A 60,948-nucleotide genomic window follows, 5' to 3' on the forward strand; every position below is an offset into this window, starting at 1 on the left:
GGGGAGATTTTATTTCAGAACAGATTCTCCGGGGGAGAATCTGTACCGGTATAAAATCTCCGGGGGGAGAATTTGTACGTGGGAGAGTTTATACCGGGACACCGGAGGTAGATCCAGTGCCGAGTGAGAGCAATTCTCTTTTCCGATCTTAGGAAAATGTGCGTCAGACAAAAATAACCTCGGCGTCCAAAGAGTACTGTAGTGCGATATTACGTGCGCGTGTCTCTATGACGACGGTCTTAGACTTAGACTTAGCTAAGATTTTGCTGAGACCGTTTCAAGATCCAGTCTTAGACCGAATCTTAGCTAAGCAAAATCTTAAAAACTTAAGACAAAATTCGTGCTTAGCAAAATTGGAGCTAAGATCACTTTCATGATCACTCATGATCCCGGGGCCAGGTGTTGATAATGTTGAGGCAGACAGGGCAAGTCGCAGAGAAACAGAATGGAAATTGAAATATCTGACATGCTGTGTATGATTGGTTGGTTTGTTGTTTAACGCTGCACACAACAATATTCCTGCTAGACAATCCAGTGACTGACATCATGAGCATCGATGCACGCAATTGGGATACGATGACATGCATCAACCAAGTCAGCGAGCCTGACCACCCGATCCCGTTAGTCACCTCTTACGACAAGCATAGTCGCCTCTTACGACAAGCACAAGTTGCTGAATACCTATTCTACCCGGATCGTCACTGGTCAGACTTTCAAAGAGGTCCACACAGATCATAACAAGAAGTTAGTGCTTAGGCACTAAGAAGCAGTACACGACCTGGCTCAAACAATGGGAGTCATTCAAATACAAGTGGATCCCTTCCATTCATCTATAGGGTTCGAAATTGATTTCACAGCAGAACTACCATTGAAATGTGGTTACAATACAGTTAATACAGCCCAAAGTGCTCTTTCTTCAGTTCTTTTGTTACCAGATGGGAGATCGTTTGGAGAACATCCCCTTGTGCGTCGTTTCATGAACGGACTTTTTTAAGTAAAGCCCTCTTTATCACGCCATGCAGAAACTGGGGATGCAGAAGTAGTGATGAACCTTCTCAGGACTGGTTATTCACTTGGATTGAAACTTTATATCTAGTATTGTAAATATGACAAAATATTTGGATAGATACGTTTTTGTTATCAAAAAAACCAGTAAATTAGACAAGACCAGGAATACATACTATGTCGTTAGAGCCTGTTGCATTATCAGAGGACAGTAAACTGTGTATATTTTCCGGTTTAGAAACCTATGTTAATCAGTTTCCTATGAGACTATTGAATAGCTGTTAATGTCTCGGGCAGCTTCCACTTTTACTGGAATTCTGGTGGATATTATAATGGAAAGTGCTGGTTGTAAGACAGCAAGTACTTTTCAAAAATGTTACTGTGTAATATGACAGTGTTACATTTATAACAAATGTTATATTTGGGACAGCACTTTCTTAGTAAAGTACAGATTCTCGTACTTTTTGGGGTTTAGTCTTATTCGGGATTCGAGCCCACGCTGCCAGAGTGAGGCATCTAATCGCAAGCGCACAAAGTCAGCGATCTAACCCACTCAGCCACCGAGGCTTCCACAAAAATGAAAGTATTTGTGTTAAGACATATTTTATTCAGATTGAAATGGATTGGGAACAAGTTATCCAACTTAGGACTCCCTCTCCTCCATGGTATTTACAAAAGCTTGTACAGTAAATCATATACAAGGAAAACAGAAAAGAAGATGAGTGTATAGATAACAAAAGAAATTACAAAAGAGAGACTAGAATATGTACATTAAAGTGTTACCCAAATCTCTTTGTATGACTTTTGCACTGCCTTACATCTAATTTAACGTTTTTGTTCACGGCGTTTTGTAAAATGTCCCGAATTATTATTAACATATATTTTCTTTGGTGGACATACAATGGACACTTTAATAAATAATGATATGCGTCTTCACATGGATTACCACAATGACATATTGGATCACGTTTTATCTCTATTCTGTATAAATCATAATTTAAATGGCTTTTTATGTATCTTAATCGAGTATGATAAATATTCAACTTTACAACACCATAGGAAATATATAGAGCTGCAATGACTTGCTCTTTTTGTATGTATGTCTTGAATTGGGATGTAGATGTACAATTTCTACCTGCTGCAAGAACAGTGTTCCATAACCTTACAGTTGATGGAATAAAAGAACACGTTGAGTGTTTTAATCTCGTATATGGAATCTCAATATTGTCTGCATTTCTTAAAGTATATGATACATTTGAACCTACAGTGGTTGGTACAGTGTCTTTAAGATAAGTTGGGGCAATATTATTTTGTATTTTGTAGAACAAACATAGCTTACGTTTCCTCCTTCGTTCTATTAACGTTTCCTATCCTGTTTCATAATACAGATGTGTGTGCGAAGTATACTTTGGGAGCCCAGTAACAACTCTGGCAGCTTCTAGTTGGAGATTTTCTAACTGAGTTGATAATTCTATATTACACCCATGCCAAGCTTCACACGCATATTCGAAATGGGGTCTTATATAATTGTATATACTTTATTTAATGTATTTCTGTTCAATATAAATTTTAATTTTCTCATTGAATTTATCAATATTGATGTTGATATAATTATGTTATCTACGTGACAGGACCATTTCCCGTTTGATGCAAACGTTATACCCAAATGTTTATGACTTTGAACATTCTTAACTTTACATTCATCAAAGTACAAGGTAATAATGTCTGATTCATCTTTCAAGGAAAATATAACCGCCTCTGTTTTATCCGGGTTGTATTTACTTAACCAGCGTTTTGCCCTGTTACACAGCTTGCCTAGATTTAAATTTAGAGTTGATTCAACAAGTTGATTATCTGGTGAAGAAAAGCCGAGTGCTGTATCGTCAGCAAAGAGTCTTGTTATGCATTCTAATTCATCAGCAATGTCGTTAACAAATACAATGAATAAAAAGAGACCTAACACCGACCCCTGTGGAACGCCAGCCTTCAAAGTCCTTGGCTTGGATAGAGCCCCGCTTACAAACACTGATTGAGTTCGATTGCTTCGCTGTATTTAGCGGTGTAAAACAAGGTTGTGTTCTGTCGCCTATGCTATTTTCTGTTTTTATTAATGATTTAATTAAAGAAATTAATGATCTGAAATGCGGAATAAAGGTTGATAATTCTATAATCAGTATTTTATTGTATGCCGACGATATCGCTCTTTTAGCACCCGATGAAAAGTCATTACAATCAATGTTAACCTGTGTCGGCAACTGGTGCAAGAAATGGCGCCTTCAAATAAATAGCAAAAAAACAAAAATTGTTCATTATCGTAACATATCCTCTGTTAAGTCATCCTATCACTTTACTTGTGGTGCGGAAAATATAGAAATTGTTCATTCATATAAGTATCTTGGGCTTTGGTTACATGAAAACTTAGATATGAATTATACAGCAAAAGAAATATCTAAATCAGCCAGTAGGGCACTTGGGGTAATTATCAGTAAGTTTAAAGCGGTGGGCGGCATGGATTATGATGTATTCACTACTTTATACAATAACCTAGTCCCAATCAAACCCTATCATCCAAAACCTCATAAACGAAAATATCCGCCCTCGTAACCAGGCTCTAACTAGGAAGCACCCTTTACTTACTCCAATATCTCAACGAATTTTCAACTACCTAAACGAAAACCAAATAGATAACCTCCAACAAAACTGCAAACCATCAAATATATTTACCCCAAAACTACAAATCCCCAAAATAGACACATCTCTGGCAAACTCAATAAACAAACAAACCGATCCAAACATAGCTAAATCCACCACACTAGCTTACATACACGAAAACTGGCCAAATTGGTGCCACATCTACACAGACGGATCTTCCGATCCGATCACAAATCGCACTGGTTTCGGAGTCCACATAGCACAACCAAATAGGAACACTCAATCTTATCGACTCCCAAACAACCAATCCATCTTCACTGCAGAGTTAATGGGCATAGCATCCGCCCTCCATAACCAACATGCTAAAAAACATAAAAAAATCCTAATACTCACAGACTCACTAAGTGGACTACAGGCCCTCCAAAATAAAAACACCAAAAACCGCCCTAAACTCATTAACCAAATACTCAAAAGCGCAAATAACTTAACAGAGGCAGGCAAACAAATAGCATTTATCTGGATCCCAGCCCACGTAGGAATATATGGAAACGAAAACGCCGATCAAGCCGCCAAAAAATCGCTCAAAATTCCTGAAATAAGCCTTAATCTACCAATATCTAAAGCAGAGATCAAAAGCATTAACAAACGTAAAATCACCCAAAAATGGCATAAGACATACCTAAAAACAAACACACAGATAATCAAAATCCTCAAAAAACCTCTAACCAAACCTAAAATCCTCCATCCATCCAAGAAAATTGATAGAATAATCACCAAACTCCAAACAGGTCACACTAAACTAAACAGTCAACTCCTAAAAATAAAAAAACACGCAACCGGAAAATGCCCACACTGCCCACACCTGGAAACAATAGAACATGCACTCTTACACTGCACGCACTACCAAACCCACCGAGCAACACTCCAAACAAATCTAAAACTAGATAAAGCCATAACCCTAGAATCAATCCTAAATCCACATAACAATATAGAAAAATTTAAAGCACTAGGCGTATACTTAACTAAAACCAATCTAATGATCCGCATCTAAAAACACTCAACCACACCACATAAACAAACAAACACACACCAACACACTCCCTTAGTACACTACCACACCCCTAGGCATGCATTCCAAATTTCAAAATCTCCAAAACTTATATAAGCAACCACTAAAACCCCCCTCTGGTTGCAACACCTTTATTTTCCCTTCAAAACCACGCTAAATGGCCCGACCGGGCCCGTGTGCGAAATACGCTCCAGTCGGAAAGCGCACGTTAAATCTCCAAACGTAAGTAAGTAAGTAAGACACGATCAAATGCTTTTCATACATCGTAAAAAAACATGCAATATTTTTCTCTATTATCTAAAGATAACAAATTTGATTATACAATTCATATACGCTACTTTCCATTCTGTTGGGTATGCATTTAAAGCCAATGAATGATTGAACAACATATATAAATCAATACTAATGCTGTTTACTGTTTTCCTCAATAGGATATTACTTATTCTGTCTGGACCAGATGCCTTGTTAATTTGAAGACATTTTATCACGTCAGATATTTCATTTTTCTGAGACAGTTAATGTGTCAAAAATACCCTTAGTGCGTTGCTTGAAATTTGGTAATTCTTCCCGTTCTTCAGTTAGGGTAGTTATGGATTGGAAATATTCATTTAATTTCTCTTATTTTTTTACATCTGAAAATATAGTGAGACAGTCATCGGCTCGATGCTCGAAGATAATAATTTCCAATATGATTGTTTATTTACTATATATAGTTCCGAAAGAAATTCATTGATGTTAGAATAGAACTTTTCTTTTGCATAACTTTTCATGTTGTTGACTTTATTGCGTTTTCTGTTTTTTTTGTTTTTATTTTTGTACTATCGAAGTCGATCACACCGCTGACCTTTACATCAACATCTTCACTAACAATGATTGAATTTAGACTCTGGTAGGCTCAACAAGTACATTCCTTATTTTTTTTCTGTGTAAAATTTGGTTTATATATTTTTTTCTGTTAGATAATAAATTTTCATTTAAATCACCGACAATCACCATTTTACTAGATATATCCAATGCAACTTCGATAGAATTATCTAACCGACTCCAAAACTGTATAGAATGGTGTTCTGGTCTGTAAACAACACTGAGTAATAAAAGCCCTTGAGGAAGAAATATTTGTATCCATATACTTTCATCAGTAATATTTTCTAGTTCGTGCATTTTCTTTTCTTGTATGTTAAACACATTGTGATATATATCATAACCACCCCCCCCCCCCCCCCCCCCCCCCCAAAAGCATTTCTATCTTTCTGTATTGGATCATGAAATGATTGCCACTGTAAAGTTTCATTATCTACAGATTCGTCCAGATGGGTTTCAGTGAAACAAACTACATCATATTCAGACAAATATTCTGTAAGATACCTTTGCTTATTACGGACACTCCTGGTATTTAAATGGAAGCTCGGCAATGAGTGGTCAATATTAGTTACATCACCGGTCAGTGGGCCAGGATTAAGTTCAACGTCCCATGCAAGCTGTTTAACAATAGGATTACGAGAATTACATTTACATTGCCGAGATAACCTGCAGAACACAAAGGCATACTCGAGTGTTAAAAGCTTTCACTTCAAGTGATTAAATATAATGCATTATGTCTAGCTCGTTCTAAAGAAACTCTGTGATAGAAGATTGGCAGATAAGCAATTGACACAACCTGTTGGAAGACTTTAAAACACAGTTGAACACCCCGATCGCAACGTGATACTGAGATATATCATTACCCATATGTCAGTTTTAGTCTGGGAACAGTCATACTTTTCTTCTGGGCTAACGATCGGGTATATTAGGACGCTGTGACAATATACTGAGTGAGGAATCAGTGTGTACATAGCATGGCAATACAAGAATGGGTTGTATATTTATTGGAGTTTTCGTTTTCTGGGAATATAAGAGGAAAGTAAGATTCAGGGATATGGATAAAACAGGAAGTGAATGGATAGCTAAGGATAAGGTAAGACAATATACAAATAGCATGTACAACATGACAAACATTGTCAGCCCAGGCGAAGTAATGTATGTGTTGTGTTTTCATAAATATACATATACAGTATATACTGTGATTAATACTCACTAATACGTTCCTTGGAATAATAACGAAATTCTTATACATAAATCCTTTGAAATGGCACATATAAATCCACATACACATTTGTCCCTTGCGATATCACCAGTTTATTCTAAACACGTGATGTTTTCAAAAAAAGCAGTTTTTGCATCTTCCGTTCTTTTGACGGTATCCGTCCAAATCAGCATCACTCTGTATGTGGCGGATCTTCCCTTCTGGTTGGTCTCTGGTGTAGATTCTCCCATCAAACGTCCTTGTGCCATCAAACCTTCCTTGTTTCTTTAATTCTCTGGCAGATTTGTACAGTAAGCTCCTGCGTTGAGTTAGGTCTTCATTGATATACACCGAATTCATCTGTCCTCGAAGTTTTCTTCTGTTCATTATCACCTGGTTCCTGTCCCAGTAGCTGACAAATTTAACGATGATAGCCCTGTTTCGTCCTGGCATCTTCTTTCCCACCCGGTGGCACCTGTCTATGTCCTGGACCAAAATCTTGGGATGCACAATCTTCAGGGTGTCTTGAACTGTTTCCTCGGGTACCTCGTCCACAGACTCCTTTAAACCGGTGATCCTGACTGAGTTTCGACGACTGTATTGTTCCAACTCATCTGGTTTTTTCCTCTAGTTCCTGTCTCAGATCCTCCATCTTTTTCTGTAGGGGAGCTATTATATCTTTTACAAGCCCACTTATCACTGCTGTCGCTACGGACGTAAACGATTTTAGAAACTTGTTATGAAATTCTGGCATCATAAGAGCGTTGATAAGTTTCGTCGTGATGACGTCGTTTGACGCTTGGTTGATGAAGTTGAATAGTGAGGACGGGTAGGAGACGTTGAGGGACTTATCTTGGGGTGGATCGTTTTCACTTGGGATGTGTCCGCCATGTTGGTTTTGTCAGTTGTATTTGGTGTACTGCTCATTCCTAACGTAAACACATCAGTCATGTTTAATGTAGATTGTACCATCTGCTTCGTGGTCTTAGGTGGTATTGAGTCCGTTGAAGATCCTGATGGTTTCCGTTTTTCGCACACACTTCTGTATTGTCTGTGTTTGTGTTGACTTGCGTTTCCCCTCTCTCGGCGCTCTCGAGTCGATATCATAGCTCAGTTCTGTGATGGGATCGGGAAATCTGCTAACAAGGTATCTCTGAAGTGTACTCTGACAGTATTTATACAATTAGAATGTGTAATTTACTTCAGATCGTCTTTGCGTCTTCATCAATTGCAACACAACAAGGAGCGATATAACATACGACCTCCGCCTGCTGCCATCTTGCGATCAAATACACTGAATGGTTTTCGAATTCTTCCCTGGAAACGAACCCCATCCCTTATTGAGTCAATGTCCAACTTCATTCCATAAAAAAAATTAAAAATAAAAATTAGAGAAATCCCAAAATATCAAAAGTCACCACTTCAGTATGTGCCTGATAATTTTGCCAAGTTTCGATCAATACACTGAATGGTTTTGGAATTCTGTCCCGGAAACGAACCCCTTCCCAATTGAGTATATGTCCAACTTCATTCCATAAAAAAAATTAAAAATAAAAATTAGAAAAATCCCCAAATATCAAAAGGTACCATTTCAGTATGTGCCTGATAGATTTTCCAAGTTTTGATCAAATACACTGAATGATTTTGGAATTCTGCCCCGGAAAAGGATGATGATTACGGACGGACGGACTGGCTGATCGCTATATCCCCCCGCATTATATGCCGGGGGGATAAAAATGAAAGTTCGACAGCTTGTAGTCTAGATCACGTACTTTGTGTACCCCTCTGACAAGTGTATAATGGCACGGCTCCAATGGCCGAAAGCTATGAATTCACAATGCCATTTAGAAAGTGGTCAAATGTAACACAAAGTATATATGGGATAACACTTTCTTAGTAAAGTACAGATTCTCGTACTATTTGGGGTTGAGTCATGTCCGTTTGTTTTGATAAAGCCAATTTGTATTGATGATGCTCGTTTTATTGATGAAGATCGTTTGTATTGATGGCGCTCGTTTGTATCGATGAAGCTCGTTTGTATTTGTATTGATGAAGCTCGTTTGTATTGATGAAGCGGTTATATATCCCATTAGTTTGACGACCCATTAGCTTACATAGGAGAAACATCTAGGCCCCTCAAAACCCGAATTAAACAACATCAAAGCTCAGTCTCCAAAGATGACTTTAAATCAGCCCTATCAGACCACATCCGTGACAACCCAAGCCACAGCATCCAGTGGGAGAGAGTCACAACCCTCGCCACCAACCTCAAAGACTTCAAGATCAGGAAGCTACAAGAAGCCATCAACATCAAAAGATCTTCAGCCCTCAATCAACCGTGACCAAGGCTATTACATACCCCCGGCGTACCATCAACTCATCAAAGACCCCAATCAGCCATAATCCCGTTGTTTACATTACTGTCTTCATCCTTTGTTTAAGGCACTGACTTCACCGATGATTGGCATCACTACCCTTGTGTGTACATAACACCCTCTCTACTCCAGTATAACAATATCTACTCTACTGTATAAACATTGCCTCCTACTTGTATATATACTTGCTTACTACACTCTGTAAATAGAAATAAGCTTAAACTTACCCATCTCAAAATCAGAAATTAAAAGTGTAAACAAGCAAAAAATCACAAAAAAATGGCATAACCTATATCTAAACTCAAATAGCCAAATCAAAAAAGTGCTCAGCAAACCACTAACCAAACCAAAAATTCTCCATCCATCCAAAAAAATCGACAGAGTAATCACTAAACTCCAAACAGGACACACCAACCTAAATAACCACCTAAAAAAAATTAAAAAACACACTACAGGTAACTGCCCACACTGCAAACAACCAGAAACCCCAGAACACGCACTCATCCACTGCACACACTACCTAACACATCGAACCGCATTACAAACCACCCTTAATCTAAACAAGGCTCTAACTCTAGAAGAAATACTAAACCCACAAAATAAACTAGAAAACTTCAAGGCCTTAGGCGTATTCTTAATCAAAACGGAACTAATAAAACGCATCTAAAAACACAATAACCTACCAAATCAAAATCACATAAACAAACAAACATCCACCATACCCAGCTCCCTTAGTTCTCCTCCCCAATCCCATCGGCATCTATTCCAAATCTCAAAATTCCCAAATTCTATATAAGCAACCCCTAAAACCCCCCTCTTGGGTTGCACAGACCACCTTCGCCCCTTTCGGAAACACATTAAATGGCCTGGCCGGGCCCGTGTGCGAAATACGCATCAGTCGGAAAGCGCACGTTAAATCTCCAAAGTAAGTAAGTAAGTAAGTAAGTAAGTCTGTAAATTACCAAAACTCAAATAGCCAAATCAGGAAAGTACTCAAAAAAAAACTAAATAAACCCAAAATACTACACCCATCCAAAAAATCGACAGAATAATTACCAAACTACAAACAGGCCATACCAAACTAAATAATCACCGTAAAATAGCTAAACTACACACAACAGGAAACTGCCCACATTGCAAACAACAAGAAACACCAGATCACGTACTCATTCACTGCACACACTACCAAACACACCGAACAACACTACAGACCACCCTAAATCTTAAAACCGGACTTACAATAGAATCAATCCTAAATCCACAAAATAAATTAGAAAAATTCAAAGCCTTAGGCATATACCTAATTAGCCGCATTTAAACCCCAAATAAAATATTAAAACCAAAACTACCTTATTTGATAACCACCCAACACATTCAGCTCCCTTAGTTCGTCCCCCACCCACTCTTGGCATTCTTTCCAAATCTCAAAATTTCAAAATTACTATATAAGTAACCCCTAAAGCCCCCCTCCTGGGTTGCACAAACTCACTTTTCCCCTTTTTGGAAACACATTAAAAGGCCTGGCCGGGCCCGTGTGCGACATACGCTTGTAGTCGGAAAGCGCACGTTAAATCTCCAATATAAGTAAGTAAGTACTCTGTAAATCACTTGCTTGATAACGGTGTTAGAACCTACACCGAAACGTCGCTCTTAATTGTAATAAAGAAGTTGTTCATCCATAAATTCTTATCCTTACTCGTTTGCATTGATAAAGGCCGTTTGTATTGATTAAGTTCGTTTGCGTTGATTAATCTCGTTCGTATTGTTGAAGCCCGTTTGCATTAATAAAGCCTGTTTTTATTCATGAAGCCCTGTTACGACTTAAATTGTAAAAAAAAGGTAAATTGTAATACTTGCAGCAAATTGTAATAATTTTGACGTAAATTGTAATAACAACGTAAATTGTAATAAAATTTGACGTTAATTGTAATACGCAAATTGTAATAAAAATTGACGTAAATTGTAATAATCTCAACTTGCCGTAAAATGTAACAACTTTTTACGTAAGTTATAATAACCTTATAAGTTTAGTGTCAAAGGCGTTAAATGACTAGAACCTATCCTTGTCAGGTTTGGTACAAGGTTTATCGTACAATCGTCATTAAAGTATGGGTGTGGGGGAGGATTGAGGTCGTTATCGTACATTGTCGTATAATTATATGTATATATAAACGCATTGGAATTTCATTTCTATGGTTGTCCAGAAGAGGATTAATTACTAGAATGAACTTTGTTTTCTTTTTTTTGAGAAATACTCTGTGTGTTTTGTAACTGGTAACTGGTGTTTTGTAATTACTAAGTAGGTAGTAATATACACAATGGAATAATTATAACGCAACAAACTTACACAAATATATTGATGTGTAAATGTGGAAAATCTGACTTTTATTGACTGAAGTAAATTTATTTATTTTGCAACTGTATATTTGTACATATTTTATGCTGAGAGGGGTTTACTAAGTTGCAAGAACTTGTCCCCAATACAATTCTCATTTTGTTCAGTGAATAAAATATGTTTAAACTAAACTAAACTAGCAAATGTATGACATGTCATTCTGCAGTAGTCTGTGTGCAAGCTGATTTATACATGTTCGTATACATAATATCAATTCATTATTATTCAAGTTTCAATTTTTTAACGTTGCTCGGAGGATGTAAAGCAAATAATGACAATATAGTGGGCAATGTACATGTAGGTATGTGAACCCGCAAGGACTACCTTTATCAATTATTTTACGTGCAGCTTGTGTCATGTCTGTATTGTTAGAATGATACTCTAGCAACTGTACATATCAAAATTTATGACTGAAAGATCCATCCTCGGGTTGAAAATGATGGATTACATTAGGTACGTCTATTCGACAAATAGGTTAATTGATTTATCATCCAATAGTAGCTTAGCTAGGAGTCCATTGCAATAACATTGAGTTACGAGTTACCGAAGAGAGCTCTGTGCAACCCCCCCCCCTGAAATTATGTCGATTTGCATTGGAGGTTTACTTAATTTGATAAGGAGCACATGACCGTTTCCTTGAAACAAACGAGACAATTCAAACGCATTTATACATTATACTTTGACTCAAGAATTCAAATACAACAAATGAGTGACAGATCTCCTGTGCAATGTCAAAGGAAACAAAACAGTCGCAAGCAAATGCAGCATAGATTTCCCATGCATGGGAAAGGAAAATACTAATTGCCCCAAAAACAAAAACAGAATCTATCATGATAACGGCACGAAATCATAATTCAATGCATACACAAATAATATCTGTTATCTTCGGGCATGTCTTGATGAGTTTCAAAGAGTATCAGAATGTATTATAAATTTGTTGCAATCAATTATTGCTGAAATATATCTGTTTTGGTCAAAATTGAAAGGATGGAAAATCTATAATGAAAAGGGTTTTGTCACTAACGTAAATATTATCTTTGACCTTATACGAAGAGTATTCTAAGATCATTAAACTCGGCAATCGTTGGTGGATTGCGCCAAGCAACCTTAATACCAAATTTGGTACCTCACGTATAATGCAGTACATAATTTTCAAAACAGATAATTACGTTTTTCATAAGTTATCACTAATTTGTGACATAAACTGACGTCCAAGAGAAACTTTACCAACTGAAAATATAAATTTCATACAGAGTATTATTTTTTTACGATGAAGTCTATCTAAAATACATAACCTAAATACAACAATAGTGTATGCAGAAAATGTTAATCGTCTGTTACATGTTTGCGAGATAACACGCAAAAAAAGTGAGAACAACGTGAACGAGCCTTGGGTATGGTACAGATGGGAGCCACCCACGCCCATATTGCACGAACCTTCGGTTGCTCCGGTGTTGCCGTTACCAACTTGATGCAACGTTACAGACAGACAGGGCGGACCGCTGACAGGCCAAGAACGGGCAGACCCAGAGTGACCACGCCCCATGATGACCGGTACTTGCGTACCTTGCACCTCCGAAATCGCTTCCTGACAGTGACGTCATCGGCGACAAATGCCTTAGGTCACAAGGTTAGTCGAAAGACAGTGGCCAGGAGACTCAGGGCTCATGGAATCAGGGCTTTTAGGGGGGACAGCTATTGACAGCGCAACATCGTCGTCTGCGAGTGAGATGGGCCCGAACTGTACGACGTTGGCAATGACGTGACTGGCAGAGGGTTGCCTTCACTGACGAAAGTCGATTCTGTATGTTTAGGGCTGATGGAAGACAACGTGTTTACCGGCGAAGGAGTGAACGAAAGGCGGCGTGTTGCGTGCGGGAGGTCGTACCATATGGTGGAGTGAGTGTCATGGTGTGGGAAGGGATCTGTGGGCAGGAGAGGACACCGCTGGTCATCGTTGACGGAAACTTGACAGCTCAGCGTTACATGGATAACATTCTTCGTCCAGTTGTCCTACCATTTCTCCAAACGCAGCCACGTGATGTCATTTATCAGCATGAGCCCATACAGCCAGAAATGTAACTAACATCCTCACAGCCAACAACGTCAACGTTCTGCCGTGGCCTGCACGCTCAACCGACATGTCCCCCATAGAATACCTCTGGGACTTGATGGATCGTCGTGCTCGACAACGACCACACTCTCCAGCCAACCGACAAGACCTGATCTTGGCCCTCCAAGAAGAATGGCGTCAAATCCCATGTGACCTCATCAGATGACTGACTTTTTCTGTGAGTCGAAGAGTTTTTGCGTGTATTGAGGCATTTGGTGGTCACACACGCTACTAATGACTTGTTATTGAACGTGAGCGTTTGTTTATGTACTCTGCCTATTGTCCATGATTCTGAAAGCTCGAGTTTTGTACCACACCAAACTTTGGGGGTCTCTGACGTCATTCTCGGTCGCGGTATGATTGTCATTTTCAGTGTTCATTATGTTGATATATTGATCTTCTCAATACACTTTACTTCATGCATGTATGTTTTGTTGTTTTTGAGCAAGAGTGATTTCAAACTCTGGTAAAGTTTATATACGGACAAAAATTACCTCAGAGGATAATCTTCTCTGGGGGTTTAAGAGGATTAAAATAATTCCAGCTAACATCAAGCACTGTAATAAAATATTGAAATTATAGCATACCTTCTTAACATTCCAATGAAAAGAATAGTGACTAACTAAGAAACCAAATTATATTTATCTCCGATACTATACCCTCATCAGTATACAGTTATTACAGTGCTTGATGTTCGCCCAAATTACTTTAATCCTCTTAATCTTTCAGAGGAGGTTATGTTTTTAGAGGATTATTGTACGTATATATTTCGTATCAAGGTTTCTTGGCGCAATCCACCAACGATTGTCGAGTTTAATGATCTTCAAGTACGTTTCAAGGTCAAAGAGAAAAATTTACTTTAGTGACAAACATATTTTCATTATAAATTTCCAATTCCTTAAAAGTTTCTATTTGGATGCAAGCAGATATATTTCAGCAATTGATTGCAAGAAATTTATGATAATTCGTATACTCATTGAAACTGTACAAGAGTTATCCGAAGATACCGGATGTTATTTGTGTATGCACGGGATCTGTCAACTCATTTGTTGTATTTGAATTCTTCGTCAAAATAAAATGAATTGTATAAATATGATTAAATTCCCTCGTTTGTTTCAAGAAAAGGATCATGTCCTCCTTATCAACTCGTATAGCGTTTCCACTGCAAATCGACACACTGGTTGACCTGCCTGTGTTTGTACCCTTCGTCATCACTCGTTCAGTCGTGTCAAACTGGTTAACGTACTGTTGAAGCAAGTCATGCAAAAAAAACATCTTGAATAGCCTTATAAGAGTACAGAACAATATGTCACAATTAAGTTATTTGTCGAATATACGGTTGTGTAACCCATCATTTTGAACCCGAGGATGGATCTTTCAGTCATTTAAATGTATCGATGTTGACACCACCCTTTTATAACGATTGTACGACAAAGCCTTTACCAACCAGCCCTAACTTAACAGTTTTGTACTTTTGTCATGTGAAACGCACGCTCAACTGACAAAGATCATTTCTAGTCAATTGGCGTCTTGGACACTACGGTAGTAAGGTTATTACAATTTACGTAAGAATTTATTACAATTTACCGCAAGTAGAGATTATTAAAATTTACGTCAATTTTTATTACAATTTGCATATTACAATTTACGTCAAATATTATTACAATTTACGTTATTATTACAATTTACGCCAAAATTGTTACAATTTGCTGCAAGTATTAAAATTTACCTCTTTATTACACTTTACGTCGTAACAAGCCCGTTTCTAGTGATCATGCATTGAAAAAGCCCGTTTGTATTGATGAAGTTCGTTTGTATTGATGAAGCCCGTTTATATTGATGAAGCCCGTTTTTATTTATGAGATCCGTTCTAGTGATCATGCTCATTTGCATTTATAAAGCCCGTTTGTATTGATGAAGTTCGTTTGTATTTATGAAGCCCGTTTGTTTTAATAAAGCCTGTTTTTATTCACGAAGCCCGTTTCTAGTAATCATGCTCGTTTGTATTCAAGAAGAACGTCTGTATTGATGAAGCTCGTTTGTATTCATGAAGCCCCTTTATATTTGTGAAACTCTTTTGTTTTGATTAAGCCCGTTTGTATTGATGAAGAACGTTTGTTTTGATTAAGCCCGTTTGTATTGATGATCCTCGTTTTTATTAATACACAATGCCATTTAGAAAGTGGTCAAATGTCACTAATGTTATATTTGGGATAACACTTTCTTAGTAAAGTACAGATTATAGTACTTTTGGGGGGTTGAGTCCCGTCCGAGATTCGAACCCACACCTGCCAGGGTGAGGCCCCTGATCGTCAGCACACAAAGTCACGACCTAACCCACTCAGCCACCGAGGTTTCCACAAAAATGAAAGTCCAACAACTGGTAATCTAGATCATGTACTTTGAGTACCCCCCTCACAAGTGCAAATTGGCACGGCTCCCATGGCCGAAAGCTATGAATATACAATGCTTATGATGAGGTGCCTCACCCTGGCAGGTGTGGGTTCGAATCTCGGACGGGACTCAACCCCAAAAAAGTACTAGAATCTGTAATTTACTAAGAAAGTGTTATCCCAAATATAACATTACTTACACTCGTTTTTATTGATGAAGCTCGTTTATATTTATGATCCTCGTTTGTTTTCATGAATCCCGTTTTTATTCATGAAGCCCGTTTCTAGTGATCATGCTCGTTTGCATTGATAATACCCGTTTGTATTGATGAAGTTCGTTTGTATTGATGAAGCCCGTGTTTACTGATGATGTTCGTTTGCGTTGATTAATCTCGTTCGTATTGATGAAACCCGTTTGTTTTAATAAAGCCTGTTTTTATTCATAAAGCCCGTTTCTAGTGACCATGCTCGTTTGTGTTGAAGAAGAACGTTTGTATTGATTCAGCTTGTTTGCATTGATGAAACTCGTTTGTATTGATGAGCCCCTTAGTATTTGTGAAAATCTTGTGTATTGATTAAGCCCATTTTGATATGATGAAGCTCATTTGTATTGAGGAATCCCCTTTGTATGGATGATGCCCGTTTGTATTGATGATCCTCGTTTTTATTGATGAAGCTCATTTGTATTTTAGATGCCCGTTTGAACTGATGAAGTTTGTTTGTATTTGTGAAGCTCTTTTGTTTTGATTAAGCCCGTTTGTATTGATGAAGAACGTTTGTTTTGATTAAGCCCGTTTGTATTGATGATCCTCGTTTTTATTAATACACAATGCCATTTAGAAAGTGGTCAAATGTAACCAATGTTATATTTGGGATCACACTTTCTTAGTAAAGTACAGATTATAGTACTTTTGGGGGGTTGAGTCCCGGGTGAGGCCCCTAATCGCCAGCACACAAAGTCAGTGATCTAACCCACTCAGCCGCCGAGGTTTCCACAAAAATGAAAGTCCGACAACTGGTAGTCTAGATCACGTACTTTGAGTACCCCCCTCCCATGGCCGAAAGTTATGAATATACAATGCTTATGATGAGGTGCCTCACCCTGGCAGGTGTGGGTTCGAATCTCGGACGGGACTCAACCCCCAAAAAGTACTAGAATCTGTACTTTACTAAGAAAGTGTTATCCCAAATATAACATTACTTACACTCGTTTTTATTGATGAAGCCCGTTTATATTTATGATCCTCGTTTGTTTTCATGAATCCCGTTTGTAGTGATCATGCTCGTTTGCATTTGTGAAGCTCTTTTGTTTTGATTAAGCCCGTTTGTATTGATGAAGAACGTTTGTTTTGATTAAGCCCGTTTGTATTGATGATCCTCGTTTTTATTAATACACAATGCCATTTAGAAAGTGGTCAAATGTAACTAATGTTTTTTTGGGGATAACACTTTCTTAGTAAAGTACAGATTATAGTACTTTTGGGGGGTTGAGTCCCGTCCGAGATTCGAACCCACACCTGCCAGGGTGAGGCCCCTCATCGTCAGCACACAAAGTCAGCGACCAAACCCACTCAGCCACCGAGGCTTCCACAAAAATGAAAGTCCGACAACTGGTAGTCTAGATCACGTACTTTGAGTACCCCCCTCCCATGGCCGAAAGTTATGAATATACAATGCTTATGATGAGGTGCCTCACCCTGGCAGGTGTGGGTTCGAATCTCGGACGGGACTCAACCCCAAAAAAGTACTAGAATCTGTACTTTACTAAGAAAGTGTTATCCCAAATATAACATTACTTACACTCGTTTTTATTGATGAAGCCCGTTTATATTTATGATCCTCGTTTGTTTTCATGAATCCCGTTTGTAGTGATCATGCTCGTTTGCATTTGTGAAGCTCTTTTGTTTTGATTAAGCCCGTTTGTATTGATGAAGAACGTTTGTTTTGATTAAGCCCGTTTGTATTGATGATCCTCGTTTTTATTAATACACAATGCCATTTAGAAAGTGGTCAAATGTCACTAATGTTATATTTGGGATCACACTTTCTTAGTAAAGAACAGATTATAGTACTTTTGGGGGGTTGAGTCCCGGGTGAGGCCCCTAATCGCCAGCACACAAAGTCAGTGATCTAACCCACTCAGCCGCCGAGGCTTCCACAAAAATTAAAGTCTGACAACTGGTAGTCTAGATCACGTACTTTGAGTACCCCCCTGACAAGTGTAAATTGGTGCGGCTCCCATGACCGAAAGCTATGAATACACAATGCCATTTAGAAAGTGGTCAAATGTAACTAATGTTATTTTTGGGATAACAATTTCTTAGTAAAGTACAGATTATAGTACTTTTGGGGGGTTGAGTCCCGTCCGAGATTCGAACCCACACCTGCCAGGGTGAGGCCCCTCATCGTCAGCACACAAAGTCAGCGACCAAACCCACTCAGCCACCGAGGTTTCCACAAAAATGAAAGTCCGACAACTGGTAGTCTAGATCACGTACTTTGAGTACCCCCCTCCCATGGCCGAAAGCTATGAATATACAATGCTTATGATGAGGTGCCTCACCCTGGCAGGTGTGGGTTCGAATCTCGGACGGGACTCAACCCCAAAAAAGTACTAGAATCTGTAATTTACTAAGAAAGTGTTATCCCAAATATAACATTACTTACACTCGTTTTTATTGATGAAGCCCGTTTATATTTATGATCCTCGTTTGTTTTCATGAATCCCGTTTGTAGTGATCATGCTCGTTTGCATTTGTGAAGCTCTTTTGTTTTGATTAAGCCCGTTTGTATTGATGAAGAACGTTTGTTTTGATTAAGCCCGTTTGTATTGATTCAGCTCGTTTGTATTGATGAAACTCGTTTGTATTGATGAGCCCCTTAGTATTTGTGAAACTCTTGTGTATTGATTAAGCCCATTTTGATATGATGAAGCTCATTTGTATTGAGGAATCCCCTTTGTATGGATGATGCCCGTTTGTATTGATGATCCTCGTTTTTATTGATGAAGCTCATTTGTATTTTAGATGCCCGTTTGAATTGATGAAGCTCGTTTGTATTTGTGAAGCTCTTTTGTTTTGATTAAGCCCGTTTGTAATGATGAAGAACGTTTGTTTTGATTAAGCCCGTTTGTATTGATGATCCTCGTTTTTGTTAATACACAATGCCATTTAGAAAGTGGTCAAATGTAACTAATGTTATATTTGGGATCACACTTTCTTAGTAAAGTACAGATTATAGTACTTTTGGGGGGTTGAGTCCCGTCCGAGATTCGAACCCACACCTGCCAGGGTGAGGCCCCTAATCGTCAGCACACAAAGTCAGCGACCTACCCACTCAGCCACCGAGGCTCCCACAAAAATGAAAGTCCGACAACTGGTAGTCTAGATCACGTACTTTGAGTACCCCGCTCCCATGCCGAAAGCTATGAATATACAATGCTTATGATGAGGTGCCTCACCCTGGCAGGTGTGGGTTCGAATCTCGGACGGGACTCAACCCCAAAAAAGTACTAGAATCTGTACTTTACTAAGAAAGTGTTATCCCAAATATAACATTACTTACACTCGTTTTTATTGATGAAGCCCGTTTATATTTATGATCCTCGTTTGTTTTAATGAATCCCGTTTGTAGTGATCATGCTCGTTTGCATTTGTGAAGCTCTTTTGTTTTGATTAAGCCCGTTTGTATTGATGAAGAACGTTTGTTTTGATTAAGCCCGTTTGTATTGATGATCCTCGTTTTTATTAATACACAATGCCATTTAGAAAGTGGTCAAATGTCACTAATGTTATATTTGGGATCACACTTTCTTAGTAAAGAACAGATTATAGTACTTTTGGGGGGTTGAGTCCCGGGTGAGGCCCCTAATCGCCAGCACACAAAGTCAGTGATCTAACCCACTCAGCCGCCGAGGCTTCCACAAAAATTAAAGTCTGACAACTGGTAGTCTAGATCACGTACTTTGAGTACCCCCCTGACAAGTGTAAATTGGTGCGGCTCCCATGACCGAAAGCTATGAATACACAATGCCATTTAGAAAGTGGTCAAATGTAACTAATGTTATTTTTGGGATAACACTTTCTTATTAAAATACAGATTATAGTACTTTTGGGGGCTTGAGTCCCGTCCGAGATTCGAACCCACACCTGCCAGGGTGAGGCCCCTCATCGTCAGCACACAAAGTCAGCGACCAAACCCACTCAGCCACCGAGGCTTCCACAAAAATGAAAGTCCGACAACTGGTAGTCTAGATCACGTACTTTTAGTACCCCCCTCCCATGGCCGAAAGTTATGAATATACAATGCTTATGATGAGGTGCCTCACCCTGGCAGGTGTGGGTTCGAATCTCGGACGGGACTCAACCCCAAAAAAGTACTAGAATCTGTACTTTACTAAGAAAGTGTTATCCCAAATATAACATTACTTACACTCGTTTTTATTGATGAAGCCCGTTTATATTTATGATCCTCGTTTGTTTTCATGAATCCCGTTTGTAGTGATCATGCTCGTTTGCATTTGTGAAGCTCTTTTGTTTTGATTAAGCCCGTTTGTATTGATGAAGAACGTTTGTTTTGATTAAGCCCGTTTGTATTGACGATCCTCGTTTTTATTAATACACAATGCCATTTAGAAAGTGGTCAAATGTAACCAATGTTATATTTGGGATCACACTTTCTTAGTAAAGAACAGATTATAGTACTTTTGGGGGGTTGAGTCCCGGGTGAGGCCCCTAATCGCCAGCACACAAAGTCAGTGATCTAACCCACTCAGCCGCCGAGGCTTCCACAAAAATTAAAGTCTGACAACTGGTAGTCTAGATCACGTACCTTGAGTACCCCCCTGACAAGTGTAAATTGGTGCAGCTCCCATGACCGAAAGCTATGAATACACAATGCCATTTAGAAAGTGGTCAAATGTAACTAATGTTATTTTTGGGATAACACTTTCTTATTAAAGTACAGATTATAGTACTTTGGGGGGGTTGAGTCCCGGGTGAGGCCCCTAATCGCCAGCACACAAAGTCAGTGATCTAACCCACTCAGCCGCCGAGGCTTCCACAAAAATTAAAGTCCGACAACTGGTAGTCTAGATCATGTACTTTGAGTACCCCCCTCCCATGGCCGAAAGTTATGAATATACAATGCTTATGATGAGGTGCCTCACCCTGGCAGGTGTGGGTTCGAATCTCGGACGGGACTCAACCCAAAAAAAGTACTAGAATCTGTACTTTACTAAGAATATGTGTTATCCCAAATATAACATTATTTACACTCGTTTTTATTGATGAAGCCCGTTTATATTTATGATCCTCGTGGGGGCACGGGTGGCCCAGTCGTCTAAGGCGCCGCGATTCGCTGTGCAGAGTTGCGTCGCCTGGACACGCCAGAAACCTATGATTGTGGGTTCGAATCCCGGTTCACCCCGATTATGTTTCTAGGTTTGTCAGCACCATACCCGTGCTCGTGGGTTTCACCGAAGTGGTAAACGTCTAACACCTGCATCACTTCCGGCTTTCCTCCCACATTAAGCTGACACGCCGCGATATAACTGGAATAATGTTAAAAGCGGCGTTAAAACCCAGCTCACTCACTCACTCACTATGATACTCGTTTGTTTTCATGAATCCCGTTTGTAGTGATCATGCTCGTTTGCATTTGTGAAGCTCTTTTGTTTTGATTAAGCCCGTTTGTATTGATGAAGAACGTTTGTTTTGATTAAGCCCGTTTGTATTGATGATCCTCGTTTTTATTAATACACAATGCCATTTAGAAAGTGGTCAAATGTAACTAATGTTATATTTGGGATCACACTTTCTTAGTAAAGTACAGATTATAGTACTTTTGGGGGGTTGAGTCCCGTCCGAGATTCGAACCCACACCTGCCAGGGTGAGGCCCCTCATCGTCAGCACACAAAGTCAGCGACCAAACCCACTCAGCCACCGAGGCTTCCACAAAAATGAAAGTCCGACAACTGGTAGTCTAGATCACGTACTTTGAGTACCCCCCTCCCATGGCCGAAAGTTATGAATATACAATGCTTATGATGAGGTGCCTCACCCTGGCAGGTGTGGGTTCGAATCTCGGACGGGACTCAACCCCAAAAAAGTACTAGAATCTGTACTTTACTAAGAAAGTGTTATCCCAAATATAAGATTACTTACACTCGTTTTTATTGATGAAGCTCGTTTATATTTATGATCCTCGTTTGTTTTCATGAATCCCGTTTTTATTCATGAAGCCCGTTTCTAGTGATCATGCTCGTTTGCACTGATAATACCCGTTTGTATTGATGAAGTTCGTTTGTATTGATGAAGCCCGTGTTTACTGATGATGTTCGTTTGCGTTGATTAATCTCGTTCGTATTGATGAAACCCGTTTGTTTTAATAAAGCCTGTTTTTATTCATAAAGCCCGTTTCTAGTGACCATGCTCGTTTGTATTGAAGAAGAGCGTTTGTATTGATTCAGCTTGTTTGTATTGATGAAACTCGTTTATATTGATGAAGCCCCTTAGTATTTGTGAAACTTGTGTATTGATTAAGCCCATTTTGATATGATGAAGCTCATTTGTATTGAGGAAGCCCCTTTGTATGGATGATGCCCGTTTGTATTGATGAAGCCTATTTGTATTTTAGATGCCCGTTTGAATTGATGAAGCTCGTTTGTATTTGTGAAGCTCTTTTGTTTTGATTAAGCCCGTTTGTATTGATGGAGAACGTTTGTATTGATAAAACACGTTTGAATTGATGTTCCTCGTTTTTATTGATGAAGCCCGTTTTTATTTATGAAGCCCGTTTCTTGTGATCATGCTCGTTTGCATTGATCTATCTCGTTTGCATTGATGAAGCCCGTTAGTATCGATGATGCTCGTTTGTATTGATAAATCCCGTTTATATTAATAAAGCCTGTTTTTATTCATAAAGCCCGTTTTTATTGATCATGCTCGCTTGCATTGATAAAGCTCGTTTGTATTGATGAAGCCCGGTTGTATTTATGATGTTCGCTTGCATTGATAAAGCCTGTTTTTATTCATGAAGCCCGTGTCTAGTGATCGTGCTCGTTTGTATTGATCATGCTCGTTTGTTTTAATAAAGCCTGTTATATTCATGATGCCCGTTTGTATCGATGATGCTCGTTTGCATTGATGAAGCCCGTTTGTAGTGATCATGCTCGTTTGTATTGATCAATCTTGTTTGTATTGATCATGCTCGTTTGTATTGATCAATTTCATTTGTATTGATCATGCTCGTTTGTATTGATCAATCTCGTGTGTATTGATCATGCTCGTTTGTATTGATGAAGTTCGTTTGTATTGATGAAGCCCGATTTTATTGATGAAGCCCGTTTTTTATGAGACCCGTTTCAAGTGATCATGCTCGTTTGCATTGATAAAGCCCGTTTGTATTGATAAAGCCCGTTTTTATTGATGATGTTCGTTTGCGTTGATTAATTTCGTTTGTATTTATGAAACCCGTTTGTTTTAATAAAGCCAGTTTTTATTCATGAAGCCCGTTTCTAGTGACCATGCTCGTTTTATTGATGAAGAACGTTTGTATTGATTCAGCTCGTTGGTATTGAATCAGCTCGTTTGTATTGATGAAGCCCCTTAGTATTTGTGAAACTCTTGTGTATTGATTAAGCCCATTTTGATATGATGAAGCTCATTTGTATTGAGGAAGCCCCCTTGTATGGATGATGCCCGTTTGTATTGATGATCCTCGTTTTTATTGATGAAGCCCATTTGTATTTTAAATGCCCGTTTGAATTGATGAAGTTTGTTTGTATTTGTGAAGCTCTTTTGTTTTGATTAAGCCCGTTTGTATTAATGAAGCCCGTTTGTATTGATAAAGCCCGTTTGTATTGATTATCTTCGTTTTTATCGATGAAGCCCGTTTTTATTGATGAAGCCTGATTGTTTTGATAATCCTCGTTTTTATTGATGAAGCCCGTTTTTATTTATGAAGCCCGTTTTTATTGATAAAGCCCGTTTGTTTTGATGAAGCCCGTTTGTATTGATAAAGATCGTTTGTATTCATGCAGCCCGTTTCTAGTGATCATGCTCGTTTGTATTGATAAAGCCCGTTTGTATTGATAAAGCCCGTGTGTATTGATAAAGCCCGTGTGTATTGATAAAGCCCGTGTGTATTGATAAAGCCCGTGTGTATTGATAAAGCTCATTTGTATTGATGAAGCCCGTTTGCAGAAATACATTCATGTCTAAGTACACGTTATCCTTATGTGACAAAGGGTTAAAATCGGGGGGTTTAGCATTGATTGTGTTTGTTATTCTGCATGGCCATATTAAATTTAAAATCTCATATGGATACGCAATGACGACTGAAAAGAAGTGGGTTGTTAAATTTAACGGAGGTAATCTGGAAATTTGATTGTATTTGTTTGAAGTCCTTGCAAGCTAATGGAGTATCCATGTGCCCTCCCAAAACAATATTTTTATTTATCTATCTATGTTTATTTCAAGCGCTTTTCATTGAATACTCCTCAATGTCACCATTTCATGTTTTAAATAATTAGGCTACCACACATGCCCTAGTCTCGCATGAATACTCCATTTCCTCACACAGACTTCGAAGAAATACCATCAAATTTCCAAGTATGTTTCATTTAATTAAAGAATTACATTCCATGTTTGTCTTAAACATGCATGCCTTTGTCCAAATCGGTAAGAATACTATAGTTAGCCATCTATTCACTTCGTTCTTTTCACCAATTTACAGCAAGCGACAGAACCAAACTAAGAGTTATTCCCCCTAGATCTATTTTATCCGGAGGATGGCGTCTTACATCATTAACTCGAGAGACAAATTTGCGGTTGGTATGTTGCAAATGTAAACCCAACAGTTCTGCAATTCGAGCTGGGAACATAGAAATTGTACCTTTTGTGTTAGTGGGGTACATTGAAAATAATAAAATGGGTCTCAACCAATCAGAATCTGACATTCATGTGTAAGGCAAGATAGGCATAGATGTACACGATTTATACGAGCGAAGTGCTTATGTTAATACCGCTCCATTACACATAGGACATATTACAATAAATACATCAATCAAGGTTTGATGTGACGAATTAATTTTACATGCCAAGCTAGATGTGTATATATGATACATATATTTGCAGTTTATATTAAACAATTTACTTCATTACTTAATTGAAAATCTGCCAGTTTTTAATATGAAGTTTTGAATAGAATCTAATGTTTTGATTTGCTCTTCCTAACTCAAATGCGAATTTCCGCATAGCACTGTTTGTAAAGAATAACCATGCTGGTAAAAATACATTTCATTTCGAAGAACATAGTAATTTGTAAACACGAAAGCAGTGTAAAGCATCTTCGGTATGATATCCACAGGAACAAGTTTTTGTATCCAAAATATACATGAATAGAGCTTTTCCATCGAACTAGAGGTCGGTCACATGACGGCAATATTGACGTTTATAAGTGTATGAACGACACAATTTGACGTTCATATGGTTCTCACGTGTTCTTGAAATGACGTAAACTCTGACGGACTACTTCCGCATTCTTGGGGTAATCCCTGGGAATTCCCTAGCACGAATAAATACAGAATCGTTGTTTCTCATCATTTAAATCCTTTAATCTTGAACTTATCATTTTAGCATACATTAGGATAAGTAAGAGAGTTTGATTGCATGTCCGTTCAAGGATATCCCTGCTACAACCCATCTTAGAGAACAAAACGAAGAAAAGCACATCCAAACTACTGTAGTATCAACTCGATCCGTGTCTAGACTACAGTGACAGTCTACAGCAATATAAGCATGTTCCTTGGTATCTGTTTGACATATCTCTGCAATTACCTTTCAGTTATCGGCCAACTGATCAGTGATGACTAACACTTAGCCACAAGTTCATTAAAAAACTTCGGAAATCTCTCCCGTCACGTTTATCGTGTCGGTCATTTTGACGTCTTGGACTTGATGTAAATGTATTTCGACGCGCTGTTATTGTGACTGACTTGCTGAGGTAGTTTTCTCATCTTATGGCGATATTATTTGAATAAAAGTGTTGTTTCAGATGTTTCTGAAGAGAAAGTTGTGCATACATATGCTCGTGTCACCTCTCTTTTTGCAGAACTATTTTATATCGCGATACAGCTGGTAGTTGCATGGCTGTCAGTGTAAAGATGAAGTCACACGTACTAAATAAAATTCTGTATAGATCTAGGCAAACATACTTTGAGGTACTAAATTGTGATGATAAATCATAAGAATTTACTTTCACTTTGTGTGAGTTCATTTGAGTATGAACCTTCAAAGAGTGAAGGCCAAACTGTATGAATGTCGGGGCTTGGCTCTCAATCTTAAGTATCCAAAATATATCTATCATACTGTTCAGCGCTAAGATCGCTGCAGCCAAGCCTGAGGCGACAGTGAATAATTGGACATAACCCGTTTCCATAATCTAAATCCCAGTGTATACCATTATTTCCCCTTACGTGAAGCAAATTCTTAAATTGTGTAACGGTCTCTGACCCCGATAGGTGTTCTGGTAACATATTCCAAAGTTGTGTTGTAGCTGGTATAAATGAATCGGCATAAGCTTTTGTTTTACACTTCACTGATTGAAGATTAGTTTTATCAGTTTGTGTTTTCCAAAACTGTATTAGGAAAAAGCCTACAAAGGTATTACGGGGAGAAATACTTATTCATTTTGTAAAACCTTACCAATTTTGAATTGTATCTTCTGTCTTTTAATGACTTACATTTTGTTTCATTGTAAATTTTCTGATAACTCGTAACCCTGACAGCGCCACATATGGTTCTAAGAGCATCTAAGTTTTTCCAAGAACTCAGCTTGTTCATTAGTTCAGTTATCCCAAATATGACTACAACAATCAAACATTGGTTTAAAAAATTATTTGTACATTGTTTCTAAGGTAGTTCTGGATAGACGATATTAATAACCTCTTAAACAATAAACCAGAGGACAACATTTCTTTGCAATATCATCAATATGCATTTTCCATGTACAATTACTTTGTAAAGTAATACCTAGGTGCTTATATATTATGACTATGTACATCTTTGATTTCTGTACCATTCCTATACAAGTTAGGTTTGCGACTATGGTTTACTTTACGGGTAAATTGAATAGATTCTGTTTTTTCGGGACTAAATCTAACTTGCTATCTAGCAGCCCATTCTGAAATTCTCTCCAAGTCATTATTGAGATTACGAGCAGTTATATCAGGATCGTCTATGATCACATACAAAGATGTGTCATCAACAAAAAGTCTTATATTACTATGTATTCCTTCAACAATGGCATTGATAGAGATAATAAACAATAGCAGTCCCAACACTGAGGTGGCACACCTGCCAAGACAACTTTTCGACCTATAGCTATTTATAACTACCTTTTGATATCGACTTTCTAAGTAACAATCGAACCATTTCATTAACTCTTCACAGATACCATAATGTTGTAGCTAATAAATTATTCCTTTGTGCCAAACTTTATCAAAAGCTTTACTTATGTCACAAAATACAGCTCTAGCTTGTATATTAAGATAATTTGGACATCAAAACACTTGGTGTTCTAAACATTGGTATTTTGAAAGTTGGATTTATTTGGTATATATAATTTACCACTTTCACAAAAAAACCACAAGACTCATGTTATGTTTCTCTTGTCTCATTCACATTTCTGCATCTGGTTCCCCACATACCAGAATAAGGAAAAGACATACCTGCTCAATTGTATATATTCCTGTGCACTTACACTTACAATACCCCACCACCTATACAAGTTCCTAAATAGTTCGTGTGCGTGCGTGCGTGCGTGCGTGCGTGCGTGCGTGCGTGCGTGCGTGTGTGTGTGTGTGCGTGTGTGTGTGCGCGCGCACATGTGACCTTTCACATTAGTTAGTATAACATATGCCTGAGCCAGGCAAGAGGCGAAAGCGTCATACAGAAAGCTGTGGTTAGTTTCCTAAACAACAATATTGATTGTATTTTTAATGAATATATAAAAATGTCTTTGAATCTGCTAATTCACATTAACAAACCATATTTTGATGTTGTCTTAGAAACTGGTTTTATGCCAGGTATGATAAAACCAAAAGGAAAATAGACGACCCTTGTTACCTTCCCACGTTGTATTGGAAAACTCTTTACCGGTATAATGAGTAAGAGAATTGATGCATTTTTCATACTATGTGTAATGGAATAATATTATACAATACCAAAAGAGTGGGGGATATTTTGTGACACTACACGAAAATACACCAATGTCTGGCAATGAAAGTAAGTGAGATATGTGGCAAGAACATTTCCGAAGATATCAAGCTCCCATACACAAAATTGTGACAGTCATGAAACCCGCAGCGTTGCGGGGATAACAAAGTACTAGTCATCTTTGGATCAAGAAAGTCCGGGTCATACTTTAGAAAAATGTTGATCAACATAAGTTGTAACATAACTGTATGTAAGAAGTCACGAAACTTTCGAACAGTAAATATTGCATTTGTAGCATAGGCTAAAACAGTTAAGTGCATTTGACCAAACAGCTGTACCAATTTTGACTTGTGTATCAGAAATATGTTGTTTTTTGGCAAAATTAGATCTAACTGAAAATGTTAATGCTTATTTCCTTTAAAATGTACATAAATGAAAGAAAAGTATAAAAGTATTATATGTTATATGGTGAACTGGGACGACGGACAATTAAACATATAAAAATGGATTTTCAGTTGAGAAGGGTCAATGGCTAGAGACCAATGTATATTATGCATCAGAAACGATTTGGGTGATGAATACCATTGGTTATTTAAATGTCCTTACTTTCAACTAATCAGAAATATATATACAGCGAAGCCTCATGTTTTTTTAAGTTAAATTGTATCATGAACACTAAAATAATGTATTTGAAGTACAAATGTTATCAACATTTATTGGTAATATTTTGAAAACCATTTAAGTGATATTATTGTTTAACAACCGCTGCTGTTGATTAAATAGACTACATGTATAATGTTCATCCACGGTGCGGTCCTAACGCAGACTTAAAGACTATTACTAAGTCTCCCACTATTTATCTATTTTAACCATCTGTAAAGTTCAGGGCATGTAATCAAATATTTCCAGATGGTTGAAACATATCCACTGCTGCTAATGATTAAGTAGGTCTTTTGGAACGCTTCATACACCATTGTACGATCCAACCTGCAATGGGTGAATATGAGCTAGATTGAGTTGAACTGTAGTGGATGGAGTGTCGAAACGGAAGGTCGGGGATTCGATCCCCGAACACGCTATATAAAAAAACAAACTTTAAAAGATGGAACTTGCTGTTATTCTGCTCGGTACTGCCCTGGTCGACTTTGAGTTAGTATCCTGTGTCTGGCTGGAATGTCCATTATAAACTGTGGCATGTGGCATCTTAGCGGGCCAGGGTGTGCAAAGTGATCTTAGCGCTTAGGTGATCGTATCTCCCATACCTTAACAAAGATTTACGACAGTCGTAGCGCTGTGGTTGTTTTCTACAACGGTACCAACCATTATAAAACCGGCATAAGTCCAAACAAGTATGCATGCGACGTTGCCTCCCTTTTTCCGTTTGTGTTTTTAAGGGGAAATGTGCACACATTTTATGTCAGCTTCGTTCGAGTTACCTCGTCGTAGATTCGGCCGGGTTTTTGAATATGCAATGGCGGAGGTGGGGGGTGGGGGGTAGGGAGTGAACAAATGTATCCGCTCTAATGAATACAGTCTGTTGGGAGAGCGGAAGGTTAGAGCTGGCAGTATAAAACCGTCCGTAATATGCCAGACAAGTACAAGCAGCCACACACGAACGCTCGGGCGACGTGAAACGCATTTCACGTCAACTGACACATATTGGATCAGTTAATATCTCAATACATAACTAGCCAGATGTAAAGTGATATTATTCAAGCTATAGTGTGATAATTCATTTACATGTGCATAAGCAAATTACGCTGATATACGAATTAGAACACATACAATTCAAAATAAATGATGAGAACATGGCCAAATGATTAGCTGTATGTGTGGATAGTTTTCAGGAAAGGAGGATGGCATATGGTATCTCAGTGGTACAGGGGGTACAAAGTGATCTTAGCGCTTAATATTCAGGAAAGAAGGATGTAATTTTAGCATTTATTCTATAATATATTCAAAACAGTCACAAATATATTGACATTTTAATTGTCATCAATTGACTGGGACAATACTCATGTTGAATTACTAAAATATAACTACAATACATAACACACCTGTGTTTGACGTAAGCATCAACAGCGGCACGATCAGCGTCCAGTCTGCAATTAAAAATAAAACTTTAACACAATAATATAATTGGATCTCCTAACATGGAAATACATATGTAATATATATAGAACACAGACACAATCGAAACGTTTAATATACAAGACGATTTATGACGAAGGTGTTGATTGCAAACTGCTATTATAATATTTGAATTTGAAGGCACTTATGACAGTTCTCAATGAAGATATTGGTAAATGAGGCAACGCATTTGAGCTGATGATTGAAAGAGTTATATCAGCCATAAAGGGAGATAAAGTCATCTACCCACCAGCGTGCACTCAACTGTTCTTTAACCCCATCATTGACCATAAATTGACATCCTCTTGATAGTGTAACATTGTTACGGTTACCTGCATGTTCCTATATTTAAGTGGTTTCTCATCCGCTAAACACATTGGCTTCCTCGTTATATTGTTATCTTCGAACATTAAATCTACATTGTATCATAGGCAAGTATGTCTATATTATATATATGTATATAAACTGAGTATGCTCAATAATGGACAAAAATGTTATTCCGCTACCACATGCTGCATAGCATGCCTGTACACGAGGAACCTTTTCACTGTTAAAATCTGATAGGGATTCTGTGAGTAACGAGTAGATTTCAACGGAGGAGAATTGTGTACTTACTCAGCAAATGATGAATTCCCTTTATTAGCCAGCCCCTTGCTCCAATATAATCCACGGTATCCATTCGGACTATTTTGAGATCACCCCACGGAAGTGTACACCTGAAAACGTCAGTATGTGTTATCCATGATCTATTTTTACTCTTCGCAAATCACGCCAAAATAGAAACGGTCTATCACATTTGAAACACATGTCGTGCTGTATAGGTTGTCAAAAGACATATGTATCACCTTGTGATTTAACAGCATTTAACAAATACTTACAAAAACGCGAAAAACCACACTACACACTCCCAATGATCCCGGAAGGCGCAGTCACGTTATCGACCGTCCTGATCCTCATAATGTTCAGCGGACCTTTGTCAACCTCCCATCACAAAGAAGATGTAATTGTTAATATGTATGCGCTTTTACAGCGGGGAGGGGAGAGGGACATGCACACACTTTTGTTAACCATACTACGCATGTACACCTATAAGAACATTTTTTTATAAAAATGAATTCGGGATAGGACAAACTATGCTTGATGAATAGAAAACTCTCTGCAAATCGGTTAACTTGAATTGAAAAAAAACGTCAACGCCAAAACATTCTCAGACTCTATTGTGGTACATTCGTCACCACTCGCCCCTTTCCGTAACCTGCAAGAAGACTCGTCCCCCTATCGATGAATGTTATGTGCGAAAATACAACAAACCAATCAGAATGCGCGCGAGTTGGTCACGAATGTATTGTGGTAGTGTTGGGTTTACATTCGTGACCAACTCGTGTTATTCCGGGACAAGCCGAATAGCGACTCGTGTCCCTTTCATTGCCATGTTTGCGACCGGGTTCCGTCTTAGCGCAAACGGGCATACCTAAAACAATTGTCAATTCGTTGCGTAATGGTTCACATATCTTTCCCCATATATTTTATATATTTCAGATGCAATTTAAAGCACATCGGGACATACGAAGTTATACAGTATGATTGAACACATTTAACTGTGTCTTGGGTATATTTTTAGATGCAAGACATATGTTAAATCAAAAATTATATCTGAGGGATTCTTTGACGAAGAACTTGAAATCATATGCGCATTCTGATTGGTTTGTTGTATTTTCGCACATACTATTCATCGATAGGAGGACGAGTCTTCTTGCAGGTTACGGAAAGGGGCGAGTGGTGACGAATGGTTGGGTTGAGTTATTTTGGTTTCTCTAAAATTGGAGTCTGTAAAACGAAATGAGAATGATTAATCTGGACATGTTTTAACCTATCGCCTGTCATATTCGGTGACTAAGTCATGTTTCGTAATGTAGATAATCCAAGAAATTTGTTTATTTTGTAGATAAAAGGGCAACACATGTTTAAGGGAAATATATCTCATTTCGTTAATGCTAACCGATCTATATTTTGTAAGAATAAATTATTGCGCATTGAGCGATTATCTCCTTTAGCTATAGGCGGAGTAAAGAGTTTTATCACACACCGACATGGCAATGCTGTACATCGTATCTTATTCAAGCTGTTTCACCGAGAGTGAGTGATTATCTCCCTTACCCGTCGCGAGCTGATCTTCACTATGCATGTTTTATGGCTCTTTAGAATGTTCTGTCAAAGTGCTAACTAAACGGAACTGTACACAAAAGTAATGCGTGAGTTAGTGAGAGAGCTGCTTTTAACAGTATTCCAGTTAAATCACGCAGTTTCAGCTTAATGTGGGAGGGAAGCCTGAAGTGATGCAGGTCTCAGACGTTTACCACTTCGGTGAAACCCACGACCATGGGCATGGTGCTGACAAACCTAGAAACATAATCGGGCAAACCGGGATTCGAACACACTGTCATAGGTTTCTGGCGTGCCCAAGGGACACAACTATGTACAGTGAATTGCGGCGACTTAAGTTGGTGACTAGGCCAACCGTTCCCCCGTACACAACTGTAACAAACTATCATACAACAAAGATTTTTTAGATCAGTGGCAATATCAGGCTTTTAAAAAACAAAACATATACACAATAAGTACAAAATACACAGGTACATTCAACATACAAAGGAGGTACATTATAACAATTTCATTATAAAACATGTATATTATTATGATATGGAAACAATATAAGAGTTGAGCAAAACTATGGTAATGTTTTACATACAAGATATAATTGTAGATATGATAAGAAATCCTGGAAATAGTTTCTGGGTAACTGTTGTATAAATATTAAGAATTGTTCCCTTTTACAGAGTGTACCAAATTCTATATCTAAATTAAGGATTATTTGTAGAAGTGATTTTCTTTCTTGATTGTATTTATACAAGACAAAGTCAAGAATAGAATTGCTCTTCTTCTGAAGCATTACATGTTTCACAAAGACGTTGTTCCAATGGGTTGGCCGTCATATAGCTGGAATATTGCTGAGGGCGGCGTTAAACAACAAACCAAATCCAATGGGTTGGTGTTTTTGTTTCCAGTTTCGGTGTTTAGTTTGTGATTACTTAACCGAAGTTTTTAGTTTGTGATTACTTAACCGAAGTTTTCAGTGGCATCAGTGGCAGCAATCAGTCAATTAGAATTAAGATTACGATTTGTTTGAACTGGTAACTGATAAGACGTTACTGCATCGTTAAATCACTAAGATGTCCAACAAAATATACCTTTGTCGTGGTATACTGTGGTATACGCGACACGTGGTATACTGTATACTGCATGTGGTGAAATGATATAATCACTCAACACTACGTCACTCTGCCTGTTTTTGATTTTGCTGTTTCACCTCAGAGTCGGCAGTATTCCAGACTCATGATGGCTGCCTGTTAACAATCAAGTCTTGGTGCGGCAAACCAATGGTTGATAGCACGAACCTCGATCAGTGGCATCAATCAGTCAAGTAAGTGAGTTTTTCAAAACGAACAGCAACGTGATTATGATTAATTCTTACCCGGGTCTCCGCGGGGTACATAACCACTAAGAAATGTAGGGTATCCAGAGAGTGATATATTTTCACAACTTCACGTACAAGGGGATGTGACCTACTTTTGCACGGAAATATCATCGATCGAAACTAAATTTTTGAAGCTTTACACACAAATTACATATTGATAGATAGATAGATCTTCTTTATTTCCTCCATTTCATGAAGAGTACAAGGTATAAAGTGAAAGGACAACATCTATAGTATAAATGTGCACACACATATACATATGTATATTACATATATGTCAGAAGTATTTCATATACATATGTATCGTATTGATTATTTGTGTTATTAGATGGGCAATTAGCATGTTTTATTTACACTTGTGTTATGTACACTTGTTTACATTACATACATTGTTTAGTATAAGCAGCTTCGGATGACTTCATCCCACTTTTTAACTGCACCACCAACATTTATCATGCTCTCTGCCCTTACATTGTAGTCTGATTCAACTTCAAGTTGTTCAGGTAAACCGCCAAGCAGAAAAGTCAGAAAGGTGTCATCGTCTTCCCAGATTCTCACAAATATTTAAACATCAAGCAAGTCAATGATTTTATCAAATGTGATATTTCTTTCTTCTAAATTCTTTTGACATGACATGAAAACGTGTTTCACTATATCATTCGCAACTGTTCCACAAATACATTCCTTTGATTCTATTGGCATTGAACCTAAGCGAACTAGTCTAGCTAAGGAAGTAAAATATTCTGGTCTATCGAGAGCAAGTTTCCATAATCTATGTTCTTGTCCAGATCGTATTGTTAGATATCTTGACAGAGATAATCTGCTCATTAGCGCAATGTTTAGAAAAAAAATTTCGTGTAGTGAATCTTTTCTTTCACCAGTTTTGACAATAATAGTTTCTTGATGAAATTTGAACACAATATATAATCATTAACCTCGTCAGATAAATTATATTTGGAGAAAATATATAGCATGCTAAAGACAGGTGATTTCGTGTCCCACTAGTTCTTATTAACTAGTGTTGTTTTATATCTAAACTGTCCAAGTCGGGCTAGAAACATTTGTTTGAAAATATACATTAGGTTTGAATTACATAGCTTACCAAGGAGCAAAAGGTTTTGTTGATCAATGTATCCTTGTATTGATATAACACCAATTGTGTCTCTCTCTATTTATTTGGGCATACGCTTATCAAAACTGTGGATTTTCTTACGGAAATAGCGTTGACTGATTTCTAGCATTTCATATTCCTTTAAGGATAGTTTTCCCCACACATTACATCCATATAAGCCACAGTGTAATATCACTCGTTACCAGATGCGCACGGCGGCTATAGGATAAAGTCCGCCAAAATACAGGCCAGAATCATGGTTTACATTTATCAATTTTCTCAGTTTTTCACATGCTAACCTCGTTCTTTCTACCGAAGTTTTAGCAGTACTTATGTACACTCCCGCATAGACAAATGCCTTTTGAACAGGTAATTTTATCTTACCAATGTAAAGATGTTCAGGCGAAACTGTTTTTTTACTACATCCAAAAGTTAGGACAGCACTTTTGAACACATTGTATTTTAACTGCCACTTGTTACCATAATTTTCTGCAACGTTTAGGAGCATTTGAAGACCTGTTGTGTTACAGCTGATCAAGGTCTTGTCGTCTGCTAACAGTATTCCTGGGCATCGTCCCCATGGGAGACATAGTCCACAACCGAAGCAAATCGTTTATATAAAGAGTAAAGAGCCATGCTGATATGGCACTACCCTGACCTACACCTTGTTTAACGGGGAAAACATCAGATTTGAAGCCGGCAAAGCTAACACATGAGTATATAGAATTGTAAGATAAACGTAGAATTCTCCATAACTTGCCATTGATACCAAATTTATGTAATTTGTAGAAGAGACCGTCAAGCCAAACATGATCGAAGGCTTTCTCGTTATCGAGGAAAGCACAATAAACTGGTGAGTTTCTTTCGTTAAAGTATGCGATACTTTCAAGAAGATTGAGAGCCGCCGTTTCAGCACCAGCATTTTTTCTAAATCCAAACTGTAGTGGGTGAGGAATGGCTACATCGTCGCTTGTCCAGTTTTCGATTCTGTTGAGAAGCATTCTTTCGAAAAGCTTACTTAGGATTGAAGTTAGTGTTATGCCCCTGTAGTTAGATGGATCACCTTTACTTTTTCCTCGTCCCTTATGTACTGGTAAGATTTCGCCAATATGATACATTTTGGGTATATATTCATGTTTAATGATAGCATTGAATAATACCATAATATGCTTTAATAAAGATCTTCCCGCATACTTAATATGTTCATTTGTGAGCCCACCAGGTCCTGGAGATTTGTTGTTTTTCAGTCCTTTAACTGTACTTACTACCTCTGTAATGGTGAATGGTCTCTTCAATGGATGGTTAGCAGTTACATCGTTATCAGCATCAGATGTTTCGTTGTTTTCAATATTTTTGACTGAGCATATTACTTCATCAGCAAAAGAGCAGTCAAAATGACTTTCCATGGTTTGGATTGACAAGTCTCGAAAGTATTTACCACAGATTCCACAAATACCTTCCGCGTTACTACTTTGATTACATTTATAAAGAAGTTTGTGTACTTGGCCCTTAGTTTTGTTATATCGTTTTGCAGTTTTAAAGTATTCATGTACATCTATTTCAACTGCCTCATGGAGTTCTTTCATTCTGCTATCTATGAGCGATTGTTTCGATCTACGATGCTGTCTTCAAAAACTATGCCTTGCTTCTTTATATTTAACAAAGTTCTCATCGTTCTTAGCATGTGACCTGCCATTCTTTTGCCAATGGCGTCTTTTACTGGCATTTCATCATGTAATAACTTCAGGTTGTCTTTTTTCCAGTAGGGTTTGGGGTAGAGTTTAAACTTCGTTGATGGGATACTTACTGCAGTAGATGCATGGAGGGCTTCTGTAATGTACTTATTATACGTTTCAATATATTCATTATGGGATTGGAATTGGGACAGCTTGCATATGTCTTCACGAAAGTAGTTTTCAGTTTCATAGCGATACAGCATAAGATCAGTATCACACGCTTTCTTCCAATTGACCTTATATCCACTATATGGTTTTTTTAGGACAGTCATTTGTTATATACAGAAGGATAGGCAGATGGTCTGAGACAGTATATGGTATATCGGTGTCAATGGTATAACCAATAACGTTATTCAGATAATCAACACTCACAAACATATAGTCTATATACAGAATGATTATGATTAATTCTTACCCTGGTCTCCACGGGGTACATAACCGCTAAGAAATCCATACAGTAATATATTTTCACAACTTCACGTACAAGGGGAAGTGACCTACTTTTACACGGAAATATCATCGAGCGAAACTAAATTTTTGAAGCTTTACACACAAATTACATATTGTATCAACTCAGTATTAACTCAACACGCTGGTGACTATGTTTCTGTTTTTCATGGTGTCTGGAGGGATATATGTGTGTGGTATGTATCGGTCTGCGAATACAGAACTTGGCATTATATTGAGCTGTGCTTAAATTCGTATTTCGCGTTAATAATTCGCAACATTTACAATTTCTATCAAATGTAAATAAGCATAAGTTTAACGATTATGATTTGTTCTGTGTGCAGGTCTGTCCTTCGTGACGTCTGACTACCCACACACCGTCACACGTGTTGGATACGATGTTAACTTAACCATGAACCCAGCTAATGTCAGCAACTCATATTTCGTATGGAGGAACGGTTCGGTAAAACTGTTAGTGGTTATACCTAAGTCACACCGTGTAAAGGTACTCAACAGCAGTGACACCGGCTACACCACCAGGATCAGATACACAGGGGAGGACTCACTATCACAGACCGGACAGCTGGTGTTTACCATCTACAATATTACTGTACAGGACGCTGCTACCTACTACTGCCAAGGAAGCAGAAATCAGACGGTAGCCGGGTGTAGACAGATCCTCGTTGTGTCACGTAAGTTTTACGTGTGATTAACAGAAGAATATTCCAAGAAATGAAAGTGCATTAAGCTGCATCGCCGTAATAAATACACAATATCAGAAAGTAATCATTGGTAGCAGACCCTTTAGTTGTGAAGAAAGTAAAACCGTTAGAAGAATAAGGATAGGAGTGGTATATTACTTTTAATGTTTCATACACCTTTGGTCAGGAGGGTTCAAGTATTTCGCAAGGCAGCTCATGCTCATCACATTCATCACTTGTGTCTCGCAGTTGTGTCACGGGAAATGTGCCCTGGGAATTAGCACTTTCATTTGTAATTTTAAGATTTCAAAACCTCCTGCCATTGGCTATAAAGGAAATTCCATGGCATAACATAATGAAGAAATGAACTGAAACAATTTTCTTTGAGTAAAGTGTAATGTTGGAGTACTGACATGATTTGGGGTAATACCCTCAACGGTTGTTGGTGAAAAAATATAGATGAAACGAGGTTCGAATATTACAGTAATATCATGGTGAAGACATCATGATAAAACATTGTTAATTTGAACCCCATTTACTCGATATATAAAACGACACAATTCTATGGTCCTCGTTGACTGGTTTATTTTGAAATATTAATATTTTAACAGAGAAGCCGACCACACCTGACGTCACAGGACCTGCCTCAGCTGTATCAGGTGAGAATGTCACCTTGACATGCTCCTCCTTCTCCCAGAGTCTGCCCCCGGACCACCCGCCACTGAACATGACCTACACCTGGAGGAGGAACAGGACCCTGCTGGAATCTGTTGACGGGTCTCACATAGGTGGAGATGTCCTGCCAATAACCCACATCAGCAGAAAGAAGCAGGGAGACATCTACACCTGGAGGAGGAACAGGACCATGCTAGTATCTGGTGACGGGCCTCATACAGGCGGAGATGTCCTGACAATAACCCACATCAGCAGAGAGAACCAGGGAGACATCTACACCTGCCAGGCTGTGGAGGAGGGGCTGGAGTCTGACTGGAGTCACGGACATGTACTGGAGGTTCAATGTGAGTAAGCACTTACCTTGTTTAAGGTATGAGAACGAAGTATCTTATCTTTCCAACTGTGGTTCTGAGCTACAGTTTTGTGAGAACTGTATTTTCAGAAGCACTGTGCATTGTTCAAAATAACGTTTAGGTTCGGAAGTATTATCAAAGTATGTCGGCGGGTCGTGTCGGGATAATAGACACCAAAGTCAAAATCAGCTGTGAAAAGTGTCAGCTTCATAATCATTGCAGTTTCAGAAGGTATATAGAAATTCATGATCACTATACATATATTTTCACGGCACCTGGATATGTTGTCTAGGGTTTTAAATATCAACGCAGACTGACACTTTACTGTCAGCATTGATGTTCATATATTTTCAGCATATATACACAGGATAAAATACAAACACTAAGTTATATTGATTGCACGAAATGTGATGTCATCACAAGACGAAGCATACATATTTATCAGTCTGGCAATTTGAGGGATGTTTACGGTGATGTGAGGTGAGGTGAAATGGGGTTTAGCGTCGCGTCCAAGATTATTGCACCTATATAGCGACGTGCATGTACGTGTGTGTGTGTGGCTGCTTGCACTAGTCCGGACTGATGCCGATTTAAAGTGTTAGCTCACTGAGATACCATGCCGCAGATTAACATGAATACCCCACCCAGACACAGTATACTGACTCCGAGCCGACCAGTCCTTGTTTTAGCCCCTTAATGCCGAGCGCCAGACAGGGTAACAACAAGTACCATCTTTTAACGTCTTTTGGTATGACGCGGCCGGAGATCGAAGCCCGGACCTTCCGCTCTCCAGGCGGACGTTCTACCACTTGACCACGGAGGCGGTCTAGAGATGTTTACGAGTCAAATATACATTTTTAGATGAGTTATGAGCATGGTAAAGCACAAATCCAATATCAAGGTAAAAATGAAACATATGTGAACCATTACCAACTAAACATATACCAAATACCATGACATGTTGAACGAACATTGCTGAATAGCATATAGTGAAACCTCAGTCCTACCTCCATTGAGCGATATCTCGAGGTACATATTCCATATTCATACACCATTTATGGCTGTTAACAATTTGAATGTAGTCTCAACAACAATATATTAATTCAAGGAGACGGTGTCTTTTTTAATGGAACTGTTTTAAGAAGCATAATTTAAAATATGGTATACTGTTGTTCTTAGAATATCTATTGCACGTGTTGAAGATCAAGGTAGAAAGGATGTATTCTAATTCACGATGGCTAAGTTACTATGCTAAATCGTCCTTTCTACAAACCCATGTAGTGGCCCTATAAAACTAGAGCTTGAAATATTTAAACATCTTTCATTTACCTTCTCAGGTATGCAGGGGCGGTCGGGTAGCCTAGTGGTTAAAGCGTTCGCTCGTCACGCCGAAGACCCGGGTTCAATTCCCAAAATGGGTACAATGTGTGAAGCCCATTTCTGGCGTCCCCCGCCGTGATATTGCTGGAATATTGCTAAAAGCGGCGTGAAACCATACTCCTGACGCTAATGACGCCGTGCTCTTCCCTTAACGCTTGTGATTGGCTTGATGGCAATCACTGGTCACTGGGCCACGACATATTAATCTTTCAACTTTCAATCGATTACTCATAGATCGATCATTGTTTGATGGCCCTAAACCCAGCGTACTGATTTGTGCGTCTTACCTGCCTTCACTGTAAACCACGGCCATGCCACATTAACACACACACCCCCAAAAAAAAAATAATAATAATTTTTTTTTTTAAAAACACCCACACCCCCGCGTTGTAAATGCAAATATGCAAATTCCGTAACAAGATAAACATGTATTAGATCATTAGCAAACTTTCTGATTTTATCTCTTACCTAATCTTGTCATTTGTCTGTTATTATTTTATTTACCTTGCAACACTTTAGAAGATACGTCTTAAACATGAGTGAGTGAATATGGTTTTACGCCGCTTTTAGCAATATTCCAGCAATATCACGACGGGGGACACCAGAAATGGGCTTCACACATTGTGCCTATGTGGGAATCGAAGCCGGGTCTTCGGCGTGACGAGCGAACGCCCTAACCACTAGGTTACCTCACCGCCCGTCTTAAACATGAAAAAAGATCTTGTCATTGCACATGTTACAACGGAAACATTTGTAACATGTTGGCTCCAATTTTGTCTATCACATACGTACTTACCAACATACTCTTAAGCAACACCATATATGTAAAGCTGATTTTTCTGTAATAAGATGGGTTGACTGTCAAGGTCAAGGTCATCATGCAAAATGTGTGTATAACCTCAATATTTTATGATCGGGTATTCCCTTAACTAGAAACACTGACCTTAATTGATGTGTAAATTACAACGTTTCCACTTTTTCAACCCTTCACTGTACTTCTCCTACCAGGGCCCAGTCGTCTAATGCGCCGCGATTCGCTGTGCAGAGTTGCGTCCATTGGGCACGCCAGAAACCTATGATTGTCGGTTCGAATCCCGGTTCGCCCCGATTGTGTTTCTAGGTTTGTCAGCACCATACCCGTGCTCGTGGGTTTCACCGAAGTGGCAAACCTCCCAGCCCGTCATCACTTCGGGCTTTCCTACCACATAAAGCTGACACGCCGTGATATGACTGGGATACTGTTAAAAGCGGCGTTAAACCCAACTCACTCACTAGTTATAAAATATGTTTTCGTACCCCTTCCCCTTGTACAATATTGGCCCCTCCGTCACATGTGTATTTCCAGTAGTCACACAAGTACATGTCGCAGAAACAAACCGCACATGTTTATCTCGCTATTCACACATACATTACAAAACCAAGCTGTACGCTGACATCACATTATAAAGGATCAGAAGGATCCGCTGTCGCGTGTAGTAGCATTTTCCGTTTAGCTGGTGATACAGTGTGGAACTACTGACCATAGTACATCAAACATTCCAGATGGACCTGACCAGATACAGTTTAACGAGACAAGTGACAGGCTATATGTAGAAGAAGGTGACCCTCTCACAGTGAGATGTTCTGCTGACTGTAACCCCGCCTGCACTGTGACCTGGTGGGACACATCCAGACAGAGGGTGATCACGGGACAGAGGGAGGCTGTGTTGTATATACCAGCTGTAGACAGATCTGTGTCTGGACAGTACACGTGCCACGCCAACAACACACATGGGAATACATCACGGAGTCTGACGCTGGACGGTTCCTGTAAGACTTCTACAACATTGCTGGTGATAGACAGAATATGTAACATTTATTTGGATAACTCCTCTAATGACCAATTTCATTTTCATTCATTCCAACTTTCTCTAAACCCACAGAGATTCAAGATAATAAGTCATTCTAACACAAACTATTGATCAGGAACTTTCAGGTTCTTCAAATGTCAAAAACAGTTCTGTCATTTCAAACTTAAATAAAAACAGTTCTGCATTGGAGACAGTAACCAATCGTTTACGTAATTCATAATTCGACAAAAATACACTGTTCCCATAACTCCTTTTTCCACACTTGTACTGTATTTCACCACATATTCAAATTAAAATGTCATATTATTCCATATATACACCGGAAACATTAGAATCATGAACAATTTTTTTGTTATATTTTGAATGTTCCAGCGCGTGAGGTTACTGAAGCTGGCGTCGCTTCCATCGTCCCTGTGGCTGCTGTCTGTTCTGTCCTGATCGTCGTCATTGCTGTACTCGTCGTCGTCGTTGCTTACAAAAACAGAATCAAGAAAGGTATTATCTTAGTAATGCTTGAGATAACAGAATCTGAATTTTGCTGATATTTGGGGCATCTATCTTGCCAGGCATTTATAGTCAGTTGTTTTACTACAATTACTGCAAATTCTGAATACTTTTAAATTCATGATTTGCTTTGAGCGTGTTCATTTACTGGGATATTTATTATCTGTTTCAGGAGGTGAAGTATACAGGTATGGGCTCTTCCTTCCACGACTGATACACTGTTACAGCGGGTAACTGTTGACGGTAGAACATTTAAAGAACTGTGAGAAGAATAGTGCATACATCTACAAGTTAATATTCTAGAGTTACCTCTACAAGTAAAGGTTATATGGTTACCTCTACAAATAAAGGTTACATATTACCACTACAAGTAACGGTTACACGTTACCTGTACAAGTAAAGGTTACATGGTTACCTCTAAAAGTAAAGGTTATATGGTTACATCTACAAGTAAAGGTTACATGTTACCACTACAAGTAAAGGTTACATGTTACCACTACAAGTAAAGGTTACATGTTACCTGTACAAGTAAAGGTTACATGGTTACCTCTAGAAGTAAAGGTTACATGTTACCTCTACAAGTAAAGGTTACAGGGTTACCTCTACAAGTAAAGGTTACATGTTACCTCTGCAAGTAAAGTTTACAGGGTTACCTCTACAAGTAAAGGTTACATGTTACCTCTGCATGTAAAGGTTACATGTTACCTGTACAAGTAAAGGTTACATGTTACCTGTACAAGTAAAGGTTACATGGTTACCTCTACAAGTAAAGGTTATATGGTTACATCTACAAGTAAAGGTTACAGGGTTACCTGTACAAGTAAAGGTTATATGTTACCTCTACAAGTTAAGGTTACATGTTACCTCTACAAGTAAAGGTTACATGTTACCTCTACAAGTAAAGGTTACATGTTACCTGTACAAGTAAAGGTTACATGTTACCTCTACAAGTAAAGGTTATATGGTTACCTCTAGAAGTAAAGGTTATATGTTACCTCTACAAGTAAAGGTTACAGGGTTACCTCTACAAGTAAAGTTTACAGGGTTACCTCTACAAGTAAAGTTTACAGGGTTACCTCTACAAGTAAAGGTTACATGTTACCTCTGCATGTAAAGGTTACAGGGTTACCTCTACACGTAAAGGTTACATGTTACCTCTACAAGTAAAGGTTACATGTTACCTCTACAAGTAAAGGCTACATGGTTACCTGTACAAGTGAAGGTTACATGGTTACCTGTACAAGTTAAGCTTTAGGGTAAACACAAGGGTCCAAAGCTCAAGCGTTGGAATGTATAACACAGTAAGTTGTGTGTTACTGCTTCCTTCACTTCACATGTCTCTCTTTTCAGAGTTGGCGACCCAAATATGAGTGACAATGAAGGACAGTTTCAGCAAGATCCCAGCGGTAAGTATGGCAGGTCTTCCTATGGTATTGAATTGTCGGTTAATACCAATACATACAATATATACTCGCACGCAAAAGAAACGCAAGTCGAGTATGCGGTATACATGTTATTTATTTTCAACAGTAAAGACAAGAAATACTAATAGGGCAAGATTAATAAAAATTGGCTGAAGACAGTTTAATGGATTAAAAGGCAGATGGCATAAGTGGGTTTTTACACATGTTGAGGGCTTACACAGTTTCGGGTCAATACCGAAAATATCAGTCAATACCTGGTGTGACCACCATTAGCATTGATCACTGCCACACATCTCCTGTACATTGAGTTGATCAGACGGTTTGTGAAGGCCCTAGGGATCCTTCTGCACACATCCAGAGCAGCTGTGCGTAGTTCATCGGCAGTTTTAGGGACTGGGCGCACATTGTTGTGCAAAAAATGGAACAACGTGCGGTCTGTTCACTTGGTCGATAAACCGCTGAGCAGTGACGCCGTGTCCCCGACCTTGACCAACATTCAGATGGCACATGGATCCAAGTCTCGCTTTAAGTCCAATCCCTGCCCATATTATGACGCTAGGTCCACCCCATGGATCCCTTTCCACAACGTATCTGTCAGCCAAACGATCACCTCGACGCCGCCAAATTCAGACACTTCCGTCTGCATGAGAGACACAAAAGCGACTTTCATCAGAGCAGATGACACACCTCCACTCACGATGACGCCAATTGTGATGACCCTGTGCCCATTGAAGTCGTGCTTGTCGATGCCGTGGTTGGAGCACAGGACGACGTGCTGGTCGGCGACATCTGAGGTTGTTGGAACGGAGACGTCAGATCACTGTGTACCGGCTAATGTTTCGATTATGTGTTCCTATGGTCTGTCGAGCACTTTCACTTGCAGTTAGGAACGGATGTCGCTAGTGTTGACGGGTAATCTGCCGATCTTGTCGAGGCGTGGTGACCCTAGGATGACCGCTCCGAGGAAGGTCATCTGTGGTCTGTGTAGCATTGTATCGATGCAGGAGACGGTAAATTGTGGTTATGTTAACGTTGAAATGACGGGCAACATCTTGGACAGACTCTCCAGCTTCCAAACGCCCGATAGCCTGGTTTCTCTGAATTTGAGCTAGGCGTGGCATTGTTGACCAAGGAGTGGTAGGTCCAAGAATCGGCCACAGTTTTATACCCTCTACAATTCGTGATAGTTCGTGCATTTTCGATTTCGCGAGAAATGGGTACATGGTACCCACATATTCATTGCAATGGTGCGTTTTGGCGATTCGTTTTTTTATGTTGCGTTTTTACTCGGGGCTTCCAAAATGCAACCAAAAATGTTGATAACACCATCAGGCTTCACTACATGCTAAAACTCATATCAATCTATGGTTCCGTGTTTGTTACCTATTTGCTTAAAACCACTTGCGTTTCTGTTGCGTGTGAGTATATATAAGGAAAGTATATACATGTAAACTGTAAAGGGTGGGCCATACATCCTTCACAGTTGGGCTCAAAACGTTTCAGCAACCCCTCGTAAGTATGTCAGGGGTTTCTTTCTGTGACTTCCTCCAAGTCAGGAACTTCCTTTCAAGGATGACATCACAGTCGGATGCTTCTGTCAGAGCCATCACTAGTCGAAATTATGATATCCCCAATTACAACAGTAAAACCAGACGGTTACATTGAATGTATCAGAGGGCCCTCGGGGTAAGAACTAGACGTTACGATCACATGGTAAGCACGAGAACATATAGCTACAGGTTTGGCTCTAGTAGCTATGGATACATGTTTAGCTCAAGAAATTACACTTACGGGGTAAGCTCTAAAAGTTACTGTCACAAGGTAAGAACTAGATCTTAGTCACAGGGTAAGCACAAGATGTTAGTCAAAGGGTAAGCACAACGTGTTACAGTCACATTGTAAGCATTGTAAGAAGATACAGTTACATGTTTTAGCTATAGAAGCTACAGTGACAAGTTTTAGCTCTAGAAGCTACATTGACAGGTCTAGCTATAAACTTACAGTTACAGGTTTAGCTGTGAAATGTACAGTTCAGGGGTGAGCTCTAGAAGCTACAGTTAAAGTATTAGCCGTGGAATGTACAGTTCAGGGGTGAGCTCTAGAAGCTACAGTTAAAGTATTAGCCGTGGAATGTACAGTTCAGGGGTTACCTCTAATAACTACAGTTAAAGGATTAGCTGTGGAATGTACGGTTCATGGGTAAGCTCTAGAAGCTACAGTTAAAGGATTAGCTGTGGAATGTACAGTTCATTGGGTAGCTCTAGAAGCTACAGTTAAAGGATTAGCTGTGGAATGTACAGTTCAGGGGTTAGCTCTAGAAGCTACAGTTAAAGGATTAGCTGTGGAATGTACAGTTCATGGGCTAGCTCTAGAAGCTACATTTTAAGGATTAGCTGTGGAATGTACAGTTCAATGGTTAGCTCTAGAAGCTACAGTTAAAGGATTAGTTGTGGAATGTACAGTTCAGGGGTTAGCTCTAGAAGCTACAGTTAAAGGATTAGCTGTGGAATGTATAGTTCAGGGGTTAGCTCTAGAAGCTACAGTTAAAGGATTAGCTGTGGAATGTACAGTTCAGGGGTTAGCTATAGAAGCAACAGTTAAAGGATTAGCTGTGGAATGTACGGTTCATGGGTAAGCTTTAGAAGCTACAGTTAAAGGATTAGCTGTGGATTGTACAGTTCATGGGTTGACTCTAGAAGCTACAGTTATAGGATTAGCTGTTGAATGTGCAGTTCAAGGGCAAGCTCTAGAAGCTACAGTTAAAGGATTAGCTGTGGAATGTACAGTTCAGGGGTTAGCTCTAGAAGCTACAGTTAAAGGATTAGTTGTGGAATGTACAGTTCAGGGGTTAGCTCTAGAAGCTACAGTTAAAGGATTAGCTGTGGAATGTACGGTTCATGGGTGAGCTCTAGAAGCTACAGTTAAAGGATTAGCTGTGGAATGTACAGTTCAGGTGTTAGCCCTAGAAGCTACAGTTAAAGGATGAGCTGTGGAATGTATAGTTCAGGGACTAGCTCTAGAAGCTACAGTTAAAGGATTAGCTGTGGAATGTACAGTTCAGGGGTAAGCTCTAGAAGCTACAGTTAAGGGATGAGCTGTGGAATGTATAGTTCAGGGGTTAGCTCTAGAAGCTACAGTTAAAGGGTTAGCTGTGGAATGTACAGTTCAGGTGTTAGCCCTAGAAGCTACAGTTAAAGGATGAGCTGTGGAATGTACAGTTCAGGGACTAGCTCTAGAAGCTACAGTTAAAGGATTAGCTGTGGAATGTACAGTTCAGGGGTAAGCTCTAGAAGCTACAGTTAAAGGATTAGCTGTGGAATGTACAGTTCAGGGGAAAGCTCTAGAAGCTACAGTTAAAGGTTTAGTTGTGGAATGTACAGTTCAGGGGTAAGCTCTAGAAGCTACAGTTAAAGGATTAGTTGTGGAATGTATAGTTCAGGGGTTAGCTCTAGAAGCTACAGTTAAAGGATTAGTTGTGGAATGTATAGTTCAGGGGTTAGCTCTAGAAGCTACAGTTAAAGGATTAGTTGTGGAATGTATAGTTCAGGGGTTAGCTCTAGAAGCTACAGTTAAAGGATTAGCTGTGGAATGTATGGTTCAGAGGTTAGCTCTAGAAGCTACAGTTAAAGGATTAGTTGTGGAATGTATAGTTCAGGGGTTAGCTCTAGAAGCTACAGTTAAAGGATTAGTTGTGGAATGTATAGTTCAGGGGTTAGCTCTAGAAGCTACAGTTAAAGGATTAGTTGTGGAATGTATAGTTCAGGGGTTAGCTCTAGAAGCTACAGTTAAAGGATTAGCTGTGGAATGTATGGTTCAGAGGTTAGCTCTAGAAGCTACAGTTAAAGGATTAGTTGTGGAATGTATAGTTCAGGGGTTAGCTCTAGAAGCTACAGTTAAAGGATTAGCTGTGGAATGTACAGTTCAGGGGTTAGCTCTAGAAGCTACAGTTAAAGGGTTAGTTGTGGAATGTATAGTTCAGGGGTTAGCTCTAGAAGCTACAGTTAAAGGATTAGCTGTGGAATGTACAGTTCATGGGTTAGATCTAGAAGCTAGAGTTAAAGGATTAGTTGTGGAATGTATAGTTCAGGGGTTAGCTCTAGAAGCTACAGTTAAAGGATTAGCTGTGGAATGTACAGTTCAAGGGTTAGCTCTAGAAGCTGCAGTTAAAGGATTAGCTGTGGAATGTACAGCTCTAGAAGCTACAGTTAAAGGATTAGCTGTGGAATGTATAGTTCAGGGGTTAGCTCTAGAAGCTACAGTTAAAGGATTAGCTGTGGAATGTACAGTTCAGGGGTTAGATCTAGAAGCTACAGTTAAAGGATTAGTTGTGGAATGTATAGTTCAGGGGTTAGCTCTAGAAGCTACAGTTAAAGGATTAGCTGTGGAATGTATGGTTCAGAGGTTAGCTCTAGAAGCTACAGTTAAAGGGTTAGTTGTGGAATGTACAGTTCATGGGTTAGATCTAGAAGCTACAGTTAAAGGATTAGCTGTGGAATGTACAGTTCATGGGTTAGATCTAGAAGCTACAGTTAAAGGATTAGTTGTGGAATGTATAGTTCAGGGGTTAGCTCTAGAAGCTACAGTTAAAGGATTAGCTGTGGAACGTACAGTTCAAGGGTTAGTTCTAGAAGCTGCAGTTAAAGGATTAGCTGTGGAATGTACATTTCTAGAAGCTACAGTTAACGGATTAGCTGTGGAATGTACAGTTCAGGGGTTAGCTCTAGAAGCTACAGTTAAAGGATTAGCTGTGGAATGTACAGTTCAAGGGTTAGCTCTAGAAGCTACAGTTAAAGGATTAGCTGTGGAATGTACGGTTCAAGGGTTAGCTCTAGAAACTACAGTTAAAGGATTAGCTGTGGAATGTATGGTTCATGGGCCAGCTCTAGAAGCTGCAGTTAAAGGATTAGCTGTGGAATGTACAGCTCTAGAAGCTACAGTTAAAGGATTAGCTGTGGAATGTACAGTTCAGGTGTTAGCCCTAGAAGCTACAGTTAAAGGATGAGCTGTGGAATGTACAGTTCAGGGACTAGCTCTAGAAGCTACAGTTAAAGGATTAGCTGTGGAATGTACGGCTCAGGGGCCACCTCTAGAAGGTACAGTTAAAGGATTAGCTGTGGAATGTACAGCTCAGGGGTTAGCTCTAGAAGTTACAGTTAAAGGATTAGCTGTGGAAAGTACAGCTATAGTTGCTACAGTTAAAGGATTAGCTGTGGAATATACAGTTCAGGGGTTAGCTCTAGAAGCTACAGTTAAAGGATTAGCCGTGGAATGTACAGTTCAGGGGCTAGCTCTAGAAGCTACAGTTAAAGGATTAGCCAATGTATCAACTGTATCAGAGGCCGTATTAATAGCTTCGGTAGAATTAAACGCGTAAATTCGTTCATACCATCCAGTGATTCATAAACACACGCTTATGATATGAATGTATATTTATTATTTTTATTCATTTTAAGCTTCATGTTCATTTCCTCAGAAACATATCGATGTTTAGTACCAAATTAAGGTAGGACACTAATTAGGACGTAATTGACCTCATTGTTAATAGTTCAGCCACACTTTCAACTGCCACTGCCACCGAGATGATTGGTAACATTTGGTAAGACGCGACTTACGGGATCGGGTGGTCATGCTCGCTGACTTGGTTGATGCATGTCATCGTATCTCAGTTGCGGCGATGCTCATGATGTCAATCACTGGATAGTCTGGTACAGACTCGATTATTAACAGACCGTCGTCACAAAGTTGGAATATGTCTGAATGTTAAGTCAAATAAACAAATAAAACAAGCAATTGAAATTGTTGCTGATAGCAGCTGGCTGTGGATAATTGAAGTAACGATAGCACTCTGATCAGTCGACATATAAAGGGTAAGGAATGATTTAACACAAATTACAATACTGAATTGATAGTTGCACTTGACGAATATATCCTAAGTCACCCCGAAGCACATAAACAAGAGAAGAAAGAGTTTGTTTTTTGTAAAATTCAGAGGTTATCGTCCCAACTACATCATGTGATATTTTGTTCATCGTTACTCAACATGAAATTGTTTAAGGATGTGTGTCTAACCGGCAGCAATTCACCCCTCTCCCTCCCACACCCTCCCACTCCCCCTCTGACACCCACCCTACCCTCCTTCTTTCCTTGTATTTGATTTCGGATTCCTTGTACTTGAACTCCTTGGCCTCTCATCGATATCGCTTTTAAATCATGCATCCATGACTCTTTAATCTTCCTGTTCGACCGGAAGAGGACCTGAGAACATCGTTCGAGGCCAGTGGAGACGTAGTCATGTATTCAAATAGTAGAAACAAGATGAACACTCTAACAAATATGTTAGATGACATTGAAGTTCCTTTTAGAAGAAAAGTGATCGCAAACAAGGAAGCTTTTCAGACATGACACTGCAAATGTCGTGTCCAATGACCCAGGCAGTCGGTGCAACGTGGCATTAACAAGGCTGTTAGCAGTTTGTCATGTCATGTCTGGTTTATGTTTACACATATGGGTGATAACAGGTCGTTTACTGCAGAATAAACGTTCATGAGAGCTTTATGAATTTACGTCAAATGTACCGCTGGCTCTGGAAAACACCATATCTCAAACTTTGAATTCCTCTTGAGGACACTATAGCCTTCACTGTTCAATCATGTATTCTCAAACAAGCCACGCCAGATACATAAAGCAAACCTATAACATATAATTCTCATTCACATTCTCACACATCATTCTCTAAAAATGCTCACTGTGGCCACGGGCAGAAGTATGGCTAATGCTTTGTTTGTTTGTTAGTTTGTTTGCACTCAGCAATGTTCCAGCTATATGACGGCGGTCATACAAGAAATAGTAGCAGTCTTAAGATGAATTTGTTGTAATTTAATAACCTAAGTACATACAGGTGTGTTTTTTTTGTTTTTTCGTTTTTTGCTAAACGCCTCACTCAGCAATGTTCAAGCTATCTGACGTCGGTCTGTAAATAATCGAGTCTGGATCAGACAATCCAGCGAATGACATCAACAGCATCGATCTACGTCATTTAATAACCTCTAATTTGCACATGTATGTAAGTACATACAGGTTTTGTTTTGTTTGTTTGTTTGTTTTTTGCTAAACGCCTCACTCAGCAATGTTCCAGCTATCTGACGTCGGTCTGTAAATAATCAACAGCATCGATCTACGCAATTGGGACGCGATGCCGTTTCGTAAATGGATAAGATTTCAAAGTAGAAATCGACACAATTAGGTAACCACTACCTCAGGCATCTACCATTAATACTAGCCCGATCTGGATTAGAATTGGTTTTCGTCTAGCTTTACTTGCCGTAAAAGGCGACTATGCTTGTCGTTAGGCGACTAACGGGATCGGGTGGTCAGGCTCACTGACTTGGTTGATGTCATTGCATCCTAATTGCGTAGATCGATGCGCGTGATGTCAATCACTGGTTTGTGTGGTCCAGACTCGATGATTTACGTATAGCCGTCTCACAGCTTGAATATTGCGGCGTTAAACAACAAACACAACTATTGATATTAATATTTCGTTGTTGTTATTTGTTTATGATTGTGTTTCTCCAGACCTGTATGCCAAGGTGAACAAAAAGAGGAGCAGAAGCGAAGGTTTGGCCTGTTATTTTTTACTTGTGGGAAGTAAGTCTCAACTGAGGTGATGCTTGAAACATGAGTGAGTGAGTGAGTTGGGTTTAACGCAACTCTGCACAGCGAATCGCGGCGCCTTAGACGACTGGGCCACCCGTGCCCCCGCTTAAAACATGACGATGTTATAACTCCCTGACTGATGCTACCTAAAGGCGAGACCGTTTTTCTTTGTCTCTGTGGGTGGGTGGTTTGTCCGGTAGTCTAAAGCGTTGCAATTCGCTGCGCATTGTGTCGATCCTTGGGCACGCCAGAAACCTATGATTGTGGGTTCGAATCCTGGTTCGCCCCGATTATGTTTCTAGGTTTGTCGGCACCATACCCGTGCTCGTGGGTTTCACCGAAGTGGTAAACGTCTTAGACCTGCATCACTTCGGGCTTTCCTCCCACATTAAGCTGACACGCCGTGATATAACTGGAATACTGTTAAAAGTGGCGTTAAACCCAACTCACTCACTTTGTCTCTGAGGGTGGATGGTTGCAATTCGCTGAGCATAGTGTCAATCCTGGGGCGTGCCAGAAATCTATGATAATGGGTTCGAATCCAAGATTCTCCTTGGTTATGATTCCTGGTTTGTCAGCATCAGATCGGAATTGGTAAACGGCTAAAACCTTAAAACCCCCTATCTGACTGATGAAGGTGACCGCCTCCGTGGTCTAGTGGTGGAGCATCCACCAGGAGAGCGGAAGGTCGGGGGTTCGATCCCCGGCCGCGTCATACCAAAAGACGTTAAAAGATGGTACTTGTTGTTACCCTATCTGGCGCTCGGAATTTAGGGTTAAAACAAGGACTGGTCGGCTCGGAGTCAGTATACTGTGTCTGAGTGGGGGGATTAATGTTAAACTGCGGCATGGTATCTCATTGGGCTATAAATCGGCATCAGTCCGGTCTAGTACCATCTTCCCGAGGCAAGTGAGTTAACCCTAATGGCTTGCTGAACTCGGCTGGTATTATGGAGTTACATTTTGGCTGGACTAACGAGTCTATGCATAGTCCAATCAAAATCGCGTACCGAAATCGAAATCCGGTTCGTAAAGTGTCATGCAGATTTCGGTCGACTGCAGGATTTGCAAAGCATGTTCACCGCTTACTCGTTGTCAACATATATTTTCTAAATCTTTTGATGCTTTTAATCAAAGTGCTCACGTGATTTGATGCACTTCGCGATGTAAGACTCGTTTTATCACAATATAGATCTTGATTATCAATCAGATCGTCTTGACTGAGCGCCACCGTTTTGTTTGAAGCAAATGCAAGTGATACAAGAGGTTGAATCTCATTGGTCCATAGGAGAGGCATAGAAAGGACATAACTTGTAATTGCCTCTGGTGGCGCTACGATCGAGCGAAGGAATTCCAGCCTAGTTCGGCAAGGGTGGAAACTGGACTTTTAAAGTAGGTTAACTCTCTTGCCTCGGGAAGATGGTCTAGTACAAGCAGCCACACACACACACACACACACACACACACACACACGCACACACACACACACACACACGTCGCTATATTAGTGCAATAATCTTGGACGCGACGTTAAACCCATTTTCACCTCACCTCACCTCACCTGATGAAGGTACAAATAATTGATACTTCCTGGTTCTCCCCTCTGCAGGGTCTGATGTGTATGCCACAGTCAGGAAGGTTACATCCAAACAGTTCGTGAACAGGGCGTTTCAAGGCGCAGCGCCATCGGTAAGTCTGCATTTACGTTTATTGGAATTGTTGTGTTGTAAAACATTTGCTGAAAAAAGTATAATCTTTTGCCATCAGTCTGTGTGTGAACCGGCGGGAGGGGTGGGGGCAAGCAACGTGAAAGAATGAACGGAATTTATAAAAAAAAAATAACATGAGTGAGTGTGGTTTACGCCGCCTTTAGCAATATTCTAGCAATATCACGGCGGGGGACACCAGAAATGGACTTCACACATTGTACCCATGTCGGGAATCGAACCCGGGTCTTTGGAGTGGCGAGGGAACGCTTTAACCACTAGGCTACCCGACAGCCCAAAAATAGATGATAATGGTAAATAATATGTTTTTTCTCAGATTATTGAGGAGATCTCTAAGATAGATCATATCTATTTTGTTATCTCCAGCATGAGAGAGCAGTTCTCATCAACTTCCCAGACCAATACAAAGAAGAAACCAACAACTGCGGCGAAACGGTAGGTCTAGTAACTGTAGAAGGTGGATTTATACGTATATTCACTGATAAACTTAATCTAAAAGAAAGTTAAGACGGTTGTTAGTGAAGTTTGTTACGCTTTCAGAACGATGACGGTCTGACGTATGCCGACCTTGACCTTGCCCCACCCACCATGATTGACGGCATGTCCGTCATACACAGCAGGGAGGAGCCCGTGGTGTATGAGGAGATAGACTTCTCCCTCACCCCCGGGCCACAGCTGCCGGACAAGATCTGGGAGGTTGAGGAGGAGGAGGAGCGGGAGGAGCGGGAGGAGCGCCGCAGGCAGAACTTCTGGGAATGAAGATGAACAAAACCTGAGAATATCAAGGTTTTGTTTCGATGTTTACGAGGTTATTGCGTTGAAATTTTAATTTCTTTCTTTGACGTTTTGAATTCATATCACGATCTAAAGTTAATCTAAAGTTCAGAATCATTTTCATTAGATTCAATTCCAGCACCGCCATGATGAAATATATATCAACTTGACGTCATTAGTTATAGGGGGCACGGGTGGCCAAGTCGTCTAAGGCGCCGCGATTCGTTGTGCAGAGTTGCGTCCCTTGGGCACGCCAGAAACCTATGATTATGGGTTCGAATCCCGGTTCGCCCCGATTATGTTTCTAGGTTTGTCAGCACCATACCCGTGCTCGTGGGTTTCACCGAAGTGGTAAACATCTGAGACCTGCATCACTTCGGGCTTTCCTCCGTTAAGCTGACACGCCGTGATATAACTGGAATACTGTTAAAGGCGGCGTTAAACCCAACTCACTCACTAGTTATAAAATATTTTTTTAAACCTAAATCAGACTGTCTGCCGTACCCAACCATACCAAATTGAGGTTTACGTCAGAGATAAATTTCACGGCATTTGTATACGTGGAGATGACACTAAAGTGAATCTGTTCATATGTTAGCTTTCACATCATTTAAAAAACAACAACGCTCAACCAATATGTTTAGTATTTGAGATAAAAATTAAGAAAATACATATTCATATATATTGTATATAAATATGGCTATATCGCCCTCACATGAGGAATAAGGTTGTCTACATTATTATCATATTACACTTTTGAACGTTTATTTTTCCTTTCTAATGTGCTTTTCATTTACACAAAGATAACAATACGATAATACACCCAAATGTGTTTATTCAAGGTTGTGTCCGAGCTGTATTGACATTTAAGTTTTATACGGCACTTTAAATGGCGATCAATTTTACTTAAAGCCTGTATATTTCAGTTGACATTATAATTTTGTACGTAGTGACAGTTTTGGAGGCATATTATAAGTAATGATACATAATATTACTTAAATAATAATAATAATAATAATTATTATTATTATTTATTTATTATTATTATTATTATTATTATGATAAATTAGTTGAAGGCACTACGCTGATCAACCCTCTCGTACACACTTATGAATCTGTCGACTTCTATTTCGTCTAATTACCCAAATGGGATCCTAGCGTTATCACGAATCGGTTGTTTATTTCCACTGATATTGATCCAAACAACAACGGGGCAAGTGATTACATCGAAGATTCTAAAGTAAACAAAGCCAGTTCACTCTCATGTAATTTCGAAGCAAAGACCGACAAAGAACGAATCCGGGCTTTCGGCGTGAGAGGCGAACGCTTTACCCACAAAGCTAACTCAGTCACCCCTTTGTGGTAAGAAATATTATTTTTTGAACAGTTTAAATATGGTAGAAGTTGTAGCAGTAGTAGTAGTAGTGGTAGTAGTAGTAGTAGTAGTAGTAGTGATAGTGGTCGTAGTGGCAGTGATAGTGGTAGTGGTAGAAGTGGTAGTGGTAGTAGTAGGAATGGTAGTAAAGTTAATAATAGTATTTCGAATAAATCAGTCAATCATAAATACATAATATTGTAAATAATAATAATAATAAAATAGTTTGATACAGCGTCCTTATTTTCCTTGTGCGATATAACGGAAGTCGAGTATATAATAGGCATTAGATCAATGACACAATGCATTTACATCAATAACCTTGATCTCGTCGAGAAAATCGGATCTCATTTGTGCCCACAGAAAGTAATACCCACACGTAAATGTGTGAATCTATATGCAAATGTTTCGTTTTATGATCATCTGTATAAGATTGGCATTTTGAAGTCAGTGTATTATTTTAGAATTGGATACAGGCGCCTCGAATGCTCAAAATTGTTTGTCTGATATTTCCATCATGTAGATGGTACACATTTACTTCATCCTTTACTTCAGCAGTATCATCGTCATGTAAATATGTGTATATGCTATCAGTTGTGGCAGGATCGCGAGGGGTACGTGGGGTTTTATGCCTCCGTCGTTAGGTTTTATCCCAGTCGTGGGACGCATATACCCTCATGTATCCTGAGTGATCCTGCTACAACGACATTATCTTACCGACATGTTTTAATATGACACTGTAAGAGAATTAAAACAAATTCAAAATTGATAGAAAACAGCTATTCGATTGAGCGGATGTAAACTTATAATGTCACTTGACTTTCATTGAAAAAGATGGTGGTCTTTTGCTTCGAAGCGGGTTATAAGGGATTTATTCTGGCTGTCAGAAATCCACGTGCAGCCTGACTTGTTCGTGACGAGGTATCAGGGACTTAATCTCCCGCTGATAAATTTATTTCCCTCCCAGGCGGGATACATAGTATTTCATCAAGATCACGTGAACCAATTAGATCTCATCATTCTGACATGGAGGTATGATAATGAAACATGTTCAATTGTCAAGTGAACAACTTGATCTCCCTACTCCCATGTAACTTTGGCTTGAAGATGTGATACTTGTTTTGTTATGTTACAGGTATGTCTGTACCTATCGAATACCCACCATGACTGTTTGACTGTATATATGGAATACCTACCATGACGGTTTGACTGTTCATATCGAATACCCACCATGACTGTACCCATCATATACCCACCATGACTGTACCGATCAAATACCCACCATGACTGTACCCATCAAATACCCACCATGACTGTACCTATCAAATACCCATTATGACTGTACCCATCAAATACCCACCATGACTACCCATCAAATACCTACCATGACTGTTTGACTGTACCTATCGAATACCCATCATGACTGTATGACTTTTCATATGCATTACCCACCAAGACTGTGTGCCTCTACGTATCGAATACCCACCACGACTGTTGATATGGAATACCCACAATGACTGTTCATATGGAATACCCACCATGACTGTTTGACTGTACCTATCGAATACCCAACATTACTGTTTGCCTCTACGTATCAAATACCCAACATTACTGTTTGACTGTTGATATGGAATACTCACCATGACTGTTTGACTGTTGATAGGGAATACCCACAGTGACTGTTTATATGGAATACCCACCATGACTGTTTGACTGTACCTATCGAATACCCACCATGACTGTTTGCCTCAACGTATCAAATACCCACCATGACTGTTTGACTGTTGATATGGAATACCCACAATGACTGTTTATATGGAATACTCACCATGACTGTTTGACTGTTGATAGGGATTACCCACCATGACTGTTTGACTGTACCTATCGAATACCCACCATGACTGTTTGCCTCAACGTATCAAATACCCACCATGACTGTTTGACTGTTGATATGGAATACCCACAATGACTGTTTATATGGAATACCCACCACGACTGTTTGACTGTACCTATCGAATACCTAACATGACTGTATGCCTCTACGTATCGAATACCCACCATGACTGTACATATGAAATACCCACAATGACTGTATATAGAAATGCCCACAGCGTCTAACATTACTGTACTGTACTGTACATACGGAATACCCACTATGATTATCTGATCTCTCTTTGCCCAACATCAAGGTGCATTCAACCCGGACATTCTTGTTAACAATACATCTATGTTAATAACGTCACATTACTGTTGGTTATGACGCCACAATGCATGTGTTCGTTGATAGTAAGACTTTGCATCTTGGTGTTGTTATTGTAAGAATTCGCCTTATGGTGTAATCAAAGGCTTCGCATCTTGGAGTTCATATGATGCTTGTCATCTTGATGTTCTTATAAGGCTTCGCATCTTTGAGTTCATAAAATGCTTGTCATCTTGATGTTCTTATAAGGCTTGTCATCTTGATGTTCTTATAAGGCTTGTCATTTTGATGTTCTTACACGGCTTGTCATCTTGATGTTCTTATAAGGCATGGTATCTTGGTTTGCTATAAGTCTTGGCATAATGATGTTCATAAGTTAGTGAGTAGTTTTCTATCATTTTACGTCAATCATGCCAATATGTGTTTTGATATCCCCGTTACTGCAAACAGCATTACATTTTGTTATATTTGTGTTATGTTCACATGTTACACCGACAGGTATTCTGTTGACTACCTTAGTGTAGTACAAAGCAAGTCTAGTCAACCTCTGTCCATGTGGACTTTATCAGGATCAGATGAAGTTCGCCAATTGCCCCGACACTCTGAGATAAGTGTATCGTTTGTAAGATCAATTCACGGGTTGATTTCGTTAACTTTGTTTTCGGAATAGTGTCAGATATACTTGTAAATACATTTTTACACGTTTAATATATGATTCATATACTTTTAACTTTTTTATTCTTTTTTTTATCATTTCAATCATTAATTGCTTAACACAATCTCATTACAATCAGAGTTAGGTGTTAGCTAAGGTTGTTGTTTAACAAGGTCTGCATGTGATACAGAAACCAGTATTTCAGTATTACGAAGGAGGGAGGTATCAATGAAGAAGGAGCGTTGTACATAGAACGTGTTTGATCTTAAAATATATCGTAAACAAATTGCGTACATATGATAAGCGAATGTGACTGGCCAACGGGTGCCCAATGGTGACGTTGTACGTGTTACTGTTGTTCATGATCATATTCATGATGCTTCCATGTCGACATCACAAAGTCAGGCGTTGTTCGTGTTACTGTTGTTCATGATCATATTCATGATGCTTCCATGTCGACATCACAAAGTCAGGCGTTGTTCGTGTTACTGTTGTTCATGATGATATTCATGATGTTGCCATGTCGACATCACAAAGTCAGGCATTGTTCGTGTGACTGTTGTTCATGATGATTTTCATGATGTTGCCATGTCGACATCACAAAGTCAGGGGTTGTTCGTGTGACTGTTGTTCATGATGATATTCATATAATAATCCAAATGGTTTTCAATCGGGTTTCAGATCAAGGTTTGTCATAATATTTTTCAAAATTTGATTTTGCATCAGGTGGTACTTAATTGGTATATATACTAGAACCGCCCAGTACAAGTATGACTTGGAGAGGCATGGTACGCTGTAGATAGTCTAGTCTTTTGGTTACCAGCACTTATTTATATTCAATATCTTCTTGACTGAATGTGAAAATTGTCAGATTTTTTTAATTCTTTATTTGCTATTTTGCAATAACTGTTTATCGGAAATAAATGCTTGAGCAAATCGAGTCTTACATTTTTTGTTACACTTGGCAGTGCTACGAAAACATACATTGACACCTCATTATTCCGTATGCCGGTTTATTTACTCGATTATTTACAGACCGACGTCATATAGCTGTAATATTGCTGAGTGCGGCGGTAAACAACAAACCAACCAACCAATCAACCTTAACACTGATGGGTACATAAGGGGGCACGGGTGGCCAAGTCGTCTAAGGCGCCGCGATTCGCTGTGCAGAGTTGCGTCCCTTGGGCATGCCAGAAACCTAGGATTGTGGGTTCGAATCCCGGTTCGCCCCGATTATGTTTCTAGGTTTGTCAGCACCATACCCGTGCTTGTGGGTTTCACCGAAGTGGTAAACGTCTGAGACCTGCATCACTTCGGGCTTTCCTCCCACATTAAGCTGACACGCCGTGATATAACTGGAATAATGTTAAAAGCGGTGTTAAACCCAACTCACTCACTCACTCACTCAACCACGTGAAGATCCGGGTTAGAATTGGTCTTCAGCAGCCCATGCGTGTCGAAAGAGGTGACCAACGGGATAAAAACTACAAGGCGTATTATTTCATAATCATTATTTCCGGACACAGGACTGGCTTAATGCAGACACTACTGTCCGGATTAACGAGGTTTCACTGCTTTTAGATATTCTTGTGTTACTCGTTCATTGTCTTTTACATGGATGTTCGTTGAGTGAATTGGGTTTGTTTTGTTTGTTGCTTAACGCCGCATTGAGCAATAGTCCAGCTATATGACGGCAATTTGATATCATAAGCATCGATCCACGCAATTGGAATCGATAACATGTATCAACCAAGTCAGCGAGTCTGACCACCCGATCCTTTTAGTCGCCTTTTACGACATAGTCGCCCTTTATGGCAAGCATGGGTTGCTGAAGACCTATTCTAGCCCTAACAAGTGTAGACTATTTTCTTATATATAAATTGTAGTTTCGTGACATCACCTCAATATCAGGGCCCAGTTCTATAGAGCGATTTTAAGACAAACCTGCACAGTTCCCATGCTTTAAGGCTGATTTACGACATTCGTAGTGCTAAGATCGCTTTCTGGCACATGTACAGACTACATAATGGACCTATTTGTGCATGCAGTGGGAAAGTAGAAAACAATTCAAAGACACATCCTACAAAAGTATCTCATGCTTTATTTTCTCTTCCAAGACCCATCGAGAACGTAATTCGATGGATACTTGTGTAATCTGCTAATGATGGGATAGTTACCATTGCAGCTGACCTTGTTGTCATGACAACACATCCTACATCAGTAAAATGTCATTAATACTCGATAGCCATATTACTAGACATCGATTCTTCCAGGTCATCATGACCCACATGAATACAATATAACTACAACCAATACCAACTGGCAATGAATGATCTGCACGTGACTGGGCCCGTAACAATCCGTAATAGAATAGGTCTTCAGCACCCGTTAATGGCGACTATGCTTGTAAATTTCATGTGTCGAGTGAA

At 39.2% G+C, this 60,948-nt stretch overlaps 2 protein-coding genes across 2 annotated transcripts; both read left to right on the top strand.

Annotated features, from left to right (window-relative positions):
* Nucleotides 1-37,396: 37,396 nt before the first annotated feature.
* On the top strand, nt 37,397-42,919 carry LOC139477084 (cell adhesion molecule CEACAM5-like). The gene is made up of 6 exons (XM_071259637.1): nt 37,397-37,439; nt 37,587-37,934; nt 38,555-38,962; nt 41,894-42,160; nt 42,574-42,707; nt 42,878-42,919. The coding sequence occupies exons 1-6, from the start codon at nt 37,397-37,399 to the stop codon at nt 42,917-42,919; spliced, it is 1,242 nt and encodes a 413-aa protein (XP_071115738.1).
* Nucleotides 42,882-54,299, top strand: LOC139477173 (uncharacterized). Its single transcript, XM_071259723.1, has 6 exons — nt 42,882-42,893; nt 44,056-44,111; nt 51,705-51,746; nt 53,395-53,474; nt 53,879-53,947; nt 54,053-54,299. The coding sequence occupies exons 2-6, from the start codon at nt 44,072-44,074 to the stop codon at nt 54,269-54,271; spliced, it is 450 nt and encodes a 149-aa protein (XP_071115824.1). The 5' UTR covers nt 42,882-42,893; nt 44,056-44,071; the 3' UTR covers nt 54,272-54,299.
* The last annotated feature ends 6,649 nt before the right edge of the window (nt 54,300-60,948 follow it).

Source organism: Haliotis cracherodii, unplaced genomic scaffold, assembly GCF_022045235.1.
Source record: "Haliotis cracherodii isolate W230 unplaced genomic scaffold, xgHalCrac1.p SCAF_31, whole genome shotgun sequence".
In the NCBI taxonomy this organism is placed as follows: domain Eukaryota; kingdom Metazoa; phylum Mollusca; class Gastropoda; order Lepetellida; family Haliotidae; genus Haliotis; species Haliotis cracherodii.

What these genes read in the sequence shown, in the direction of transcription:
- LOC139477084 (XM_071259637.1), top strand. Translation starts at nt 37,397, where the DNA reads ATGTTTCTGTTTTTCATGGTGTCTGGAGGGATATATGTGTGTG. An exon ending in TGGAGGGATATATGTGTGTG is followed by an intron (nt 37,440 to 37,586) that starts GTATGTATCGGT and finishes TTCTGTGTGCAG; the next exon opens with GTCTGTCCTTCGTGACGTCT. An exon ending in TCAAGAAAGGTATTATCTTA is followed by an intron (nt 42,708 to 42,877) that starts GTAATGCTTGAG and finishes TATCTGTTTCAG; the next exon opens with GAGGTGAAGTATACAGGTAT.
- LOC139477173 (XM_071259723.1), top strand. Translation starts at nt 44,072, where the DNA reads ATGAGTGACAATGAAGGACAGTTTCAGCAAGATCCCAGCG. An exon ending in AAAGAGGAGCAGAAGCGAAG is followed by an intron (nt 51,747 to 53,394) that starts GTTTGGCCTGTT and finishes TCCCCTCTGCAG; the next exon opens with GGTCTGATGTGTATGCCACA. An exon ending in TTCAAGGCGCAGCGCCATCG is followed by an intron (nt 53,475 to 53,878) that starts GTAAGTCTGCAT and finishes TGTTATCTCCAG; the next exon opens with CATGAGAGAGCAGTTCTCAT.